The sequence below is a fragment of the Leuciscus leuciscus genome (assembly GCF_965113295.1).
Source record: "Leuciscus leuciscus genome assembly, chromosome: 14".
Classification (NCBI taxonomy): domain Eukaryota; kingdom Metazoa; phylum Chordata; class Actinopteri; order Cypriniformes; family Leuciscidae; genus Leuciscus; species Leuciscus leuciscus.
In genome coordinates this window covers 41,700,561-41,768,060 of record NC_138738.1, presented here as the reverse complement: position 1 = coordinate 41,768,060, position 67,500 = coordinate 41,700,561, and the positions used below count along the sequence as shown (strand labels likewise).

The 67,500-nt window shown below is 40.5% G+C and overlaps 2 protein-coding genes and 1 long non-coding RNA gene across 4 annotated transcripts in view; 1 reads left to right on the top strand and 2 right to left on the bottom strand.

Moving 5' to 3' along the window:
• Positions 1-3,578, top strand: part of fam83fb (family with sequence similarity 83 member Fb) — a 12,948-nt gene extending 9,370 nt beyond the window's left edge. The window contains exon 4 of the mRNA XM_082136282.1: positions 2,690-3,578. Coding sequence (XP_081992408.1) covers positions 2,690-3,293 — 604 coding nt within the window. The 3' untranslated portion in view covers positions 3,294-3,578. The remainder of the gene's footprint in view (positions 1-2,689) is intronic.
• A 16,340-nt stretch (positions 3,579-19,918) lies between these two features.
• Positions 19,919-55,353, bottom strand: cyth4b (cytohesin 4b). Of its 2 annotated transcripts, XR_014197135.1 has the most exons (14): positions 55,197-55,353; positions 53,993-54,066; positions 52,775-52,839; positions 52,316-52,382; positions 43,661-43,779; positions 43,495-43,575; positions 43,297-43,409; positions 42,240-42,388; positions 29,129-29,240; positions 27,260-27,336; positions 27,113-27,184; positions 22,510-22,664; positions 21,258-22,407; positions 19,919-20,106 (listed from the first exon to the last, which is right to left on the bottom strand). XR_014197135.1 is itself a non-coding variant. In XM_082136202.1 (13 exons), the coding sequence occupies exons 1-13, from the start codon at positions 55,216-55,218 to the stop codon at positions 22,329-22,331; spliced, it is 1,185 nt and encodes a 394-aa protein (XP_081992328.1). In that variant the 5' UTR covers positions 55,219-55,353; the 3' UTR covers positions 19,919-22,328. The 2 variants fall into 2 exon arrangements, 1 of the variants encoding a protein (XP_081992328.1); XM_082136202.1 differs by having other exon boundaries at positions 19,919-22,407.
• On the bottom strand, positions 34,852-42,228 carry LOC309474008. The gene is made up of 3 exons (XR_014197173.1): positions 41,019-42,228; positions 35,401-35,813; positions 34,852-34,956 (listed from the first exon to the last, which is right to left on the bottom strand). It is a non-coding gene; the product is annotated as an uncharacterized lncRNA (long non-coding RNA).
• Positions 55,354-67,500: the final 12,147 nt, after the last annotated feature.

Below are 67,500 nucleotides of genomic sequence, written 5' to 3'. Positions count from 1 at the left end.
CTTTTATTGAGTAACAACAACTCAAAGCACTTTCTGTGTCGTGTAGTTATAACTTCAGAATGATTTGTATGTAGCTTATGTTCTGTAGAACACAGAAATGAATACATCACATTGTGTTGTGACTCATCAAGTGACTCATCAAGTTGAACTAAACAATAACAAATAAATGAAAGGCTTATTTCCTTTAGGAAGTAGATCAGAACCAACATACTGTAGAAATTGGACAATTTTCTTCTAGAAAGACAAGGTGTTCAGGTGGAAGAAGACTGCAGGTTGCAGTCGAAACATGTCAAGGTAAAGAAAATGTTTTTTCTCCACCTGAACACCTTGTCTTTCTAGAAGAAAATTGTCCAATTTAATCATTAAGAAGACAAAATTAAAATTTTTGAACAACTTACTGTAGCTTCAGCTTATATACTGTACTGTAGAACACAGTGACAAAATGCAACACACTACCTTGTGAGTAATCAAGTGGGATGATTTGGTGATTCGGTGGGATGACGGGCTTCAGGCGGTCGTCTTTAACCCACCCTGCCTCCTCTGGATGAAAGCGGGAAATGTGGGCCCTCAAGTTGCTCGTATTGCCGCAGTACTTCAGTTTAGTGTGGCAATGTCGACAGACGGCATGCGTTCTATCAACATGTTTAGAGCTCCTGCCATGAAAACCAAAATGAATCCACACTAGGGCTGCACGATATTGGGAAAAAATGCCATTTTGATATTTAATTTTTCTGCGATATATATTGCGATATGAAATCTAATCTAATTTTTTCTTACAAACAAAAATGGGGTGAGCACACTTACATTCTCATTTTAAATGATTTAAACATCAGAGTATTATTTAAATTAGAGTAAATTATTTGTTTGTAACTTTAAGATATGGTTTGAATTGTTAACATATTAAATAACATGAACTTACCATGAGCAATACTTTTGTTACTATATTTATTCATCTTTGTTTATCTTAGTTTATAAAAACACAGCTCATTGTTTGGTAACTATGTTAACAAATACTGTACAACTTTTGATTTCAACAATGAAGGCTATAGCCTAAATGTTGAAATTAACAATGTTGTAGAAGTGCAGTTTAGTAATAGTAAATGTTAACTAATGTAGTTAAATAGTTTAATAAATAGAACATTATTGTAAAGTGTTACAGATTTTTTTTTATACACCAATTCAGACGTCTCGTGAGTTCAGTGTTGGACAGGTCAGTTGTTTAAACCATTCATTAAATTGAATCGGTTCAAAGGAATTATTAGTTCGCGAATCGGACGTGTACGGCACGCGTTGTGTAATTATCTCGGCAGTTTAGGATATCGCACAAGATTTGACAACACAGAAAACATTTCATCACAGGATAGTTTTTTTTGTTTGTTTTTTTTTTGTTTTTTTGTTCGACACCATCGTGTCAATTGATTTTGATTAATATGCGCGAGGGAGAGAGAGCAAGACAGCGTTCGTGTTGTTTGAAGACGGTGAAGTGGGGTGGTGGTGGCGCAATGGATAAGACACATGCCTTTGGTGTGAGAGACCCGGGTTCGAATCCACTGTGAGACACCAATGTGTCCCTGAGCAAGACACTTAACCCCTAGTTGCTCCAGAGGCGTGCGACCTCTGACATATATAGCAATTTGTAAGTCGCTTTGGATAAAAGCGTCAGCTAAATGAATAAATGTAAATGTGAAGGTGAGCGCGGCCGGGGCTCTCTCTCTCTCTCTCTCTCTCTCTCTCTGCTCATTCTTATATGCGCCCTGTTAAACTGACAGGACTTAAAAACACATGCAAATGATAAACTTTCACTCTATGATGGTTAAGCTGTGCAATTAATCCGCGAATCACATTCGTCAAGGGCCGGGGAGCAGCTGGCCCGTACGGTTAATGAATAACGGATCAACTACGACAGCCTATATCGCACATCGCACATGGATGTACATTATCAGTTTATTATACGGATTTGCCACATGAGTAAATAATTAGACGCAAAATATCGATCAGAGTCTAAATATTTATTAGGTCTTTAAACGCAAAGCTTCCGCGGAGAGAGCAGTTTCAGCGGCGAGATCAAACTAGACGGACATAAGAGATACTGTATACAGTCATAACACTTATTACTCAGCATCTCAACACATAAACAATTATGGAGATAAGAGATATATTGATTTCAGATTAAACTGTTTTAAAATCGCACCTGTTTGTGTCTTATAATCCAACAGTGAACTAAACAATAGACACAAAATGGCCGCCGCTGCGTTTGTGTGAAACAAGAGAGAGCGAGTTCATGATACTGGATGGCATAATTACATAACTGTACACAAAATATTGATTTTGAGAATATTCAGTTTTAATAATTTAATAGCTCACCAAATGCAAAAAGAAAAGCCGTTCCTAGCGAGTGTGTAGCGCTGATGACTTCAGTGACCCGATGAGCCTGTGCTTCTGTTCTCAGCGGCTGTTATCTGGGAATAATATGTGGTGTGATTGACCAATCAGAATCAAGTATTCCACAGAGCCGTGTAATAAGATAATAATAATGTCTGCTGTATTTTAATTGCTGTGTGTGTGTGTGTGTGTGTGTGTGTGTGTGTGTGTGTGTGTGTGTGTGTGTGTGTGTGTGTGTGTGCGCGTGTGTGTGTGTGTGTGTGTGTGTGTGTGTGTGCGCGTGTGTGTGTGTGTGTTTATCCTTTAGTTTCTCCTGGAGCTCTTCCCGCATGGACAGGAACATGATCACGGTGATGTCCGGCCAGGTGGTGGATTTCTACGATAACGATTTCCGAGAACTTTACGCTGTGTCGGACAAACTGGACCTCTTTAAGGAGTTTCACCTCAATAAGCCTCAAACAAACACCTTATCCCGAGCCTCCGTTCCCAAACGACCTGTAGCGGCCACTTCCCGATTCCAGGTGAACCTCGGAGACGTTAAAGTCCCGGCACACAAATACCACAACCCCAAGTACCAGTTAGCGCTGGGACAGATCCCGACACCCACGGCGGCGATTCAGGATTTCTTAAAAACCATGGATCCGCCCAATCCCGAGAATCCCACAGAAGAGCTGGAGAACATCACATCCATTCCCTCTGAGACCGGGAAGGAGGAGTCCAAGAAACCCAAAACATTAAAGTCGAAGAGGTCGTGGTTGAAGAGACAGAAGAAGGAGGCGAGTGAAGCTGTAATTGAGGAAAACACACCGGACGACGCGTCCAAACACACACTCCCTGCGGATCAGACCTCGGAGGACACCGGGAAAAAGAAGAAGAGAGGATTCTGGGACATTTTTAAAAAAGCTAAATGAGGATTATCCTTTAAATGAGCCGCTGTTTTTAGCTGTGCATCTGTGCCGTCGTGTTTACAGACTGACCTCACTTTAGACTTTCTGTGTGTGTGTGTGTGTGTGTGTGTGTGTGTGTGTGTGTGTGTGTGTGTGTTTGATATGATCAGTGTGTAGGGTTTTATTCCCTCATGTCACGATTCGATACATATCACGACACTGAACTCGCAATACGATATTATTGCGATACTTCAAGACATACTGTTTACAAAAAATGTACTGTTGATTAAAATGTTAAATTTGGTTTTACATTGTGTGTGTAAATGAATAGTCTTGGACTTGGTGCTGAAACCTAAAGCACAGGACAATAGAGACACCAGAATAACAATATTCATGATTCTGAAGCTGAAAACAGAATTATATTAGAAGAATATGCTTGAACTCTGACTAGATATATTTAAAATAATGTAGGCCACTTTTTACTGGTAACATCAGACATTTGGCATTATCAGGACCCACAAATATCCCCCCATTGCATTATTATACATTATATTCAACATTTAATGTAGTACTGACACTAAAACTTTTTTTATTTTGGGTGAACTATATCCACGACACATATTGATGCATTTTTGCATTGTGATATATTGTGACACTCCTATCAGTGTGAGAACGCAAACGCTCCTCAGTGATGATGAGCAGCGCTTGATAAAGAAGCTGAATACTGTCACATTACAGTTTTTCTCGATTGCTTAAACACTTTTCTTGAAACTATGCCTCGAATTCTCAAAACTGTAAACACAAATCCACCCAATCCACCCAAACGTCTCACCCAATTCTCCAAACATCCTATATTCAGGTCAAAATGAAGCTCTACACTCAAAACCATTCACTCTTGCTGAAAAACCTAACTTTCCCCTCAGACAGGACACACAAGCCCTCAAAATCACACACACTACAACATAGTCTAACACACAGGTACAATAAATTCAAAACAACATTTCCAGAACTGGTAAGTTATGTTGCTTGTGGTTCCCCCCCTCACAAACCTGTTCACATGATGAACACAAAAGACACAACCAATGGATACATTGGCACATTTGTATTCATTCATGTACTACACAGTACAACACACACACACACACACACACACACACACACACACACACACACACAAAAAACATTATTTTTCCCCTGTTTTCCTCTTCTTCTTTTTTTCACACTCTACTCCAATTTTTTTTAATATATTTACTTAAGATGTGTGTGACCATCATATGACAGTAAAAAAGCACACACAAACCTTATTCTAATATGAAAGTGTATTGGAATGGGGAAGAGTGTTGGTAGTAGAGCCCGACCGATAAAGGATTTTTAAGGCCGATACCGATACAAATATTTGGTGATTTAAAAATCCGATATTCCGATATATATATATATATTATATATATATTTTAAATCCAGAAACGTGTGAAGAACTGATAAGATTGTAAATGTGTACCTTGAAATGCAATGTAAGTTGCTTTTGATAAAAGCGTCTGCCAAATGTCAATGTTATAAGCTTCCTTATAATTACAATGTCAACTTGCTTATCCCTTTACCTGCACTCTTTTAATTCTACCCATCTATTCCATCAAGCTACAACAAACCATTTTCAATCATCATTTGCTGCCTGCCTTCTAAAATCTACTACTTAGTGATGCACTAAATACATTATGTGACTCGTTAATGCTGCGGTTAAACGAAGTCAGCAACACACACGTGTAAAAGAAAAGCTCACTTTGTATGCACAGGCTATGTTTGATACTTTTTCTCTATGTCTAAATGTTCACTCCTCGCGTGCCTAACTTACATTTTACAATGCAGAGACTGAAACTACAGATATGCTAGTTATAAATACAGTAATCATCACTTTATTTAGGCAGAATAAGTTCGTTGTGATTTCCGAGCTCATTAGCCGCGTTTCCACTGTCGGGCCAGTGCGAGCCAGGGCTTTAAACGGGCCGAGCCGGGCTGATAGCCTCAGGCCTGCGTTTCCACTGTCGGGCCAGTGCGAGCCAGGGCTTTAAACGGGCCGAGCCGGGCTGATAGCCTCAGGCCTGCGTTTCCACTGTCGGGCCAGTGCGAGCCAGGGCTTTAAACGGGCCGTGCCGGGCTGATAGCACCGGGCCTGCGTTTCCACTGTCGGGCCTGCAGCTCCACAGCGCTTCACTAAAACACGCCCGTAACACGCCTCTCTGGAACAACGTCACACTAATCCATCATTTCACCAACAAATGGAAGTTTTATCAGAAAACTAATCAGAAATCACTGGAAACAGCGTTGAAAACAAACATGATAAAAGCGGCCGTTTGCTGCCATTTTTGTTGTTTACTTGAATATTTAAAACCCAAGCATCGATGTTTTACCACAGGTTTACAATAAAAAGTGATACATTGATCATAATGAATTCATTTATGTCAAAATTGCACATTAGTCACTCAGAAATAAATTACCGTTAGGTCTATTTCACAAAAGAAAGAGGACACACTTACTTCTTCAGTCGCGTCTGTTACTGTTTATCTGGTAGTTACAGGACATATTTACATCACATTTAGAAAGAATGATCATTTCTACAAATATATGCCACCAGAAATACGACCTGAGGAGCTTTAGCACTCTCTCGACTCCCATACAGATATTTTCAGTCAGAGAAACAGAGGAAGCTCCCGAAAAAAAAGTTGCTTTATTTTATGATAGTCCGGTATAAAGAGACGAGACGTAGTTCTACTGACAGATAAAATAAAAACATGACTGTGATAGCCTTTATGATTGGTCTGATTTCTTCAAGCGTTCACTATGTTTGTGGGTCATTCTACAGAAACGTCCACTTTTGGTATGGCAAGATGTCTTAAAATTGATTTCTTTTTCTAACATTTAAACTTACACCACATTATTAGACTACCCTTTGACTTCATGAATACGCATAAATGACAGCTTAATAATTTTTTATATTTCTTGTACATTTATTTAAAGACCGCATGTACCATTTTTTTGTCACTGGTGTTACCTTACTTATTTGGCAATATTAAAGGTTTTTATGAAATATTATTTATAATTTTTTTCAGCACATGTAGACAGAGTTACCTAAAAATAATAATAATGCAAAAAATAAGGAGATTATGTTTTATTTATTTTAATCAGGTTTGCTAAAAGTGTGCTTGAATGAGGTTAGTTCATCTGCGCTATACCATCTATTTGCTATAACAATGAAAATATTTGAAAACCAGTTAAAATCAAGTAATGATGCAATCCTTTATATCTTAACTTTTGAGTGGAGCAGAATTAAATGGATGTAACATTATTACTATGTCACATGTGACATTTTATTTAATGTGACAGAAAAAAAAGACAGTAACACCAGTGACACAATGAATCAGCAATGGCATGATCAGACCAAAGATCATTATTCTTCAACTATAATTAAGTAGATGAGACTAAATTGTTACATTTGGCATATAATCTAAATGAATAGCTTTGAATAAAGTTTATCTATAAATGGGAGTCACTGGTGTTACCGGTGTTACCCATAAGAAAGGTGACACCAGTGACAGTAACACCAGTGACAATTTTCATGAAAAATTCATTTTACAAAATGTCTGCTGCAAGGTAACAAACCACATGTTGTCAATCATGGTATACTAACTAAATTAAGTAGTTTAATCCATTTGTATTCTAGTTTTTTACAATTACCTAACAGTAATGTAGGTCATACCAGTGACTTCAACTAAAAGCTTCATATGAAATCATGAGATAAATGAGAAGATTTCTGCTAACTGAAAAGAGACAGTGGATCTACCATGGGCTTTTCTTCATAGATATTCAGGAAATTGGAAGAAGGAAGTCAAGTGATGTCATCAGTGTGATTTTTATTTCAAAATAAGAGATTTTTGTTTAACGGTAACACCAGTGACACAACTCCAGGGGACCACTACTTTCATTATAAATGTTATAATATTTATTCTGCTTTTTTTTTTAAATATATTATTTACATAATATATTTGATAGTTATGTATACATTATTGTATTTTAAATGGTGTAAAAATCTGTTATTGACCTCAAAATAAAGCATTTTCCCTCTGGACATGACTGTGGGAACGAGCACTTCTGTGGTGCTTGGAATTCTATATAATTAATAAAAATCAAATATTGCCACATTGATGGCTCAAGAAGGTGTAATTGTTCAAATAACATATTGTTTTATTTTAAAATGTAAAGAAATTGTAACTCTAAAGGTTTTTTTAAGTGTAATATTTCTGTAAAGGCTAGGGACAGAAAAGTGGACATTTTCATAGAATGACCCTTTTACACTATGCGTATCTTCAAGCGTTTACTATGGTAATGGTTAGCGCGCATAGTCTTTTGCATCACAAACACAAGGCATTCAAACATGAACGCGAGTTCAATTATTTTAAAAGTCTTTAATGCTGACAGAATCATCCGGCGCTGCCGTCTCCCGACTCAGGTGAACTCTGGACTCTGTTCGTAACCACTCCTTTAGCCCGAGCGATCTTCCTTGTATAGTGCCCTCTGGTGGACAAACTATGCAGCGCCGACACTCATAACATGGTTGAAGGGTGTTTCGTCAGCTTTTATTTTATTTTTTAAATATTAATTTATCGGCCATTATAAATGCCGATACCGATAGTTTGAAAAATGCCTAATATCGGCCGATAATATCGCTCTAGTTGGTAGGTGACAGGAGGGCCTCCACTCAAGGAGACAATATGATGAACACGTCTGGTTCAGACAGCAGGATAATTAGGCCGATTTTAGCCCCGATTCACCCCTTAATAAATGTACAAGAATGTACATTTGTACAAGAAATATAAAAAATATATTTATGTATATTTATATATATTTAAGATCTTTAAATAAATGTACAAGAAATATAAAAAATTATTAAGCTGTCATTTATGCGTATTCATGAAGTCAAAGGGTAGTCTAATAATGTGGTGTAAGTTTAAATGTTAGAAAAAGAAATCAATTTTAAGACATCTTGCCATACCAAAAGTGGACGTTTCTGTAGAATGACCCACAAACATAGTGAACGCTTGAAGAAATCAGACCAATCTTAAGGATGCTCCGATTATCGTAAAATAATCTGATCAGATATTCCTGCCGTGTAACCTAGTATTACCTTGGATACCCACGCTCTATTATAGTCTTTCAGGCCCTTCTAAAAAAGAAAAGTGGAAAAAAAATAAACACAGAGCTCCTCTGACCCTTATTTCTGAAGGCATTATTGTCTCGCGAGATCTGATGCGATATTTTGGCTGTCGTGGACGGTCATTTTAATAATGCAAATGAGGGACGCGTTGATTGGTGGCAGGAAGGAGGGGGGTTGACACCGCAGGTAACTTCAGCATATCATTCCAAAATGACATCATGGCGCAAGTTGTGAATGAACCCGACCTGGCCTCGACCTACACGAGCCAGACTCTGAACCTGAGCTGGAAAGGGAAGATGTAGAGTCGATGGAAGGACGTCTACATCAAGATGTCTCTGAATGGTAAAGACAATCATTTTGACTGAGACATACATTATACCTTTTATTTAATGTAGATTACATTAACGGAGATGTAGTCTACTTTTTTTTATCAGCTTACAGTGGTTATTGAGATCAACGTTTGCTATCATGTGGTGTTTTTGCCTTGTTTCACGTTGTGGTTTCCGGCGTAAAATGATTAGCACAGACACCTAACGTTAAGCCAGTGGGAAGGGTTGTAGGAACCGCATCATTAAAAATGAATTTAATCCACTGGTCCCTGACAGCTTGGTCCGTTCTTGGGAGAGAAAACACATTTAAGTTACTTGTTGATTCTGGCAGTCAACAACAGAGCAACTCACGTGTGCACTACGGTTCTGCATCTTTCGCGACTGAATATGAGGGGGAGAGGGGCAGGGCGGGCTTCCTGCAGCATAGAGACAGAGCGTATTTAGGCCACGCCCACACCCAGGGGGAAAACAATCAAACCGTCTCCATTGACTTTGCATTGCGAGAGGCTGCCTCCTTGTCATTTCTTGCTTCTAACCAAAGACAGAAAAATGCCTAAAAGCTGCTGTGTGACAAGGTGTACAGCAAACAAGCTAAGAAACCCAGAAATAAGTTTTTATTAGCTCTCGACCCCAAAAAACGAGTGTTTAGGACATAAAAGTGGATACAGGCAGTTGAGACAGAGCGTCACGTGTCTCATTACTCTGAGAACTAACGTACGTCCGCTGGAGGAGACCGTAATCGACAACACAGGATAGTTTATCTTACAGAAATATTATATATAAAACTGACATTTGGATATTTGACTCACCAGTGACCAAATGTTTAACTTACTGCACACGTGGTGTATTGTTAGTGCATACTGAGTGTCAGGATCCCACAATTTACCCATTCGTTCCAGCCTGTATCCACTTTTATGTCCTCAAACGCTCGTTTTTGGGGGTCGACAGCTTATGAAAACTTATTTCTGGGTTTCTTAGCTTGTTTGCTGTACACCTTGTCACATAGCAGCTTTTAGGCATTATTCTGTATTTTGTTAGAAGCAAGAAATGACAAGGAGGCAGCCTCTCGCAATGCAAAGTCAATGGAGACAGTTGCTTTGTTTTCCCCCTTGGTGGGCGTGGTCTTCAGATTATGACGCGTTGCGCTCTGTCTCTGGTGTCCATATATGGTATATCCTGCTCTGTCTTGACGTCAAGTCGGGGCAGAAATTAAAAGGTGTGTTCGACATCGGCTGCGGCTGGATGTAACCGATCGGCGAGAGTAGCCGCGTGCAGGCGGGGAGGAGCTGCAAACGGAGACGTGAAGTCGGACACTTTCTGGTTCCCGTAGTGACCGCTCACGTGGTGTTCGCGTACTTTACCACAGCTGCAGTGAAATAAATGTAATATTGGCCAAATAATACACAGATGTTTCAGAGACATTTTCATTCAATATGCCTACTTTATGTACTGCTTCATACAGCGTCTGTTTGAACAAGAATAAAGTTCAACATAATTGCTACTATTAATGAAGTGGAGTCTATACGTTTTTTAATCAGTTTTAATTTGATAAACATGACACAATATAACATACGACATGAAAAGAGTGTTTACTGTTATAAAAAACTGATTTGTGAGCTTTAGAGTAACTAAAGGTGTTCGAATAAACACGAAACACACGTGATCGTTGTCATGCGGTGAATCCGGCCAATCGTGGGACAGCTGTGTCGTCATCAGCCCTCCTGCAGCCCAGTGCAGTCGCTCCTGAGAAGCTGCGCTGGCTGAGTTCTCCGGCTACTCTCGAAATGCTCTCGCGGTACTTTGATGGCATATGTCACAGTCACGTGGCGTCGGCGCTGTATCAAGTCGGACAAAATTTCTAACCGGCATGCACTGCTTCAAGTCAGCCGCCGATCGGTCTGCGCAGAGCTGTATGAAGTCGAACAAGCCTATTATCTCGTATTTGAGTGCGCGTGCACGTGGGCTGGTTTATGAACCCAGGGGTAAACAAAAACGCTTCACTTTTAAATATCGGCTTCCCGGCCAGTGTATAATCGTTAGGCAATCATAACATACATTGATTCTCGTGGAAAAGTGAAAATTACAGGTGATGACTCCTTTAAGACTGCTCTCGTCTGCTCGGAAGGACGTCGGGACCGCTCCGATCTCAAATCGGGGATATCCAACATGTTGGATTTATTTGGCCCGATTTCTTCTCGTGTGTGGTGTCCCCCGGGGACAAACGAGCACGCAGCCTGTGGACTGTGGAGTGTAGCCAATCAGAAAGCGAGGTGACGAGGCGGCGAGGAAGCACCGGGAAACAAAATCAAAACAGTCGGCGGCATGGCGCACCAGAAAGTCCGGTGGACGTCGGAGATCATCGCCTTTTCTTTTGATAACGGTTTTTTTTTTCGGTTAAAAACAAACTACAAACTATCGCCACTGCATCCTCTTCGTCCGCCATGATTGTTTACTCTGAAGTCACGTTTGATCTCGAGGGATTTTGCGAGATTTCCCGTCTGACCTGGGAATGCTCGGGAGTCAAATCGGTTCGTGTGTGTGTTGATTTTGCCGTGTGGCTGCGCACCACACACTGTACGACCAAAACTATTAGAACCGTGATTTTTTTATCGCCGTGTGTCGTGTGTGGGGTCTCTCAGGTTTGGAAAATCGGCCGACAATTTTAAAATCGTCCCGTGTGAACCAGGCTTGAGTGTTCCACATATGGTTGACATACCATCATTGGCCTAGAAAGATAACATTCTGGGAGATGAAGGATTACAAATTTAAGAATCTATTTCAGATATGCTTCCTTACATAAACATCACGGTGAAGAATAGTGATTTTAGCATTTGAGGTTTTAATTTAGATTCCAATATAAACTGAGAAAGTTTAGCAGCTGTTATGATGATTATATCAAGAGATTCCTGCCAGTCCTGTTCTCTAAATGAGTCAATTGCTGAGACTCTCACCCTTTGTCTTTATGCATTTCCTGACCATTAATCTCAGTGTACAGCTGTGCTTTTGTCTCTATGATAATGTTAATGTATGGGCGATCTAGTCAGGCTGATTGGATCACTGTTATGCTGATGAGATCAGAGCTGCGGAAATTCTGGTAATGAACTGACGCCTATATTGTATTTGCATACTTTGTAAAGGGAAGCTCTCCACCCCAAAAAGTCCCTCCTCCTAAAATGCCAATAAGAGACCATGTAAAGTTACTTTAGATTAGACTTCAAGATCTCAATAAAGAATTTCTTCTGCTTAAAAGATCCAACTCAAGCCTCCTGGTTTATGCTTCGATGAAGGAATAAAGTTTCCAACAGAGTCAAGACTATAAAGGATGAAGGATGCCCTCCTTCACTGACACAGTCTGTGTCACTCTGTGTGACTGTACGACTGCTGGCCTTTTCTTGCAAGAAAATACACCTCATCAAAGACTATTGAAATGTTTGTCTCTTATTCAGTGATAGAATTGTGTTTGCCAGCACATCTCCCTGAAGGTTCTCGAGGCGACGGTAAAGCGACTCAAATGTGGCCTTACTCGTAGCCCAGCCTCCCTCATAGTCATACCACTGACAAAGACATGGGCAACTAGAGTGGCTTGAATTTCATCTGAGACTGCTTGTCTTCTTGCTCTTCCTCCTCCTCCTCCTCCTCCTCCTAACAGTCTAACAGTACAGTACTATATAGAGTCGAAAAAAATGTAATATTGTAACAACAGAAACTAAATATTTTCAAATTAAGTTATTTTTTCACAGTATAAATTGGGACTTTATACATGAAGATATACAGCTTTCGTTCACACTTTATAATGGGAAGTTCAGGGGTAGTGTCTTTGTTCAACTCAAGAGGTTTTTTTTGTTTTTATTTTATTTTATTTACTAAATTTGATTAAAGAAAATGTATTAAAAATATAAATTTGATTTAAATAAAAATAAAATGATACATCTAACAGTACAGTACTATATTGAGTCGAATTTTTTTTATATTGTAACAATAGAAACTAAATATTTTCAAATTTAGTTTTTTTTTTCACGACACAAATTGGGATTTACTACATGAAGATATACAGCTTTCGTTTACACTTTATAATGGGGGTCCGTCGCATGAAGACGATCCAAGGCTGAGTCTGAAATCGGCCCTATACCCTTAATAGGGCACTACTTAAGGGGACAGGCATTTGCAGTGGTGTCCGAAACCATCGTGGACTTTATGGAGTGCACTCATTCAATCCCATAATGCACCACAATAACCAGCGTATATAAAGTACTTTTTACTTGATTATTAAATAGTTTAATTAAGGTTTATACATAGTTTCCATAACAGAGTTCAAGATAAATCTTAAATGATTATTAAACAGCAAGCACAAAGTGAAGTGAAGCCAGCGCATCTCGATCGCCCCCTGGTGGCTGGTTGCAGAAATGTCATAAACCCCGCCCTCTCCATGTGATCCAATGGGATGGAGCCAAACTAAAAAGTCCAATTACACTTCAAATATATATATCTTCTTTTTTTTTTTTTTTGCAAAGATGGTTTCTTTCATTTTAGGAAGGCCTATTTCATATCACGCTGATGTATGTTCCAATAACTTTGGGTTTAGTTAGGTATTTGATGCTATAAAAACAGGGTACACGTCATGATTGACAGCTGTGTGGGCGGGACCTTGATACCGTGGCTCTGCCTCAGAAACGCTACTGCGCAGACTCGGACTCAAAATGATTTTAAAAAAATCGGAGCAAGATGTCAACTGATATTTTGGCTTCATTTTTTTTCTTCTACAGTCTACAGGATGATCATATTTTTGGGTCCGTGTCATTTAATGAAAACCATTGGCTTAAACCACACGCAAACCCCACCCACTAAAGTCAAATCAGCCGACCCAATGGCAGATGAACCATGTATGAAATGATTGACAAGCGAAGAAACTCACTCAAAATAGTTTTTGATTGGCTTAAAAACGTCTAGTGCTGTCCAGACCAAGCGTGCCGCACAAGCCCTGAAAAGTGAAGCCAAAGCATCTTGATGGCCCCCCGGTGACTGGTCCTAGTATAGGTCATAAGCACCGCCTCCCCGTGTTATTCAACGGGACGTGAGACCAACTAAACAATTTAATTACACTTCAAATATCTTTTTTCCAAAGGTGGTTTCTTTCATTTGCTGTGGTTTTTATCACGCCGATGTAAGTTCAAGTGTCTGTTTCAAAAATAAGTTGGTTTTTAGTTAGTTACGTGATGCTATAAAAACGGTGGTGTAACGTCATGATTGACAGCTGTGATTGACAGGTTCTCTGAACGAAGTAGTCACTGAAGCACCAACGGACATTTTTTTCGGGATCTTCGGAGGACAGAGGAGATTGTATTTACTTTATTTTAACAAGCCTCTTGTCGTACTGCAATCAATTTTTTAAAAAGTGCACTCAGGGAGAGTGCGTTCTGCAAGAGTGAGGGCGGAGCGTTGATTTCGTGGCTTTACTTCCTGCTCACGACTGCGCAGGTCTGGTCCCGAGTCCCGAGATCGCTACTGCGCAGGTCTGGTGTCGAGATCGCTACTGGGCAGGTCTGGTCCTGAGATCGCTACTGGGCAGGTCTGGTCCTGAGATCGCTACTGTGCGGGTCTGGTCCCGAGATCGCTACTGCGCAGGTCTGGTGTCGAGATCGCTACTGCGCAGGTCTGGTGTCGAGATCGCTACTGCGCGGGTCTGGTCCCGAGATCGCTACTGCGCGGGTCTGGTGTCGAGATCGCTACTGCGCAGGTCTGGTGTCGAGATCGCTACTGCGCGGGTCTGGTCCCGAGATCGCTACTGGGCAGGTCTGGTCCCGAGATCGCTACTGGGCAGGTCTGGTCCCGAGATCGCTACTGCGCAGGTCTGCTCCCGAGATCGCTACTGCGCAGGTCTGGTCCCGAGATCGCTACTGCGCAGGTCTGGTCCCGAGATCGCTACTGCGCGGGTCTGGTCCCGAGATCGCTACTGCGCAGGTCTGGTCCCGAGATCGCTACTGCGGAGGTCTGGTCCCGAGATCGCTACTGCGCGGGTCTGGTCCCGAGATCGCTACTGCGCAGGTCTGGTCCCGAGATCGCTACTGCGCGGGTCTGGTCCCGAGATCGCTACTGCGCGGGTCTGGTCCCGAGATCGCTACTGCGCGGGTCTGGTGTCGAGATCGCTACTGCGCGGGTCTGGTCGCCTGGTCCCGAGATCGCTACTGCGGAGGTCTGGTCCCGAGATCGCTACTGCGCTGGTCTGCTCCCGAGATCGCTACTGCGGAGGTCTGGTCCCGAGATCGCTACTGCGCAGGTCTGCTCCCGAGATCGCTACTGCGCGGGTCTGGTCCCGAGATCGCTACTGCGCAGGTCTGGTCCCGAGATCGCTACTGCGCGGGTCTGGTGTCGAGATCGCTACTGCGCAGGTCTGGTCCCGAGATCGCTACTGCGCAGGTCTGGTCCCGAGATCGCTACTGCGCGGGTCTGGTGTCGAGATCGCTACTGCGCAGGTCTGGTGCCGAGATCGCTACTGCGCAGGTCTGGTGCCGAGATCGCTACTGCGCAGGTCTGGTCCCGAGATCGCTACTGCGCGGGTCTGGTGTCGAGATCGCTACTGCGCGGGTCTGGTCCCGAGATCGCTACTGCGCGGGTCTGGTCCCGAGATCGCTACTGCGCAGGTCTGGTCCCGAGATCGCTACTGCGGAGGTCTGGTCCCGAGATCGCTACTGCGCAGGTCTGGTCCCGAGATCGCTACTGCGCAGGTCTGGTCCCGAGATCGCTACTGCGCGGGTCTGGTGCCGAGATCGCTACTGCGCAGGTCTGGTCCCGAGATCGCTACTGCGCGGGTCTGGTGTCGAGATCGCTACTGCGCGGGTCTGGTCCCGAGATCGCTACTGCGCGGGTCTGGTCCCGAGATCGCTACTGCGCAGGTCTGGTCCCGAGATCGCTACTGCGCGGGTCTGGTCCCGAGATCGCTACTGCGCGGGTCTGGTCCCGAGATCGCTACTGCGCGGGCCTGGTCCCGAGATCGCTACTGCGCAGGTCTGGTCCCGAGATCGCTACTGCGCAGGTCTGGTCCTGAGATCGCTACTGCGCAGGTCTGGTCCCGAGATCGCTACTGGGCAGGTCTGGTCCTGAGATCGCTACTGCGCAGGTCTGGTCCCGAGATCGCTACTGCGCAGGTCTGGTCCCGAGATCGCTACTGCGCAGGTCTGGTCCCGAGATCGCTACTGGGCAGGTCTGGTCCTGAGATCGCTACTGGGCAGGTCTGGTCCCGAGATCGCTACTGCGCAGGTCTGGTCCCGAGATCGCTACTGCGCGGGTCTGGTCCCGAGATCGCTACTGCGCGGGTCTGGTCCCGAGATCGCTACTGCGCGGGTCTGGTCCCGAGATCGCTACTGCGCGGGTCTGGTCCCGAGATCGCTACTGCGCGGGTCTGGTCCCGAGATCGCTACTGCGCGGGCCTGGTCCCGAGATCGCTACTGCGCAGGTCTGGTCCCGAGATCGCTACTGCGCAGGTCTGGTCCTGAGATCGCTACTGCGCAGGTCTGGTCCCGAGATCGCTACTGGGCAGGTCTGGTCCTGAGATCGCTACTGCGCAGGTCTGGTCCCGAGATCGCTACTGCAGACTCAAGTTCCAATATGTCAGCGCCATATCGGGACACGGGCGGCTTCAGTTCTCATCAATGGAAGAGAGCGAAGGGGCGTCGTCCATATTTTTTTACAGTCCGGTGGACCACCATGGGACCTTATTTCGGAAAAATATTGTATGGTAGTCAATGGCGAGAGACAACAAATATTTTGATTGTGCCCTGAATTACACATATTATGTTTGTTAATTTAAAAGATACATTTTAAAGTCAAGAAAGTCGCAGTTTGATGTAAAACTGTTGAGGTATAAGACTGTGAAAATACGTAATTACAAAGACTACAAACCCAAAAGGCGCACGTGTGACGTCATACCTTTACTCTCAATGAATGAAGCTAACTTTACTGAAGCTAACGTCTGTCTGTTTCTATAGTCTTACGTTATGCGTTATACGTTACGCCGTCATGCCTGAGCGTTTTGTACCAGACTGCACACATACGTACATAGTGCGAGACGAGAGATGCAGTTCATTGAGCGATTTTCGCATAAAACTAAATGTTACTCTTCTGTTTTATGACAAACTGCGACTTTCTTGACTTTCATAATTATCTTTTAAATTGACAAACATCATATACAAATTCAGGGCACAGTTCAGACGGAATAAAAAGATAAGTTGTCTCTTGCCATTGACTACCATACATATTTTTTCCGAAATAAGGTCCCATGAGCCGAAAGAGGAGGGGAGGGACTTAGGCTCTCTATGGTCCAGACACAGATGTAAATATGGTGCGTTCAAGACATCTCATAAAGATTGTAATTACGAGCTGAGCGCACATGATCGCCGCCACAATGTCGTACGAGTGGGAAGCTCGGGATTTTCTTTAAGCCCCGATCTGTACGAGTTGTGGGCGTGTCAGTGAGAAACATGGCGGAATAACACAATACTTACAGGATTTAGCAGTGATATTATCAAGCTTTTCTATTTACAGCGAAGTAAGCTAATCACAGAATATGAGGCTGTTATATTATAGGCTATAACAATATATGTTGCAGTGGCTTCATAAATGAATCAAAAACATAAAAAAAGCAAAGCCCACCTGATGCACATTTATTTATTCTTCATTTTCTAGAACTAGAGTTTAAGAACCTTGCTGTATTTTTCTGTAATTAATTAAGAGAAAGTACACCGCCATCTTACTCCGACGAAAACGCTCCTGCCACCGTAAAGGGAGGACTTGAATGCACCATTATACCTCACTGCTATTGGCCAGGTAGCAGCCTAACAAACAGCTTACAGCCGCCTTAATTTGTGTGTACACTACAGGGAGTGTGCAAGACTAGTCTCAGCCTCAGACGTCACGCCCACGGAACGTTGGCTAAACGTCTGATGCATATGGTACGCTTAACTGGAAACACTTCAGGAATGTCGAAGTCGTCATCTGATTGGTTGAATTTTATCGGATTTCCGGGGGGCACGAGTGTCGCGTTTATTTTCGGTCCGCCGGGAAACAAATGTCATGACGCCAAAACCCCTCGTGGAAGAAGAAAGCCGTTGTTTTTACAACTGAGACAAAGAGCGCTTACCACGATCAACTAAACGCTGTATTTTCAAAAGTATGTGAAGTTCGCGGCTCCATTGATGCAGTAAACTTGCACAAGGTTCTTGAACGAATAATTTATTAGATGCACGCCGGTCTGTTATTGTAGGGACATCAACATTATATTGTCACGCCCCTAAATATGACGCGGTACAAAACAAACTGTGATTGGTTGTGTTACATGTCAGTCAAACGTCCTCTTGGGCGGTCCTTGGCCAAGAAATGCTGCGATAGAGTCCAGACCTTCTGCCGTCAGTCTGAAGGTTTGGCTATGCGAGACTAGTGCAAGACTATCCCATGTCTTAAAAGTGCAGTGCCCTTAATGCACACTAAACCCACACTACACTAGCGTATCCCATCATGCATTATGTTCGGGAACTCATGTGCCCCGAGATCGCGAGATGTCCAGGAAAACATTGCACTGTAATCTAAATTAATTAGATACATATAATTCAGTAGTAAAAACATAAAGTGTTGCACAGTTTATTTGTGCAAAGATGAGTATAGTGTGTGTAGGCCTACTCTGTACAACATTTGCAACTGTTTTTATCACTTAGCCTAATTAGAAGCACCACAATTTCAAATGTGTGTATTGTGTTAGTACACAGCGACTACTGAACAGACATGTGGAAGTTTATTTTAAAATGCAAAGTATTGAAAATATAATAAATAAAAGCTCTGTAAACACTTGCATTTTTTGCACGACTATAAATATGTGTCCCATCGAGTCATCAAAAGTTTTACACACACTTGAAGTCTTTACGCCTACTTGAACACTTGGGTCAAATAGGGGAAATTACGTCATGCAAGTAGACAAGTGGTCAAGAGCAAAAAGCACAAGTGTGTGTGTGTGTGTGTGTGTGTGTGTGTGTGATTTTGGACAAGGCAACACGCCTTTTTACACGGGCTCGGTCGCCCTCTGCTGGTGGATATGAGCATGCGCGCTCTCTTCACTGAGAGAACTTTAGTGCAGTATTTCAGACTCAGGATAAAGCATGCATAGGCACAGAGAACACACACTTCACAAGAGCACATGACGTGCGTCATCTGAGCCACGGCCAGAAATGCACTTCCGTTTTTATTCAGTGTGACAATTTTTGGCCGGATCTGTGTGTGTGTGTGTGTGTCAGTGTCAGCTCTGACCACAAAAAGGATTGGTGAATTCACTGCAACAGCTCTAAACAGGAAGTGAACATATATGAGTTGAATATAATAACTACATGCTATGCAACCATTAATGTTCAGTTTGTCATTGATAGCATCAGTTTCCCGTCCGTTACTTGAACGCGTTTCAGGCCTCAGGTGCTCCTCATGGACTCACGATGATGATGATGATGATGATGATGATGATGATGAAGGAGAAACACATCATGTGTTGCTGGTTAGAGGTGATTGGGTCATATAAGCACCACAGATCATCATCAATCTGCCACCGGACCTGCATGAAACCACCAGAAGACCCACGTGTTCATGTTCCGATGGAGGAAGTGAAAGCGATGAGGTCATTTCTCGTTTCCCTTTTTATTAAATGATTCTGTTGCGGGACTAAAAGCCAGAGTTCATCCTGTCCTTCAGATGTTAGAAGAGTCTTTCCCGTTTGATTCTACATTTATCTTCTTCTGACACAGAGTGATCTTCTACATTTCCTCTAAAACTGAATGAGATCAGGTTTCAGACTTTCATCAATCCAGGATCTGAACGAGTGTGTGTGTGTTTGAGTGGTGTGTGCGGTATGAGTGGTGTGTTAGAGAGTGTGTGTCTGTGCGTGCGGTTTGAGCGGAGTGTGTGTGTGTGTGTGTGTGTGTGTGTGTATTAATGACACAGAGACTGTATTGAGTGCCAGAATAACCCTGAGCTTCTTCTTTTAACAAAACCAACATCACGTTTTTCCCGACAGCGCAAATGTTTGTTTCTGCTCAAACTACACAGATTTCACACAATATCTCTCAAGACAATATCTCAACACATTTGATCGCAAATAACTTTAATTAAATAATCAACTGTACAATGCATAACCTATAATCATTTATAGGATCTATAATATATACAAAATATATTTTACATGAAAAACATTTTCTACAAAACGATCAGAGTAAATGTGTTTGTTCTGAATGTGTGTTTGAAACAATCCATCAGATCTGTTGACTAGACCAGCCTTTCTCAAAGTGGGTGCCGCACACACTGGGGTGCCCCCTGACTGTGTCAGGGGTGCCGCCAAAAAATTACGTAGGCAAAAAAAAAAAAAAAAATCGGACATTTCATATATAAATATATTTGAATTTACATAAATACATTCTTCTTCTTTTTAACCCTTTCGCACGTACGCTCACACCGGTGTGATCAGTCTAGGCTGGTCCCTGGAGCACCGGTGTGATTAGAACGGTCAGTGCATGACGTGATCAACTGCTAAATTCAAATGTGCTTTCGCGCGTTGGCTGGAGCTGAGCCAGAGACAGGCGCGCTCAGCTGTCATATATCACAACTTTTCAGTGTTTTCATCCACATAATGTTTGTTTTAGGTTTCAGACATAAGTACTAAAAAAAAACAATACATTTAGAGTTTGTAAAATACACACTGATGTCAAAGGAAGAGGCAATAATAATCCTTTCCATTATAATTAGTTTTATTCATATCAGATACACATTGTGTAAGTAACTTTAAAGTTTACTCTATTCTTCTCCCAGTTCACCTGCCACTTACTTTTATGTATTTCGGGAGAAGTGGATGAATTCACTTGTTGTAAATCCAACAGATCCGATTCTCTGAACTGCGTCTGCGGCACAAACTAACATGGCGGCGCCCATCGCGCATACAGCTCAACTAACGCGATCGTTATAATTGTGTTCAAAAAACAAAACACTTCCACTTGCATATATTTGACAATCGGAATATCAGATATTTCATGCCATATCTAACAAATTTGTGAATATTTTGAATAAAAAAGGAAAAATGACATAAAAGCAGATCATCATTCATTCAGCTCTGTTGTTGCTGCGGTGTGTCACGTGACAAGCAATGACGCGTCACCATGGAAACCATAAAGTGACACATTCTAAATAACGGTCACCTTGAAAAACTCACGCTGGCGGGTCAGCCAGAATATTTTAAATTTACATGTGAAAGGGTTAAACATATGATCGGATTAATAAAATTGTAAATTCATTTTAGATAAATATATATATAAAATTTGCATTTACATTTGGGTTATGCAGTGTTTTTAAATTATATTTTACACTGGGGTGCCTTGAGATTTTATGCACTTTTGAAAGGTGCCCTGACTGAAAAAAGTTTGAGAAAGGCTGCACTAGACTGTCACTGCATCAAGACACACACACACACACACACACACACACACACACACACACACACACACACACACACACACACACTCACTCACTCACTCACTCACTCACTCACTCTCTCTCACACACACACACTCTCTCTCACATACACACACTCTCTCTCACACACACACTCTCTCACACACTAGACTGGCTGCCAAAATACAACAAAACATTTGATCATGTGGCAGAATGTTGGCTTTAGATAATAACCGCGTCTTTCTGGTGATTTTTGTATCATTCGAGTGCACAATTATACAATTATAATAGCCATGTTTCCATCCACATATTATTATTATCTGAGTTTTGGGATATCACATAAAAAAAACTATTGTAATACATTTTAAAAATGCACTCTATTGAGAAGGTTATTGTGTTTTTGCATGATGTGCATAAGCTATAAAGGAAACACATTTACTGAGTAAATCCCTCGATGCACATCAATAAACTCACGTGACTTTCCCTCAGCGTCAGCTGTGATTGGATAACTGGGCTAACCAGCGGACCAATGGCATTGCAGCATCTCTAATGTTGGTTTGGTGTTTCTGAAACGCCGGAGTTTACTGTGTTTCGTCTGACGCTCTGAGACAAACTCATTTATGATGGAGGGAAGAAGAGAAAGATTGCAGAAACTTACAGTTTTATTACTGATAATCTGCACCAGGAAGTGATGATTTTGTTCTCTTGGACACATGGGATGGAAACACTGCTTTATTTACAAATGTTTTATGTGATATTCCTCTATTCTTCTTCACAAATTAAATTCACAACTGTGGATGGAAACATCGCTAGTGTCTCTTTATAATCTCAATCTCACGTGTGTTTCAGAAACGATCTGAGCTTCTCCACATTCACACACACTCACTGTAAAGCTCTTCAACGACTGACTCGTCTGAGTGTGTTTGAGGGGTTTCAGGAGAATGAAGTGTCTCGTCCATCAAACCTGCGGAGAGAGAGTGATGTTTTCCTGTGTGAATAAACACTGATAGTTCGTGTGTGTGTCGTTGTGTTCAGTCACGCCAGCGCTTCGGATCGTTACTCCGAAACTTTGTTGATGACTTTCTTCTTCCTGATGGACACGAGGTCATAGAAGGGATCTTTTGTAATGCTGGCCCTGTGGAACACACACACATACGTGTTATAGGTCAGATGTGTGCCGTGCGTTCAGACGCTGTATGAGGCACAGACACACACACACACACTCTTGTGTTCATACCTGATGGACTCGATCCACTGGTCTCTCTCCTCCGCTGTGGAAGCACAGATGCTGTAGGACTGGTGTTTTCCCTCCACCACTCGACCGTCGGTCTCTGTTTTACATGCCTTGATCTTCTGACCTCGACTGTTGGGGTTATACAGCTCTAAACAATACTGGCACAGGTCAAAGGTCACAGGTTAACATCACTCACATCACGTATTGCCTTACTCTACTGACATCAGCTGAGTTTGATGTTAGTATACAGAACTAAAACTGGCTAAAATAGTCAACTTTTAATTAGATTGAACCATATACAGTGGGGAGAACAAGTATTTGATACACTGCCGATTTTGCAGGTTTTCCCTCTTACAAAGCATGTAGAAGTCTGTAATTTTTATCATAGGTACTCTTCAACTGTGAGTGACGGAATCTAAAACAAAAATACAGAAAATTACATTGTATGATTTTTAAATAAATAATTTGCATTTTATTGCATGACATAAGTATTTGATCACCTACCAACCAGTAAGAATTCCGGCTCTCACAGACCTCTTAGTTTTTCTTTAAGAAGCCCTCCTGTTCTCCACTCATTACCTGTATTAACTGCACCTGTTTGAACTCGTTACCTGTATAAAAGACACCTGTCCACACACTCAATCAAACAGACTCCAACCTCTCCACAATGGCCAAGACCAGAGAGCTGTGTAAGGACATCAGGGATACAACTGTAGACCTGCACAAGGCTGGGATGGGCTACAGGACAATAGGCAAGCAGCTTGGTGAGAAGGCAACAACAGTTGGCGCAATTATTAGAAAATGGAAGAAGTTCAAGATGACGGTCAATCTCCCTCGGTCTGGGGCACCATGCAAGATCTCACCTCGTGGGGCATCAATGATCATGAGGAAGGTGAGGGATCAGTCCAGAATTACACGGCAGGACCTGGTCAATGACCTGAAGAGAGCTGGGACCACAGTCTCAAAGAAAACCATTAGTAACACACTACGCCATCATGGATTAAAATCCTGCAGCACACGCAAGGTCCCCCTGCTCAAGCCAGCGCATGTCCAGGCCCGTCTGAAGTTTGCCAATGACCATCTGGATGATCCAGAGGAGGAATGGGAGAAGGTCATGTGGTCTGATGAGACAGAAATAGAGCTTTTTGGTCTAAACTCCACTTGCCGTGTTTGGAGGAAGAAGAAGGATGAGTACAACCCCAAGAACACCATCCCAACCGTGAAGCATGGAGGTGGAAACATCATTCTTTGGGGATGCTTTTCTGCAAAGGGGACAGGACGACTGCACCGTATTGAGGGGAGGATGGATGGGGCCATGTATCGCGAGATCTTGGCCAACAACCTCCTTCCCTCAGTAAGAGCATTGAAGATGGGTCGTGGCTGGGTCTTCCAGCATGACAACGACCCGAAACACACAGCCAGGGCAACTAAGGAGTGGCTCCGTGAGAAGCATCTCAAGGTCCTGGAGTGGCCTAGCCAGTCTCCAGACCTGAACCCAATAGAAGATCTTTGGAGGGAGCTGAAAGTCCGTATTGCCCAGCGACAGCCCTGAAACCTGAAGGATCTGGAGAAGGTCTGTATGGAGGAGTGGGCCAGAATCCCTGCAGTGTGTGCAAACCTGGTCAAGAACTACAGGAAACGTATGATCTCTGTCATTGCAAACAAAGGTTTCTGTACCAGATATTAATTTCTGCTTTTCTGATGTATCAAATACTTATGTCATGCAATAAAATGCAAATTAATTACTTAAAGGAGTCATGAACTGGATTGTTTTATTATTTTATAATGTTGCCTGGGGTGCCCTTATAATGTTAGTATGATTTTTACATCAAAAATTGTCATCATTTATAAATAAAAGCCATTTTTCCAAGCCTGATTTCAGCCTCAGATTTGAACGCTCTGTTTTAAGGGGCGTGTCTGCTGTGAGACTGCAGTGCAAACGCCCACTGCTGTGATTGGCTGACATGCTTGCATATGAAATAGCTAGTATTACATGAACTCTCTCGAAAACTTTTACTACGTTTTTACTATTACAGCTATCGAGATTAACAAATCGTGAAAAGTACCGTTTAAAGCATTATATTTAAATCTATTCCATCACATGAAAGGTTGCAGCATGATGAGCACTGACTGAGCAGAAGACAGACAGTCTGTTGATCGCGTGAATAAAGATCTTATCATTGCAACGCAATTTTTGTAAAATGTTTAGCACAGACACCTAAGCCAGTGGGAAGGGTTGTAGGAACCGCGTCATTAAAAATGAATTTAATCCACTGGTCCCTGATAGCTTGGTCCGTTCTTGGGAGAGAAAAAGCATTTCCATGTTGATTCTGGCAGTCAACAACAGAGCAACTCACGTGTGCACTACGTTTCTGCATCTTTCACGGTCGAGTGCGTACTTCAAATTGGAATTCAGTAATGGCAGCGCTCGACTGAATATGAGGGGGAGAGGGGCAGGGCGGGCTTCCTGCAGCATAGGTCTGCGGTGTCCATATATGGTATATCCTGCTCTGTCTTGACGTCAAGTCGGCGCAGAAATGAACATCTCGTATTTGAGTGCGCGTGCACGTGGGCTGGTTGACGACCCCAGGGGTAAACAAACGCTTCACTTTTAAATATCGGCTTCCCGGCCAGTGTATAATCGTTAGGCAATCATAACATAAATTTTTTCTTGTGGAAAAGTGAAAATTACAGGTCATGACTCCTTTAAAAATAATACAATGTTTTTATTATTGTTATTATTATTGTTATTATTGTTATTATTATTATTATCATCATTATTACTGCTATTATTATTATTGATATCACTGTCGCCGTCATCGCAAAGTATTATCATCATCGCCATCTTTAGCATTACTATTATTAGATGAAATAAAATAAAAATAAAAAACTTTATTATTACTATTGTTGTTGTTATTATTATTATTATTACTATTGTTGTTGTTGTTGTTATATTATTATTGATATAACTATTGATATTTAGTATTACTATTATTACTGTTATTACTGTTATTATTATTGATATACATGTTGTTATTATTATTGTTATTATTGATTTTATCAAAATCAATAGTATCTCTTTTTTTTTTTGTGTTAGTATGAGTACCAATACTGTTTTTTTTAATTTATTTTTTTTTAATTTTTTTTTAAATTTTTTTTTATCAATGTTATATATTATTATTATTGATATTACTATTGCCGTCAACACAACTTATCACCATCCTTATTATCATTATTGTATTATTACTGTCATTGCTATCACTGATATTACTGTTACCGTCACCACAAAATATTATTATTATCATTATTATTATACATGCTATTACTATTCAAATACTATTTAATACTTCTAAATATTACTATTATTATTTGTCGTTGCTGTTTTTTTTTATTTTATTATTACTGTTATTATTACTGCTGTTTTATTGTTGTTTTTGTGTTCTGTTGTTGTGTTCTGTGTTTACCTTATGTACTGTATAATCAAAAAAAAAAAAAAAAAAAAAAAAAAAAAAAATACAATGTGATTTTCTGGATTTTTGTTTTAGATTCCGTCACTCACAGTTGAAGAGTACCTATGATAAACATTACAGACTTCTACATGCTTTGTAAGAGGGAAAACCTGCAAAATCAGCAGTGTATCAAATACTTGTTCTCCCCACTGTATATGTTATTAGTTCTGATACTTTTCATTTCAAGCCATATTTCATGTCATTTTTCAATAAAAGGCTTATATCATATACCATATTATACTCATAAATACATTTCACACCCAATGTATCTATTAGTACTCACTTTTCATTAGCTTACTTTTATTTATTGCAAAATGTTATTTCAAAGTGTATTTCATTTAATATTTCATGAGATTTTGCATATTTAAAGTGATATTTCACGTCCTTTTCATGTAACATGAAAAACATATAAATGCATTTCATGCCTTATTTATGCTTAAATTCCATCATACTTTTATATATTCATTGCAACATTCCATGACATATTTAATAATTTAATTAGACATTTATTTATTTAATTTAGTCTGTTAAATCACTCCATACTAAATGTACTATATTGTTGATGATTAATACAAAATTGACTAATATAATATTCAAATCAAAAGTTGTATCTGTATATTACTTAATGGTCGTGAGCAAATATGAAGTTGTGTTTTTATTAAGTAACATCAACAAAGACGGTAACACTTTACAATAAGGTTCATTAGTTAACATGAACTAAGAATGAGCAATACTTCTACAGCATTTATTAATCTTAGTTAATATTAACTTCAACATTTACTAATACATTATTAAAATCAAAGGTTGTATTTGTTAGCATGAACTAACATGAACAGCTGTATTTTTATTAACCAATATTAACAAAGATTAATAAATACTGTAACAAATGAATTGCTCATTGTTAGTTCATGTATTAACTAACATGAACTAACAATGAGCAATTCATTTGTTACAGTATTTATTAATCTTTGTTAATATTAGTTAATATACATTTTTTTTAACTAATGAACCTTATGTAAAGTGTTGCCACAAAGATTAATAAATACTGTGACAAAAGTATCGCTCATTATTAATGCATTAACACACTCGGGTCTCACCGGTTTCCGGGGAAAGAGCACTTCCTTCACACACAGATTCTCCAGAGGAATGATCCCGCGCGGCTCCTTGTCCTGATACACAAACACCACAATCAGCTCTGATACACACACCTTACACACACTTTCAAGCGTTCAGAGGGTTCTTACTGTGGTGTATTCAAAGTAATACAGGCAGTTATCAGTGAGGATGAACCAGCGTCTCTTCCACGTCTTCACTCGCCCGCCTGCGGACAGACTATACATCAGCAACACTACACGCTCAATAACTGAACTACAGGAGTTAACATGAGCCAGCTATGAAAAATAACTGTAGTTTATGTCAACTTCAACATTTACTAGTTCTCAGAAAGTTTTGATCAAACGATCTTCCAGTAATGCTAATAAAACGTTCGTTCAGTTCTCTGATCTTTAATAATGTTCTCAAAACATCAGCACAAAAACATTATTTATACATCGTTCATGGAATGTTTCAGTTGGATGTTCGTCAAACGTTTTTTAAATGTAACGACTTGTTTCGGAACGTTCAGAGAACATTCAAAAGTAACATTCCATAATGTTTGAATGATACAATGAAACGTTCCATTGACATTTGAATAACCGAGAAAAAACTGTTCATCAGAAATTACGTTTTCATAACTTAATATGGACATTCTTATCTATATTAATTATTATTCTTATATTTTTGTTAGATGGGTGAGCAGTGTCTATTTGACACACAGACATTTTAATAGCCGCGTTTCCACTGTCGGGCCAGTGCGAGCCAGGGCTTTAAACGGGCCGAGCCGGGCTAATAGCACCGGGCCTGCGTTTCCACTGTCGGGCCAGAAGCTCCACAGCGCTTCACTAAAACACGCCCGTAACACGCCTCTCTGGAACAACGTCACACTAATCCATCATTTCACCAACAAATGGAAGTTTTATCAGAAAACTAATCAGAAATCACTGGAAACAGCGTTGAAAACAAACATGATAAAAGCGGCCGTTTGCTGCCATTTTTGTTGTTTACTTGAATATTTAAAACCCAAGCATCGATGTTTTACCACAGGTTTACAATAAAAAGTGATACATTGATCATAATGAATTCATTTATGTCAAAATTGCACATTAGTCACTCAGAAATAAATTACCGTTAGGTCTATTTCACAAAAGAAAGAGGACACACTTACTTCTTCAGTCGCGTCTGTTTCTGTTTATCTGGTAGTTACAGGACATATTTACATCACATTTAGAAAGAATGATCATTTCTACAAATATATGCCACCAAAAATACGACCTGAGGAGCTTTAGCACTCTCTCGACTCCCATACAGATATTTTCAGTCAGAGAAACAGAGGAAGCTCCCAAAAAAAAAGTTGCTTTATTTTATGATAGTCCGGTATAAAGAGACGAGACGTAGTTCTACTGACAGATACAATAAAAACATGACTGTGATAGCCTTTATGATTGGTCTGATTTCTTCAAGCGTTCACTATGTTTTTTTACTATGCGTATCTTCAAGCGTTTACTATGTTTACCATGGTAATGGTTAGCGCACATAGTCTTTTGCATCACAAACACAAGGCATTAAAACATGAACGCGAGTTAAATTATTTTAAAAGTCTTTAATGCTGACAGAATCATCCGGCGCTGCCGTCTCCCGACTCAGGTGAACTCCGCCTCTGTTCGTAACCACTCCTCTAGCCCGAGCTGGCCCGCTCTGGCCCAAGGTATTCGACGGGCCAGAAATCCTGGCCGTTGGCCCCGAGTAAGCCACGATCAAGCCCCGGAAGTGACAGTGGAAACGCGACTGGCCCTGGCACGCACTAGCACGGCCCGGCCCTGGCCCGACAGTGGAAACGTGGCTAATTGAGGATGTCACTATTAAACTTGCACAGATTTACGATAAACACACTTATTAAAAGCAGTTCTGGAATAGATGAGAGAGAAAGTAAACTAGACTAAATATGTTTGCAGGAGTGAATCATAATCGGTTTGTTTGATGCAGAGCAATCTTTATAATAACTTTATAATCTTTACCCAGTTTGAGCAGCCAGCCCTCGCGGTCCGGGTTGAAGAAGGTGTGTGTGAGATCGTTCCCATCATCCTCTGGGATTTTGAAGGGTTCGTTCCGTATGCTGTTATACAGATTCTGTGGTGATGGAAAGAAATACACACTTCAGTCTTCCTGTTCGTGCTGCTCATTTACTGACCAATAATTAAAGGGGTGGTATAATGCCCTTTTCACAAGATGTAAAATAAGTCTCTGATGTCCCCAGAGTGTGTGTGTGAAGCTTCAGCTCTAAATACCCCACAGATATTTTTATATAGCATGTTAAAGTTGTCACTTTTTGAGGGTGAGCAAAAACGCACCGTTTTGTGTCTGTTCCTTTAAATGCAAATGAGCTGCTGCTCCCGGCACAGGGGGCGGAGCTACAAGAGCTTGTGTCCTTTTACCTCACACACACATGCACTGAACATTTCAAAAACATTTAGCCTTTTATGTTCAAACCGGAGTCAGTTATCATCTCCAATGATGGAGAGACTCAAGAAGAAGTGACAACATGTAGAAGCAACAGGACATTTCTGAATGGTTAGTTGATGAATTTATGTATCTGATGTGTTGTTATCTTCTAGTCATTTGCCGCGTTTACACCAAAATTACCCGGAACAATTTGTCCCAGGAACTTTTTTACCAGGAACTTTTTTTACCCCAGACCGGTTGCTTATTGCGTTTACACCGCGGTCTAAAGTACCGGGCAGATTATGCAAATTGTCTGGTGTCGTGGAACTACGCGTGACTGCTCCTCTCAGTCTGCGACAGACAGAAATCAGTTTTGAACGCCTTTTGAGTTTTGATTTTCGAGTTTTAAGTATGGAGGAGATTCAAGCTGTGCTGCTTTTGTGTGTGATGTATTGGTTTACTAACGAGGTAATTAACAAAACGGCAGAAAAGAGACGAGCACTGATACTAAAGCGTATTCAGAAAGCTCGTAATAGATATAAAATTAGACAACGTATGTTATCAGCTATTGCGGACATTGACCGTGAGATGGCTGGGACCATAGGGCTGGGACGAACGCGCGCCATCAGGCAGAAAGAACAAGATTGGTACGAAATGAATCCATCAAAATAAACCAAGTTGTGAATAATGTTATTATCGATTACATCAACTTATTTTTGTCACTTTTGTGTGTTTTAGATATGCGAGTACTATCAAATGCGTCGTGTTTCGCATGTTCTGCGCACAAGTCCCACCCCCGAAAGTTCTGGAACTTTAAAAAAGTACTACCTCTCCAGCAGAGACTTTCTGAGGGGGAAATATTTACCCGGAACTTCATTTAGACCCTGGTTCCTGCGGTGTAAACACACCGAGTACCACCCCAACGTTCCTAGTTCCTGGGTAAAGTTCCTGCGGTGGAAACGCGCCAATTGATTAGCATATTCTGTCTTGATAATCTATAAATCGTGTTCCCGGGGGCGGGGTTTATGTAAATTTTAGGGTTTGTGATGTCACTAACCCGGGAGGAATGTGGTGTAGTCTCTACCAGCCGTTTGTTGTAGTCCTTAAAAAGTGATTCCTTTAAAAGCAAATCTCTCCCTTTGCTTTGAACTTTGAGTCGTAACTTTGCAGATGTTGTTTATGCTCAAACAGCAACATTACACACTAACTACAGTTAGAAAAGTCAAATCATAATCAACCAGCCCTTTAAAGGGATAGTGAGTTATGGATAGCAAAAATATCCATATTTAAAACTTTATCGACTAATATAACTAGCTTCTGGTAGACAGCCGTATGAATCGATTTGCGGTGAAAGAGTAACCCGTGACCGGACGCATGACGTACTGATGAACGCGGAAGCGCAGAGGAAAGAGAGAAACAAAACACCGGTCACGAATTAGAGTCTAAAACGAGGATTTTTAAAGAGAAATGTGGGCGGAGCTTGAGTTTGTTGCCCAGCGCTGAGTTTGAACCTCGAGAGGCTCAAAGCGTACGCTACTCCTACATCTGCGTCACACACACGTCACGGTTACTCTTGTGGCGCAAGTCGACTTACGTAGGCCGTCTGCCGGAAACTAGTTATTTTAGTAAATAAAGTTTTAAATATGGATCTTTTTCGTACACAAATGGATCGCTTCGCTTCAGAAGGCCTTTATTAACCCCTTTATTAACTTTATGATGGATAGATGCACTTTATGATGGACAGATGCACTTTTATGATGGACAGATGCACTTTTATGATGGATAGATTCACTTTTAAAATCGATAGATGCACTTTTATGATGGATAGATGCACTTTATGATGGACAGATGCACTTTTATGATGGACAGATGCACTTTTATGATGGATAGATGCACTTTATGATGGACAGATGCACTTTTATGATGGACAGATGCACTTTATGATGGACAGATGCACTTTTATGATGGATAGATTCACTTTTAAAATCGATAGATGCACTTTTATGATGGATAGATGCACTTTATGATGGACAGATGCACTTTTATGATGGACAGATGCACTTTTATGATGGATAGATGCACTTTATGATGGACAGATGCACTTTTATGATGGACAGATGCACTTTATGATGGACAGATGCACTTTTATGATGGATAGATTCACTTTTATGATGGATAGATGCACTTTATGATGGACAAATGCACTTTATGATGGACAGATGCACTTTTATGATGGATAGATTCACTTTTATGATGGATAGATGCACTTTTAAAATCGATAGATGCACTTTTATGATGGATAGATGCACTTTATGATGGACAGATGCACTTTTATGATGGATAGATTCACTTTTAAAATCGATAGATGCACTTTTATGATGGATAGATGCACTTTATGATGGACAGATGCACTTTTATGATGGATAGATGCACTTTATGATGGACAGATGCACTTTATGATGGACAGATGCACTTTTATGATGGATAGATTCACTTTTATGATGGATAGATTCACTTTTAAAATCGATAGATGCACTTTTATGATGGATAGATGCACTTTATGATGGACAGATGCACTTTTATGATGGATAGATGCACTTTATGATGGACAGATGCACTTTATGATGGACAGATGCACTTTTATGATGGATAGATTCACTTTTATGATGGATAGATGCACTTTATGATGGACAGATGCACTTTATGATGGACAGATGCACTTTTATGATGGATAGATTCACTTTTATGATGGATAGATTTACTTTTAAAATCGATAGATGCACTTTTATGATGGATAGATGCACTTTATGATGGACAGATGCACTTTTATGATGGATAGATTCACTTTTATGATGGATAGATGCACTTTATGATGGACAGATGCACTTTATGATGGACAGATGCACTTTTATGATGGATAGATTCACTTTTATGATGGATAGATTCACTTTTAAAATCGATAGATGCACTTTTATGATGGATAGATGCACTTTATGATGGACAGATGCACTTTTATGATGGACAGATGCACTTTATGATGGACAGATGCACTTTTATGATGGATAGATTCACTTTTATGATGGATAGATGCACTTTATGATGGACAGATGCACTTTATGATGGACAGATGCACTTTTATGATGGATAGATTCACTTTTATGATGGATAGATGCACTTTTATGATGGACAGATGCACTTTTATGATGGACAGATTCCCTTTTATGATGGATAGATGCACTTTTATGATGGATAGATTCACTTTTAAAATCGATAGATGCACTTTTATGATGGATAGATGCACAGATGCACTTTTATGATGGATAGATGCACTTTTATGATGGACAGATGCACTTTTATGATGGACAGATGCACTTTTATGATGATAGATGCACTTATGATGGATAGATGCCCTTTTATGATGGACAGATGCACTTTTAAGATGGACAGATGCACTTTTATGATGGACAGATGCACTTTTATGATGGACAGATGCACTTTAATGATGGATAGATGCACTTTTATGATGGACAGATGCACTTTTATGATGGACAGATGCACTTTTATGATGGATAGATGCACTTTTATGATGGACAGATGCACTTTTATGATGGACAGATGCACTTTTATGATGATAGATGCACTTCTGATGGATAGATGCCCTTTTATGATGGATAGATGCACTTTTATGATGGACAGATGCACTTTTATGATGGATAGATGCACTTTTATGATGGATAGATGCACTTTTATGATGGACAGATGCACTTTTAAGATGGACAGATGCACTTTTATGATGGATAGATGCACTTTTATGATGGATAGATGCACAGATGCACTTTTATGATGGATAGATGCACTTTTATGATGGACAGATGCACTTTTATGATGATAGATGCACTTATGATGGATAGATGCCCTTTTATGATGGACAGATGCACTTTTATGATGGACAGATGCACTTTTATGATGGATAGATGCACTTTTATGATGGACAGATGCACTTTTATGATGGACAGATGCACTTTTATGATGATAGATGCACTTCTGATGGATAGATGCCCTTTTATGATGGACAGATGCACTTTTATGATGGATAGATGCACTTTATGATGAACAGATGCACTTTTATGATGGACAGATGCACTTTTATGATGGATAGATGCACTTTTATGATGGACAGATGCACTTTTATGATGATAGATGCACTTTTATGATGGACAGATGCACTTTTATGATGGACAGATGCACTTTTATGATGGATAGATGCACTTTTATGATGGATAGATTCACTTTTAAAATCGATAGATGCACTTTTATGATGGATAGATGCACAGATGCACTTTTATGATGGATAGATGCACTTTTATGATGGATAGATGCACTTTTATGATGGACAGATGCACTTTTAAGATGGACAGATGCACTTTTATGATGGATAGATGCACTTTTATGATGGATAGATGCACAGATGCACTTTTATGATGGATAGATGCACTTTTATGATGGATAGATGCACTTTTATGATGGACAGATGCACTTTTATGATGATAGATGCACTTATGATGGATAGATGCCCTTTTATGATGGACAGATGCACTTTATTAATGACAGATGCACTTTTAAAATCGATAGATTCACTTTTATGATGGATAGATGCACTTTTATGATGGATAGATGCACTTTTATGATGGATAGATTCACTTTTAAAATCGATAGATGCACTTTTATGATGGATAGATGCACTTTTATGATGGATAGATGCACAGATGCACTTTTATGATGGATAGATGCACTTTTATGATGGACAGATGCACTTTTAAGATGGACAGATGCACTTTTATGATGGATAGATGCACTTTTATGATGGATAGATGCACAGATGCACTTTTATGATGGATAGATGCACTTTTATGATGGGTAGATGCACTTTTATGATGGACAGATGCACTTTTATGATGGGTAGATGCACTTTTATGATGGACAGATGCACTTTTGAAATCGATAGATGCACTTTTATGATGGATAGATGCACTTTTATGATGGATAGATGCACAGATGCACTTTTATGATGGATAGATGCACTTTTATGATGGATAGATGCACTTTTATGATGGACAGATGCACTTTTATGATGGACAGATGCACTTTTATGACGGACAGATGCACTTTTATGACGGACAGATGCACTTTTGAAATCGATAGATGCACTTTTATGATGGATAGATGCACTTTTATGATGGATAGATGCACAGATGCACTTTTATGATGGATAGATGCACTTTTATGATGGACAGATGCACTTTTATGATGGACAAATGCACTTTTATGATGGACAGATGCACTTTTATGACGGACAGATGCACTTTTGAAATCGATAGATGCACTTTTATGATGGACAGATGCACTTTATTAATGACAGATGCACTTTTAAAATCGATAGATTCACTTTTATGATGGATAGATGCACTTTTATGATGGATAGATGCACTTTTATGATGGATAGATGCACTTTTATGATGGATAGATTCACTTTTAAAATCGATAGATGCACTTTTATGATGGATAGATGCACTTTTATGATGGATAGATGCACAGATGCACTTTTATGATGGATAGATGCACTTTTATGATGGACAGATGCACTTTTAAGATGGACAGATGCACTTTTAAGATGGACAGATGCACTTTTATGATGGATAGATGCACAGATGCACTTTTATGATGGATAGATGCACTTTTATGATGGATAGATGCACAGATGCACTTTTATGATGGACAGATGCACTTTTAAGATGGACAGATGCACTTTTAAGATGGATAGATGCACTTTTATGATGGATAGATGCACTTTTATGATGGACAGATGCACTTTTATGATGATAGATGCACTTATGATGGATAGATGCCCTTTTATGATGGACAGATGCACTTTTATGATGGGTAGATGCACTTTTATGATGGACAGATGCACTTTTGAAATCGATAGATGCACTTTTATGATGGACAGATGCACTTTATTAATGACAGATGCACTTTTAAAATCGATAGATGCACTTTTATGATGGATAGATGCACTTTTATGATGGATAGATGCACAGATGCACTTTTATGATGGATAGATGCACTTTTATGATGGATAGATGCACTTTTAAGATGGACAGATGCACTTTTATGTTGATAGATACACTTATGTAGCCTGGTTAAAACCAGACCATTCTCAGTAGTAACTGAGTTATGGTCTGGCAAAGCTTCATTAACCCTCTGGGGACCAAAAACGCGCCCGCGCGTTTTGCTCGTTTTTTTTTTTTAGCAATGAAAAATAAACACAAAATGCTCTGTTAATTTTGATCTTTCATTTTCGTGTAATACATCAATCGATCCTGTTCAGTTTCTATTTTTTTTTCTGTATACTCACAATACAAATAAAGTGTTTTGCTTTTTGACAAATAAAGAAAAACTAACATGATGCTATTTCTGCCTTCTCTCTGTCAGTAAACTCCCATTTGAAACGCGTTCGAAAATTATCTATAACTCCGCGAAAATTCAGTCAAACAGGCAAACAGACCCACGGGCATAAAGCTTGAGATCGCAGCTTTTAAATGAAGTAATTTATATAAAAAACAAATATTATCAGCTTCTGTAATCTGTATAAAAAGAGAGCGACTCCAGTCGAGCTCATTAGGAGCCATTCAAAAGTAATTTGACCACGCCCCGGAGAGCGCGTGCTATTCAAACGCAAATTCTGAGAACCATTTCAGTCTGTGAAACGCCCCCACATCAGCTGTAAACAAAGAGGCATAATATAGCCTACCTTATGGAGAAAATTTTCCGTGCTGATATGTCGAGCAGATCCCGCTGAGGAGTGAGGTAGGCTAAGTTATCCTTTCTCAAGTGTTAATGTGGAATAACGTTATGGAATAACGTTGTAGGCTTATGTAAACAAAAAGATGAATCGCGTTTCTATAATATGAATCGCGTTTTCTGTGAGATGAATGAAGGGTACATATTTGTAAAGACTGTTTAGCCTAAATATGAATCGCGCGTCTGTGTGTGAAAGAATAAACTGCTTTTACAGTTACAGTTACTGCGTTACAGTCAGGCGAAGTATGAAAGACAACATTTTGTTGACTAGATTTGGGTACAGTTTTTACTGTAGAATATACTGTCACATCAAATAAGCTTTTCTGCTCATATATAAAATACTATTTTGTCAAAAATAAAGTCATAGACTAAGATGTTCCAATGTTGGCTATATTCAAACTAATGAATACATATGATAAAATGTAGGCCTATAATCTTTTTTTTTTTTTTTTACAAAGAAAGAGTACTTTTTTTGCAGAAATATTGCTGAAATTGTAATTATTGTTGTAATTGTAACCTTTTTAATAAAATAGCAAAACATATTTACAAGATAGATGTAAGCAAAATCTTAAATGGTCAATATAAGTCTTCTTCTAAATATATAGGCTATTTTGTCCTTGCATTGTGGCTCAGTCAGTGTCACACCTGAATGAATGGCTAATTATGCAGAGTCATTATGCAGAGTGGGTGGGACTGGGTAATCTAAGGTGTAAACTACTCCTCCCCCTCGCATATTGGCTTTCCAAGCAAAACCTGTTTTACACCATTTAAATCAATGTATTTTTTTTTTGTGAACGATAAAGCAAGACTATTTTCACATAATTTTGAAGCTAGAACTCCAAGAGAAAACATCCATTAGTCAAAAGTCTTGTGGGCACATATTTTGTATGAGTTTTGTGGTCTTATTTCAGCAACTTTCATTTTTATTTTTTTAAATAACCACGCATAAACATTATTCTCTTAAAAATACAAACATCTACATACATGTTGCTCGCATATTATGGTAGGCCTGTTTGTGCTATATAGAGTGAATTTACACCTTTGCCATTAACATGTTTATAAATAACTGAAAAAAGCACAAATGTCAGAGCATGTCAGAACATCTCAAGGGCCCCAAAAACAGCTTGGTCCCCAGAGGGTTAAAGCTATAGTAGGTAATGCTGGAGAGCTAGCAAGAATTGAAAGCGGCACCTCTTCTAAGCTCCACCCCCTCCCGTCAGTACTCCGTCCAAAGCTACGCCCCCACAAACATGAACGCGCATCCACAGTCGGAGTCAGCTGCAGGTCACAGGAAAGCCGAGTATTTCAGCACATTATGGGCATCAACCAAACTACTTCATGTCTCATTCACCTGTAAGTAAACTATATTATTATTACAATGAATGCAAAAAAAAAAAAAAAGCATGGCTATTGTTAGTAATGTTACTCGCAGCTTTCAGGCTAACATTACACGTTTGGTGTTGTGTGAACTCTGAAATGTAGCTACGTCTCTTTGGATAAAAGCGTCTGCTAAATTAAATGTAACGTTTTGTTTTGTTACTATCACTGGCAAACGTGAATTTTCTGTTTTTATATATCTTCGTTATTTTGGTTGTTAGAGCTTCCACGACGAGAGCATTGGAAACAAAACACATATGCCACATCACCACAGTTGTCCCGTTTATAAGCAATATATTAACGTCATTTTATCACAATTATAATGCAGACACTTGCGACTATGGCTGTGCAATATGTTCAAAATGTCATGTCCTAAAAGTCAGATAAGCAGTATGTACCTACGACCTGTAACGCAACTGGCTTACACCGACAGAGAAGCTAATGTTAGCATTGGGCTAATTCTAGCTACAAAAGTAGCTACGTTGCCTAACGCAGCCTTTCTCAAACTTTTTTCAGTCAGGGCACCTTTCAAAAGTGCATAAAATCTCAAGGCACCCCAGTGTAAAATATAATTTAAAAACACTGCATAACCCAAATGTAAATGCAAATTTTATATATATATTTATCTAAAATGAATTTACAATTTTATTAATCCGATCATATGTTTAACCCTTTCACATGTAAATTTAAAATATTCTGGCTGACCCGCCAGCGTGAGTTTTTCAAGGTGACCGTTATTTAGAATGTGTCACTTTATGGTTTCCATGGTGACGCGTCATTGCTTGTCACGTGACACACCGCAGCAACAACAGAGCTGAATGAATGATGATCTGCTTTTATGTCATTTTTCCTTTTTTATTCAAAATATTCACAAATTTGTTAGATATGGCATGAAATATCTGATATTCCGATTGTCAAATATATGCAAGTGGAAGTGTTTTGTTTTTTGAACACAATTATAACGATCGCGTTAGTTGAGCTGTATGCGCGATGGGCGCCGCCATGTTAGTTTGTGCCGCAGACGCAGTTCAGAGAATCGGATCTGTTGGATTTACAACAAGTGAATTCATCCACTTCTCCCGAAATACATAAAAGTAAGTGGCAGGTGAACTGGGAGAAGAATAGAGTAAACTTTAAAGTTACTTACACAATGTGTATCTGATATGAATAAAACTAATTATAATGGAAAGGATTATTATTGCCTCTTCCTTTGACATCAGTGTGTATTTTACAAACTCTAAATGTATTGTTTTTTTTAGTACTTATGTCTGAAACCTAAAACAAACATTATGTGGATGAAAACACTGAAAAGTTGTGATATATGACAGCTGAGCGCGCCTGTCTCTGGCTCAGCTCCAGCCAACGCGCGAAAGCACATTTGAATTTAGCAGTTGATCACGTCATGCACTGACCGTTCTAATCACACCGGTGCTCCAGGGACCAGCCTAGACTGATCACACCGGTGTGAGCGTACGTGCGAAAGGGTTAAAAAGAAGAAGAATGTATTTATGTAAATTCAAATATATTTATATTAGGGCTGGGAATCGATTAAAAAAAATTAACTAATTAATTGCACAATTTCTGTAATTAATTGCGCTTCCCCCAAGCTTGTAATCATCAATATTTAAACTTAGAATCACCTAATTAAACAACACAGGAAAAAAAGGGAACAGAAAATAGCCCTATATTAAAATATTAAACATCAATATATCAATATATTATTCTTTTTCAATAATCAATCAACATAATCAATTTAACAGATTATTATTATTATTATTATTATTATTTTATTAATTATTAAAACAAAATATAGTCCTACAAAGCTATTATTACCAGAGCATGTGATCAGAGCAGGTCATTTTACCATTGTTGCCCAGCATGGCTATACCAGCTCAGCAAACAGAAGTCAACAGAGAAATTTCACGTTACTTGAGTGGACTTTACTTTTCCAGTGCTTAGTACATGATTGAAGCCTTTGGGCCGTTAACGACAGAGCCGCCGACACACACACACACACACACACACACACACACACACACACACACACACACACACACACACACACACACACACACACACACACACACACACGGAACGGAGAGCTCGCCGCTGCTGGGCCATTAACGACAGAGCGAGCCGACACACACACACGCACGCACGCACGCACGCACGCGCGCGCGCGGAGCACAGAGCGCGCCGACCGACCGACACACACACTCACGCGCGCGTGCGCGCGGAGCACAGAGCGCGACGCACATACCGAGCGGAAAAGACCCGCTCATGAAAGCTGCCCGAGAATGAAACCTGACCGCCGAACATGGAGGGGTGGGACGGCATATTTCGGCCTTTTTAATAGCAGACGCAACAGGAAATCATTAAAACGAGGCAAAAAAAAAAAGTGCTGCGTCAATTGCGTTATTTTTTTTTAACGCGTTAAACATTTCAAATTAATCGCAAAGATTAACGCGTTAATTCCCCCAGCCCTAATTTATATATGAAATGTCCGAATTTTTTTTTTTTTTTTTGCCTACGTAATTTTTGGGCGGCACCCCTGACACAGTCAGGGGGCACCCCAGTGTGTGCGGCACCCACTTTGAGAAAGGCTGGCCTAACGTAACATATATCATGGAAATAACAAATCCCCCCGAAGCAAAACAAATAATTACCTGTTCAGCAGAAAGACCGCAACCCTGGCATCGCTTTTCAGGCCCTTCATCTCCCTCAGTTGTCTCCACCGTTCAAATGCTGCACCAATGTTGACGCGAGTTTGTCCTCTGGCTTTATCCAGTGCCTGTTTCGTTGCAGCCTTTTCTGCCTCCGATTTTCTTTTTTTAGGCTTTTTATCAGGGCGAGCAGTTACCAGCAAAGCTGGCATTGGTAGTTTTTGCTGCATTTTCTCTTCCATTGTGCCGCAAACTCCTGCTTACTCGGTGTAGTGAGCTGAATATTTCCGGGAACGGTGACATGTGATGAGTGCACGCAGGGCAGCGCACGCAGTGGGGCTCGGGCACGAGACATGAAGGCATCTGATTGGTTCTTTACATTCGCACCGAATGGCAGTGATTGGTCAGAGTTTTTACTGTTCTGCAGCTGCTACAGAGGTCTGATTGTTTTCATTCCTTTTTCTGAACACATAATGTATTGACTACTCTCAGGATGGAAGGACCATTTCACCCAGTATAAAAAAAAATGTTTCTGAACAGGATTACCTACTATAGCTTTAATAACTCATTTCCAAAGGGGCGTCACCAACGGACGTCGCTCAAATGTCTCTGGGCGCAATTGGATAGACCTAAAACCAATCAGAGCGATCGTCATCGTGTAAAGCCATATGCTGCGTCCCAATTCGCCTAAGTTACACTACGCCATAAAAGTATGTACTCTTTTTGTGAAGAAAAGGTGTTTACTTTTGAATGTGTAGCAAAAAAGTAGGCAAGCTTTGGGACATACTACTTCGTCATCTTTATCGGACGGATCTGTTGCGTGTATCCTGTCACTAAACTGCCCTGTCAATCATCTCGTCACAGTTAAAATCCTCTATTAAATCTAATTTAATTTCCTACCGTTTCGGAGAGAAATGTAGAAGCACGTTCATCTGCCAGTGGGTCTTTCATGGAGACTGGCCTCATGTGTTTGCAATTTGAATATAATAATGCATTTAAAAGTTGCTGCGCTTCACCAACGGACGTCGCTCAAATGCCTCTGGGCGCAATTGGATAGACCTAAAACCAATCAGAGCGATCATCATCGTGTAAAGCCCGCCCCAATGTTTCTGATTGGTGCCGCGATTTCGAGGGATTAGAAATGGGCTAGAATGGGCTCTTTGCCAGACTAGTTGCAGAGCAAATCTAAATTTGCCGGAAGTTGTCTGGGTTTTCCCAGGCTAACACTTATGATGATAGATGCACTTTTATGATGGACAGATGCACTTTTATGATGGACAGATGCACTTTTATGATGGATAGATGCACTTTTAAAATCGATAGATGCACTTTTATGATGGACAGATGACCTTTATGATGATAGATGCACTTTTATGATGGACAGATGCACTTTTATGATGGATAGATGCACTTTTATCATGGACAGATGGCCTATTATGATGGATAGATGCACTTTTAAAATCGATAGATGCACTTTTATGATGGATAGATGCACTTTTATGATGGACAGATGCACTTTTATGATGGACAGATGCACTTTTATGATGGATAGATGCACTTTTATCATGGACAGATGCACTTTTATGATGGATAGATGCACTTTTAAAATCGATAGATGCACTTTTATGATGGACAGATGCACTTTTATGATGGACAGATGCACTTTTATCATGGACAGATGGCCTATTATGATGGATAGATCATATTTGTATATTTGTTGTCAGTGACTCCAGTGTAGTATTTTGTTCACGTGACCAGTTAGGAGTGATTGTGATTGGCAGCTCACCGTCAGAAGGCCGTCGGGAAGATCCTCTCCGTTGTTGATCCCGCGGTTCATGCTAATGAATCTCTCCAGCGGAGTCTTGTCCTTCACGTTGGGGTTGTGAAGACTCGTGTTCAACATGATGATGGCAAACGAAAGGATGTAACACGTGTCTGAGGATCACAAACAACACAGCCGTTCTCAACAACTTTGCCAGACACTGTTAAACAAAGCGTTTTGAGATCAGTGTCAGCTTGGCCAATTAACAGATCTGGCAATGCATAACAAATAGTCTCAATGGAAGCTTATTTCGCCATGGAATAAAAAAATATAAAAGGTAATTGTGACTTTTTATCACTTTTTTTTCTGCGGTTTTGTTCTTGCGATTCTGATGAATTGGTCTGAATTGTGAGATATTAAAGTCCCCCTGTAGTCAATCATTTTATCCCTTAAAACTCATGTTTGATCCTTAAAATTACATATTTAAACGTTTTTTCCTTGGGAAAAAAAATGGCTTCATGCCTTAAAATATCTTGACTGTAACTCGACACCCTCGCCTCATTTAGTATGTGCGGTTCTATGAATATGCAAATGAGCCCCGCCTCCACTCACTCACTCAGCTCAGAGATCCACTGGTTGACGATCACACGTTGATCTGATTGGTTACAAGGTAGTTTGTGACGTCAGAAACACCAGCGATTTCAAAGCGTGTGTTTGAGACTGTCTTTGGTTCACTGCAGTTTTAAGGAGGAAATACTCAGCAATGGTGTCGACTTATGAATTTACACATGGTTTATCTTAAAGCATATTAAACACACCACATAGACACATAAACAACATTAAAAGCTGGATTTTCACCTCAGAGGGACTTTTTACATTTTTTTTATTCCAGAAACAAAAGACTGAATTATGAGACATAAAAAAGTCCAAATTCCAATATTACGCAATATTTTTTATTCCATGACAGAAACAAGCTTCCATGAGTTTCTGTTTTCAAATACTCAAATATAGTAATTATAGGGTGTAATATATATTATGAATTATGCAAGTTGACTCTGATGGGTTTGGAGTTGCGCTTCACCTGTGGACTGGAAGACGTTGGCGTTGCAGTTACAGTAACGTGTGGCGAAAGCCTCCATCATGCGGTCGATCTTCTGCGCTTCTCCCGGCAGACGGAAACTCCACAAGAACTGCCTGATGAGTGAGAGAGAGAATCACTAATAAGACGAGTCCTTCACGTGTGTGAATGAGTGTGTGAAGGAGCTCGAGTTCTTCTCACCGTAACGCCTGGACCAGGTTGAGATCTGAAAACTCGTGCAGCTCCACAAACGCCTTGAGAATCTGCAGGTGCATCTCCTCCCTGAAACATCAGATTGAGATGCATTCATCAGGACACACACACACACACACAGATCTGATGTGTGTGTGTTTGGCTCATAAGTCACCTCTCTCCCAGGAAGTCTCCGATGGCAGTCTTATTCAGTCCTTCCTCTTTATACAGAAACTCGGCCACTCGTTCTGGTTTCCACTCCACAAGCTGGTTGTCAACCAGATACTTGATTCCCTGAAACACAGAGACGTTTGAGCCGTTCGCTCGCTCGCTGTCACACAGATAAAACACTGAAGATTCCGTAAGACGCGCTGTAGTTTATCTGAGATTATCAGAGCATCCACACAAGTTCCTCCCCAGGTCAACATCTGCTTTTAGAGATTTTCCTTCAAACCACTACTTCCCTTTTCTACAAAATGACTAAAGAAAAGACTAAAACCTTCAAACCGAAATCACAGAAACTGATACACTGGTTCACTTTTGCTTACCTGCAATAGAATAGAATAGAATATTATATTATATTTAGTGCTGTCGATCGATTAAAAAAATTAACTAGATTAATCACACATTTTTCTGTGATTAATCGTGATTAATTGCAATTAAAAAAACACTTGTTTTTTATGTTTTTAATATATTTTAATATATATTTTATAATATAATAATTTCACAGTTAATTTCAAAATTAAAGTAGAAACGACTATATTTTAAATATTTGTTTAATGGCATCTTTTTATGAATGAAGGCCAATATTACTGATATTAATACAGCTACTGATGTCCCAATAAAATAAGCACGAAAGAGAGCTCGATTCTGGTGCGCTGTCTGTGGGCACGATACTGTGGTGCGTCTTTCTGTGCGTCGTGTGTGTGTGTGTGTGTGTGTGTGTGTGTGTGTGTGTGTGTGTGTGTGTGTGTCTGTGTGTGTGTGTGTGTGTGTGTGTGTGTGTGTGTGTGTGTGTGTGTGTGTGTGTGTGTAAAGACAGCTGTGAGGCCTCTTTTGTCTTGTCACGCTTTAATTGTTTAAAAGCATTTGCAAACAAGAGCATGATCATATAGCTAATGTAACGGTAGCCAAAGGATGACAGAAAAATGAACGGATGCTGCGTTAATTGTGTTAAATATTTTAACGTGAATGTTGACAGGACTAATATTATATTGTTAAGGAGATTTAATCAATCAGTGACAAACTTATTGGTGACGTCAGATCTAGAAACTTCCCGAACAGTAGAAGTCCTTAGATCACCTGAAGTCTGAAGAGCCAAATTGCTGACCAATTCCTCAATTCCCCTTGGCCATACACAGGCACTATGAGTGCACTTACTGACAGATTTGGAGACCTCACCAGTTAGCCCTAACTAAAACAGCAGCAGTAATGGATGCCCCTGATGTTCAGCTTAGAGATTTGGCCAATTTCGATAGATTTGCCCTTCAAATCCAAGCTCTTGTGGGTCTCCTGAGGACATTGGGTCCTGAAGGTAATGTGAAATTACAGAGTGGGTCACGTGTAGCCCGTCTGCCAAGTAAACTCCCTCCAGATTTAAGTGTATCATTCAGACAACAAGTCAAGTCACCTTCATTTATACAGTGCTTTTAACCATATAGATTGTTTCAAAGCAGCTTTACAGTGATAACAGGAGATTAAAGTAACAGAGATTGTTTTGGCTTTACAGCAGCTCTAGATTATATTTATTGTCCAGCTAAAGTTAGTTTTTGATATGTTCACTTCCGTTGCAAAGATCATTAGTTATTAACTTAGCTTTAACACACACCGTTCTAACAGAAAACAGAAAACTTTGAATGTGTTCTGGCCGTTCATTTGCACGACAACAGTGTTTGGTGGCTCCATGACACATGCCCTATCAATCTGGTGTAGTCTACACTGTTCTGGACCTGGCCGAGTGGCTTAAGTTTGAATCCTGGTGCCAAGACTATGAGGACCTAAATCTAAGGAAGGAGCAGAGACGTTAAAGACGTTAAACGGTGCAGCCAAGATCAGGCCCTGTAGCTAAGTCCAGATTTGCCACTGTTCTTTATGGATCAAACCCGTGACACAGACACTGTCATTCTCAAAGCCAACCAAGACAGCAGAGAGACCTGAACAGAGAAGAGTTGTGCCCATACTGTGACAGTACAGAGCATTTCCTATGCCAGTGTCCCAGCTACCAGGAATTCAGTAAAGAGGAGATGATAAAATGCATTAAAAACAACAACCGTTGCTGGAAAACATTGCACAATGAAAAAGCCCTGTCGCCTGTTTAATGTGAAACACCTTCAAATCCTTCATGAAGTTAATGACCAATCACAGAATGAGGTTTCTTGCCTTGTGAGTTCCACAAATGAGTCCCTATACCTTGACAGGCCTGCAGGTTCAAAACATGTTCTGCTGAAAATGATTCCTGTTGTCTTGCAGCACAAGAATCAAACCCTAAACACCTATGCAGTGCTCGATGATAGATCCGAAAGAACCATGCTACTGCCAGCTACAGCTCAGAAACTAGGGCTTAAGGGACAGACTGGTTCGCTTGGCCCACCTGGAGGTCCAGTGGCAACTAGAATTAGACTGGGTTAGGGGCTACAAGGACCAACAAGCAATCTACAGCAACAGCTTCAGCCTCAGCAATGCCAACACCTTTCCGTTACTCCTCAAATGGAGGAAGTGTTCTGAAATGTTGAGAGACTTAGGCAAGGAGATAGCATTCCCCACAATAATGAAAGACTGGTCATACGATCCAAACAAGATCAGAAATCAACGGACTAGCTACAAGCCAAACCCACCAGAGTGATGGTAGATTGAGTGAAGCACTATGCCACACCACTGCTGTGCAAGGATGACATGCCTCAGCTTCATGCCCCCAAAGACTTGAGAAACAGAAACAGACTGTTACCACAGAGGAAGAATCATGGTTTATTCTCCACCACATGGCTCATCATAACGGCAAAAACAGAGTTCAACCTGAGTGATAACCTCAACGACTGCCTCCTTGCAGGACCTGCACTACGCCCTTCCCTTCTGGGGGTTCTGTTGCGTTTCAGGGAGCACACCTTCGTGGATAGCTCATTGGATGATGTAGATGGAGACAGAGCCAAGTCCCCACAAAAATTAAAGACTGGTCATACGATCCAAACAAGATCAGAAATCAATGGACTCACTACAAGCCAAAACCACCTGCACTAGGCCCTTACCTTTTCGGGGGTTCTGTTGAGGGACCATACTGTCGCGGTGGGTGGAGACATAAAAGGCATGTTTCATCAGGTCTGCCTACTGCCTGAAAACAGAAACCTACTCGGCTTTGTCCTGCAGCTGTGGGACAAACAAAGAGATGTTGCCAACAGACCTACTGAAAGCCTGGAACGAGTGGGAGAACGAGCTTCCCAGCCTTTCTGAAGTTACCCTCCCACGGTGCTATGTCTTAGTAGATATGGACCAACCCAATGTTAAGCGACAAATTCACATATTTTGTGACGCCTTAGAACAAGCATACGGATCTGTGTCATACCTGAGAACTGAGGACAAAGAAGGACAAATTCAGCTTGCATTGCATTGCCAGATCCAACGTTGCCCCCAAACGGAAACAAACTATCCCTAGACTAGAGCTATGTGCAGCAGTTACTGGTGCTCAACCGGCAAAGCTGCTAGAAACCGAACTCACAATGGAAATAAGCCGAGTGGTCTTGTGGTTTGATTCCACCACAGTCCTTTCCTGGCTGAGTCTTATAGCTTTAAAGGTGCTGTATGTAACTTTTTCACTCTACTAAAGAATAAAAATACCATAATATGTTTGCAGATATTTAGGAAACATGCTGAGTTTCTCTGAAAAACACTTCTACAGCTAGTTAGTTTACTTTGAAATGTTTGGTGTGCGTGATCTCGCCCACTGCCAGTTCACCCAATAGTATTTCGACACCCCGGGATGCAAGTTTATGCCAAAACACTGCGTATTGCAGCCAGCAAATTGGGTCAGAGACTGCAGATTCTACCCAACCTAAAAAGCCTAAGAATCTCTATTATTGAGAGCATATTAAAACGCGGATAAATCAACTAATCAACTTACAGTATGTAAGTCTCCTCGGCTTTCATTTTCAATTGCGCTCGTTCCTGTTGCATGTCCTCACACTGGCAAGTCTGAGGAGGAGGGCGGGGGAAACAACCACTCTAACAGACTCCACCTTTAAAGTCTTCGGAGGGACTAGGATAGCAGAAATTCAAGATCTAGTGGATCAGCATGAATGGTGATATGTAGATTCTCTCTGAAACCCTGCAAATGACCTCACAAGGGGTCACAGCCTAAAAGAGCTTGTGTCATCAAACAGATGGAGTCAAGGCCCACCGTTCTCACTACAGGCTGAATCAGAGTCGCCCACTATGCCAGTCCTAAAACCTCCTGAAGTGGAGAAGAGAAAGAGTGTATTCTATGGTGTCAACAGAGTTTCAAAACCCAAAACCCCAGTGAGTACAGTACATGGAAAGACCTTGTTGAAGCCACAGTCCAGCACAGTCAAAGTGACCCAAACCAATCCAGTCAAAACGCCTCATCTTCCAAAACATCCAACGTGACAGTTTCCCTAAGGAATATGAACGACTGAAAGCTGGTTAGCCTGTATCCACTATAAACCGCCTACTCAGTTTATCCCCAGAGTTTGATGAAGCCGGTCAGCTTATACGGGTTGGAGGACGTCTACGTCGTGCTTGAAGGTCTAGAACTCCAGGAGAACATCCTCAACATCCAGCAACCAAACTGCTCATACGGGACTATGACAGTAAGCTCTGTCACCCAGGAACAAGAACGGGTGCTTGCTGAAATGAGGAGAAATGTGTGGATACTAAGAGGTTGTGAGGCAATTTGTAAATTCCAGCACAACTGAGGGGCATGTGTCGCAAAATGTCGCAAGTGGAAGGACAAAGCCGAGGTCCCTAAAATGGCTGATCTACCTCCAGCCTGTCTGAGGGTACGTTTACATGACAACTATATGCTTAAAGCGGAGACGTTTATCCCTGTTTTTTTGCCGCGTACAGACGACACCATTATCAAAACGATCCCCATTCACACGGATCCACGAAAACGACTAAAAACGCTGTATTCTGCTGCCAGGCCAGTAGATGGCGATGAAACACTATAGAATGAACACGTAATACGCATGTGCATGACGTCCCCGTCTTAAGAGATTCGCATTTTTGTTGTTTATACGGAGTTTGTTTTCAAAAACTTGCACTTTGAAACCCGTTTTCAAAAGTTTGTGTTTTCAGGCGCCCAAAACGCTGTTGTTGCGTAAATGAACGGCCAAAATGCATAAAAGGTTTTACGTTTTTAGTTGAAAATGGTGTCGTGTAAACAGCCCCTGAGACTTCACAAACCTCCCTTTTACAGCACTGACTGTTTTGGGCCCTTCCAAATTAAAATAGGGCGAGTCTGTGAAAAAAGATGGGGTATAATATTCAAGTGTTTGAACACTCGATGTGTCCACATTGAGCTCCTCACGTCTATAGACACCGATTCCTTCCTTATGGCTGTGAGGACATTTATTGCCGGGGCTGAGGCACCCCATCTGAACTGCATCTGAGAGAGAGTTAAGAGAAGCTTTAACTAACTGTAGCCCAGAGCTTCAACAACATCTTGCCAAACAAAAAAATCAGTGATGTTAAGGAGATTTAACCAATCAGCGACTTATTGAAGACGTCGGAAAGGACACAGACAGTTAGCAAGCGGAGTTAAGAGAAGAAGCATCAAATCATCATATTAGAATGATTTCTGAAGGATCATGTGACACTGAAGACTGGAGTAATGATGCTGAAAATTCAGCTTTGATCACAGGAATAAATTACACTTTACTATACACTCACCTAAAGGATTATTAGGAACACCTGTTCAATTTCTCATTAATGCAATTATCTAATCAACCAATCACATGGCAGTTGATTCAATGCATTTAGGGGTGTGGTCCTGGTCAAGACAATCTCCTGAACTCCAAACTGAATGTCAGAATGGGAAAGAAAGGTGATTTAAGCAATTTTGAGCGTGGCATGGTTGTTGGTGCCAGACGGGCCGGTCTGAGTATTTCACAATCTGCTCAGTTACTGGGATTTTCACGCACAACCATTTCTAGGGTTTAAAGAGAATGGTGTGAAAAGGGAAAAACATCCAGTATGCGGCAGTCCTGTGGGCGAAAATTCCTTGTTGATGCTAGAGGTCAGAGGAGAATGGGCCGACTGATTCAAGCTGATAGAAGAGCAACTTTGACTGAAATAACCACTCGTTACAACCGAGGTATGCAGCAAAGCATTTGTGAAGCCACAACACGCACAACCTTGAGGCGGATGGGCTACAACAGCAGAAGACCCCACCGGGTACCACTCATCTCCACTACAAATAGGAAAAAGAGGCCACAATTTGCACGAGCTCACCAAAATTGGACAGTTGAAGACTGGAAAAATGTTGCCTGGTCTGATGAGTCTCGATTTCTGTTGAGACATTCAGATGGTAGAGTCAGAATTTGGCGTAAACAGAATGAGAACATGGATCCATCATGCCTTGTTACCACTGTGCAGGCTGGTGGTGGTGGTGTAATGGTGTGGGGGATGTTTTCTTGGCACACTTTAGGCCCCTTAGTGCCAATTGGGCATCGTTTAAATGCCACGGCCTACCTGAGCATTGTTTCTGACCATTGTCCATCCCTTTATGACCACCATGTACCCATCCTCTGATGGCTACTTCCAGCAGGATAATGCACCATGTCACAAAGCTCGAATCATTTCAAATTGGTTTCTTGAACATGACAATGAGTTCACTGTACTAAAATGGCCCCCACAGTCACCAGATCTCAACTCAATAGAGCATCTTTGGGATGTGGTGGAACGGGAGCTTCGTGCCCTGGATGTGCATCCCACAAATCTCCATCAACTGCAAGATGCTATCCTATCAATATGGGCCAACATTTCTAAAGAATACTTTCAGCACCTTGTTGAATCAATGCCACGTAGAATTAAGGCAGTTCTGAAGGCGAAAGGGGGTCAAACACAGTATTAGTATGGTGTTCCTAATAATCCTTTAGGTGAGTGTATATTCACATAGAAAACAGCTGATTTACACTGGAATCATATTTCACTGTTTTTACTGTATTTTTGATCAGATATATGCAGGTTTGGTGAGCAGAAGAGACTTCTTTCAGAAACATTAAAACATCTCACCGACCCCAAACTTTTGAACGCAAGTGTACGTGTGTGTGGTCTACAGTGTAGTTATAGGTTTGTGACTGTGTTTGTGGTGTTTATTAAACATCAAACATTCATGTGTCTCTCTGTCATCTCTTTCCATGCTCGTCGGCCTCGCTGTTTCTAAACATGCAGCAGCAAAACCACAAAGACTCAGAATGAGAAAACCAAAAGTATTTCAGGTGTTGACCTGAGGACTTCATCCTACACAACCTCCTGTCTGTTAATCTTCATCAATCTCTCCATAGATGTAATGGTTTTTATACACTAACCCGACCCCTAACCCTACCCGTCACACGCACACACACACACACACACACACACACACACACACCCTACACCTAAACCTACCCATCATATAAAACTTTCTGAATTTTTATATTTTCAAAAAAACTCATTCTGTATGATTTACAAACTTTAGGTCCACAGTGACACGATTCTCCATGAGTCTGTGTGCATTCAGGTTGAAGTCCCGACCGGGATAGAAACACACACACACACACACACACACACACACACACACACACACACACACACACACACAGAGAGAGAGACCTATATAGCACAAATGCAGTTTAAATTTGAATGTTGAATAATGACATCAGTCTCTCCTACAGTGAGTGTGTGTGTGTGTGTGTGTGTGTGTGTGTGTGTGTGTGTGTGTGTGTGTGTGTGTGTCTGATCTGAGAGACTGTCAGACGTTCCACTGCCCTCGCCATCAAGCGTCTCGTTAAAGGGTTAGTTCACCCAAAAATGAAAATTCTGTCAGTAATCACTCACCCTCATGTTGTTCCAACCCCGTAAGACCTTCGTTCATCTTCGGAACACAAATTAAGATATTTTTGATTAAATCTGAGAGCTGGCTCACTCCTCCATAGGCTTCTAAGACATTATAACTTGCTGGCCCAGAAAATGCATTAAAGACATCATTAATATAGTCCAAGTGACTACAGTGGCTCAATCTTAAGTTTATAAAGCGACGAGAATACTTTTTGTGCGCAAAAAAAACAAAAATAACGACTTTATTCCACTATTTATTTCCTTCTCTCTGAGCCACGTAGTGTAACTGCGCAGCGCCTCTGTGTTGTACGTCACACGTAGGCTCACTATTGGCCGACGCTGGTCATGTGTGTGATGCGTGTGACGTATAATACAGAAGCGCTACGCAGTTACACTACGTGAACTAACTCGAGGCTCAGAGAGAAGGAAATAAATAGTGGAATAAAGTCGTTATTTTTGTTTTTTTTGCGCACAAAAAGTATTCTCGTCGCTTTATAAACTTAAGATTGAGCCACTGTAGTCACTTGGACTATATTAATGATGTCTTTAATGCATTTTCTGGGCCAGCAAGTTATAATGTCTTAGAAGCCTATGGAGGAGTGAGCCAGCTCTCAGATTTAATCAAAAATATCTTAATTTGTGTTCCGAAGATGAACGAAGGTCTTACGGGGTTGGAACAACATGAGGGTGAGTGATTACTGACAGAATTTTCATTTTTGGGTGAACTAACCCTTTAACATCATCATCATCATCATCATCATCATCTGACTCCTCCAGATCTCACCTTTTTAGGATCCATGTTGAACTTCTTCTTGCCACTACTGAAGCGTTTCTCCCTCTCCAGTGTCTTACTACAAACAATTCAAGCAAAACAACGTTTAATTATATTACCAGCGTTTCATCAAAACTGAGACTAGAACTATTTTAAAAATATTAATATCAGATGAAAAAATTAAACTAAACAAAAAATGTAAAGGTCACCTTGACAACTAACTAATTTTATTTAACTAATAAATAAAAACTAAATCTGAAATAAATATAAAAAACAATAAAATAATAAAAAAACAATACAAATTACACAACAAATACCGAAAATTTTACTAAAATGAAAATGAAAACTGAAAATATAAAAAAATTTCAGGAAAATGTTATATATAAAATAATATAATTCAGAAAGAATAAATGCTATAATAGTACATAAATAAAGCTCTTTTCTCAGATCATCATTCATATATTCACTCACTTGTCTTCTGCTGACTTGAAATCCTGAATATCTGCCATCACGTTTTCAATCTGGTTCTTCAGTTTCTGTAAGAAAAATGAAAAACCTCGTCAGGTTTCTGAAGCTGCTTTCATAATAAAGACACATTTTTTTCATTTTTTTTCATTTACAGAGTCTATTTTACACTTGTGAATGTGACGGAAGAATCACACCAGACACACACACACACGACCACGCGTCCAGTGTGACACCAGAAAGAGGCTTTTAAGTTATTCTGGACCATTTCTTCTTTTTTTAACACATTTGTTTTGTGTTTTTTTGCTTTTTCACGGAACAACAACGGAAAAAAGAAACCACTATGACAAACCAACAGAACATTTGAGGGACACACATCTACAAATACATTAGCATTTGACAGGTAATGCTGAAGGAGAATGCAAATTCATGCAAATTCAGAATAACCAAGAAAAAAAAAATGCTTGTAACCTTCAGGGAACGTTCAGAAATGGTAAAGTTATCAACATGTTCTGTGTATGATTTAAGAATCACACCAGACACACACAAACACAACCACGAGTCCAATATTACACGTGAAAGAGTCCTTCAGGTTATTTTGGACCATTTCTTCTTTTTTCACCACATTTTTTTTTTTCACGGAACAACAACGGGAAAAAAACCCACAATGACAAAACAACAGAACATTTGAGGGACACATTAATACAAAGACAGATTATCGTTTGACATGTGATGCTGAAATTCAGGCCTACGAGTATAAGCTAAATACTAACGTTCAGGGAAGGTTCTCTTAAAGTTATGAACAAACATTCGTATTAAAACGTTTGTTCATTGAAAATTTTTTCTTTTTTTTAAGCGTTTTAGTTTGTCTAACATTTTTTTAAACGTTCAGAGAACAATCCAAAGTAACGTTTTCATAATGTTTGAATAACCAAGAAAAAAACGTTTTTAAAACTGGACGTTTGTAACATTCAGAAATAATGTTTTCAATTTCCTTTTATTGTCATTGCATATATTATACACTGAAACTATCAGCAAACCTTACGGTGCATCCACACGTGACAACACAACTACATTTAAGACACAATATATATATAATACACTACAATACAGAAACTTGACAGCTGCATGTGAAGATATTGCACACTGTTGTCACCAAGTGACCCTGACTGTTTTCATAACGTTGTGGGAACGTTAGAAACATGTTGTGCGAGTGTTCCTCACCTCAATGTCCTCCAGCAGAACCTGTTTGTGCATCTTCAGCCGCTCGATCTCCATCTGCTCCTCCACCGTCAAATCTGAGAAAACAGACACACACACACGGTCAGGTGAGCGAGTGTGTGTTGCAGCAGATTCAGAGAGAGATCTCACATGTAAAACACTAGTTACCAGCCCCAGAACACAGCAGTGAGTGTCTACAATCAACACTGAGGAGGATTAATGACCAGATTAGAGATCTCTCTTCTTGGTAAAGACTTGAACAATACGCTTCTCACTCGCCGGGTTCTGCTTTATGAAACAGGAAATCTGTTGTCATGGGGGCCGTTGGCTCCTGCGCGAGGGGCCTCTGAACATGTGTGTGTGTGTGTGTGTGTGTGTGTTTCACTTCAGACATGACTATCCACACAGCAGACAGACGACAGAAACGAGAGGTTCAGACACAAACTCAGAGCTGAACTGCATGAAATCAAACCAGCACAAATAAAAGGAAGAAAATAAAGATCAGTCATTTTAATATCAGATAATAATTCATCTGATCCTGGACTACAGATTTTCATTTCAATCCATCAGTTCTCTCATGGTTATGAACAAACGGCATTCCTGTAACATTCATTCAAAGTTTTCTGGTCTTTAACATTGTTCTAAAATAGCAATTTTTTATTTCTCTGTCTTTATTGTCCAGTCGATATATTAGCTGTATTGTCGCGACTGTTTTGTGTGATGTTGTTGTGCTGTGTGTGTAATATGTGCTAAATTGTGAATAAAAAAAAATAAAAAAATAAAAAAAACAATAGCACAAAAACATTATTAATACATTGTTTATGGAAATAAAATAAAAAATCTGAAACGTTTTAGTTCATCTAACGTATTTTAAATGTTACTACTTGTTTCATAACGTTCAGAGAACATTCAAAAGTAATGTTTCGTAATGTTTGAAGAATTATATATTTCAATAACCAAGAATTATTATTTTTTTACAACATTTAAAAAACTGCAGTTACTGTATAGTAAAAAATAATATGTAGTTAAATATACTTTCACCATCTATAACCTCTAGTTGCTGGTGTTGTGCAGATACATAAAACATCACCCCCAATATTCAAATTATTAATAAAACATTTGTAAGAACAGCCTGCAATAGAATATTGAATGTGAATTTGACTGAAGATGGAGAGAGAGAGTTAGTTAAGGTTAAACGGACTCTTACCTGTGTGACAACACTCAGTCATTGTGCTGTTTAATGCTGAACTCCTGTTTCATTAAAGCTGTGAGTTTAGAGTCAGACTTTCTTCATGTTTGTTGAGTTCCTCTATCAGCTGCCCTGCCCTGCAAACACTCGTTTCACACCAGAAGTCAAGGGTTTCCGCAGGAGGAGCACAGGACCTCACAACAACACCAGCACAACACACACACACACACACACACACACACACGCACAGAGGTGATGTGATCTGATGATGCCCTCTGCTGGTCATAATCACACTACAGTCTCACATGTGAAGCAGAAAGAGTATGATGAATCTCACAAATAACATTATATTCATTAAAATACGTGTTCTGTAGCTTTAAGAGAAGTTAAACTCCAGCTATAAGAACGTTCTCTCAAGGTTATGAACAAACGTTCCTCCAGGATGGGGCGTTGTTTTGTTTTAGGAGTTGTCTATGTGCTGTAAGATGTGCATATGTTTGCATGTACAGTAGGCTATACGCAGATGGCATTTGCATGTATAGGAATGTTAAGTTCATTTGTGTATGCATGTGTACGTATTATATAGTTATGACTGCCGAAGGAATTATAACTTTTGTTAGTTTTTTGTTTGCATAAGGAAAATACGGAGGGTCTTTGGATTTGATTTCTGTTAAGTTTACTGTACTCTAGACTATATATTTCTCCAATAAAAAAATAAAAAAAGTAGCGTTTATCGAGCTGAGGGCTGCCACTGTCACGCATTCAGCGCGAGACTCACGCAACTGACACTTTTCACACCTCACGCAACATCCACATCCAGAAAAATCACGAAGAAAAGAGGAAACTGACACCGACAGACAGAGCAGTTTAACTTATGAAACAAATTCTCAGCTCTCATATTCTGTCAATTTTGTAACGAAATTCAAACAACAAATACCGTTTTGGCGCTTAATGTGACGTGACAGATCGCTGTAGCCTCAGTTCAAGCACGTGACCCGATCTAGTAAATAGTAACTATTTGAAGATGCAGTACAACTAACCGAAATGTATAATCCTCATACATAATATCGATCAATCATTGTTTTGACGACTTGATTTGACGATATTATTAAAATATAATAACGTTGTTATTATCATTAAAATAACGCGTTATTGATGCAGGGCTCTCTGTGTTTACAGCATTAGGGGAGATATTTTTTTTCTTCAGAAAAAATAACATGTATCTACTGTACCTAATATTTATCCAAATGAATTGATATTGAAACAAGATCGTAATCAAATCACAAGAATTGTATTGAATTGAAATCGTGAAATTTGTGTCAAGCATTAATAAAAACAGAGTAGCGTACCATGTAAACATTGTAACATGGGTCACTATAAACTTCATAAAACTCTGTTTAGTTACCAAATGTTTTGACAATCACAATATTACACAATACACTTTTTTTTACATCCCCAAATCCATTCTTAAAACACACATTCCCATTAGCTGGGAAGAAGCCTGTGCATACGTTTTGAAACTGCACACACAAACGTTATACGGATTACGGAACTGATGAGTTTATTGTTGGACTGACTTAAACTCCCCCTCTTCGTTGATTGGCTAGAGGAGGAGCTGTCAATCTAGAACTAGTGGACCAATGGTGACCAGGCCCGGCTCCAGATATGAGATGAAAGGTGGGCCAAGTGATGTTCCAGGTGGGCCGGGTGTTTTTATATATATATATATATTTTGCAACTATTTAGTAACTCTATATAGAGATAAAAATGTTTAACAGGTTTATTTTTACATTCTCTCTTTTTGCATTTGTAATATTATTATTTTTTTTTACCCCTTAACAGATCCTGTATCAATTAAGTAACTTTAGATTTGATAAAAAGGGACAGGTCTTTTAAAATAACTATTTACATCACTATACCATTTACAACATCAGCTTTTTGCTCATTTTAGAAAACTGTTACAAACTAAAAATGTACATTTTATCTGAAATGCAGTTTTTGTTAAGAATTATTTATTATTATTCTTTTTGGCCATTGTTATTTTTTACATTTTTATTTTTACATTCTTATGTATATTTAGATTTTTTTTTTTTTTTTTTTTTTTTACCACAATAAATCTGTGCATGTTGTGTTTTATTAGGCTACAGAGTGTGGTAACTCTTGATTACAAGTCATCATGAAGATTCAGACTTCGCAGGGAGTTTGATTGATAGGCGATCTGACCAATCATAATCCGCCATCTGCGTCCGACAAAGCAGTCAGGAGAATTAGTAGATTAACGTTGGAGGATTTGAACTTGAATAACGCGTTGTGTACTGACATCTCTCCACGGTTAAAACAACATTCCTTCTGATGTTCATTTATGTTTATTTGATGCTATAAATGAACTAGAAGGAAGTGATGATCGGTTCACCAGCAGCTTTAACTGAGCGATCTGTCAGACACATTAAAGAGCCACAAAACTGTATTTATTTTTTAAATTGCGTTAAAAAATGACCAAATTTGAAAGTTGAGACTTTATTATAAGTATATAATTATAAATATTAAAAGTAACCTGGCCTGTCCTGTCTGTCAGCGCGTTGTCAGTGTCCTCTCTGCTCCACGATGTATGTTTCACTGCATAAGAACATGGTGTGTGGCGTGAGAGCAGCTATTGAATATTGAAGATTGAACAATTTTGTGATTGGCTGTTATGTGGTGTGGGGCCAAGGTGGGCCAAGCTTCTGATTGGGTGGGCCAGCCACATATTTTTTGATTCACGCTTATATTTTGATCCGTGGCCACATTATTCTGATTATTTTGCCTTCTTTTTTTTTTCCAGTTTGTGCAATATATATTTATTTCATGTTTATTTACATTTTTGATTCACTCTTATTATTTTTTTACCCGTGACTGCAAAATACTTTTGACGGAATATTGATCCCATAATATTTTTATGTTTTTAAGATTGCACACACATGTAATATGGAACTGATGAGTTTATTGTTGGACTGATTTCAGTAAAAGCCCAGAATAACCAGAGGAAATTATCAGACCTCCTGTAGAGATGATATATGCTCATGCCCTTTCTAGTAGAAACATCAATACCTCAATATCTCAAAGCAACTAGTTCCAGTGAAATGCATAAGATCAGAGAATGTCTAATAAGGGGGAGAACTTCCAGTAAACTTCCGGCTTCTGAACTGGTTGCAGTTCCACTCTGGCTCCACATGAGGGCGCTCACAGGACGAGTGCAGAATGAATGGAGGTCTATGGCGCTATACCCCTCAAAATCCACTTTTCTCAAGATATAATTTTTTGTCTAGTAATTTGAATGTTGTATTCGAAAGGAGATGCAAATAAATTACACATTGCTGGGTATTAGATTTTTTAGAGTCACTTATTTGCTTTAAAAAGTCTTTTAAAATGTCAATGACGTCATACACATCGTGCGACCAGAGATACTGCTTTACGGCAATCCTTCAGTCACTTTGGTGCTTTCGCGCTCTGCACTTTCTTCTCTCTCGAGGCTTCGACAACACAGCTGACACAGGTAAACACACAACACAGCTGACACAGGTAAACACACAACACAGCTGACACAGGTAAACACACAACACAGCTGACACAGGTAAACACACAACACAGCTGACACAGGTACAGACACAACACAGCTGACACAGGTAAATACACAACACAGCTGACACAGGTAAACACACAACACAGCTGACACAGGTAAACACACAACACAGCTGACACAGGTACAGACACAACACAGCTGACACAGGTAAATACACAACACAGCTGACACAGGTAAACACACAACACAGCTGACACAGGTAAACACACAACACCGCTGACACAGGGAAACACACAACACAGCTGACACAGGTAAACACACAACACAGCTGACACAGGGAAACACACAACACAGCTGACACAGGTAAACACACAACACAGCTGACACAGGTACAGACACAACACAGCTGACACAGGTAAATACACTTCACAGCTGACACAGGTAAACACACAACACCGCTGACACAGGGAAACACACAACACAGCTGACACAGGTAAACACACAACACAGCTGACACAGGGAAACACACAACACAGCTGACACAGGTAAACACACAACACAGCTGACACAGGTACAGACACAACACAGCTGACACAGGTAAATACACTTCACAGCTGACACAGGTAAACACACAACACAGCTGACACAGGTACAGACACAACACAGCTGACACAGGTAAATACACTTCACAGCTGACACAGGGAAATACACAACACAGCTGACACAGGTAAATACACAACACAGCTGACACAGGGAAATACACAACACAGCTGACACAGGTAAACACACAACACAGCTGACACAGGTAACTACACAACACAGCTGACACAGGTAAATACACAACACAGCTGACAGGGAAATACACAACACAGCTGACACAGGTAAATACACAACACAGCTGACACAGGGAAATACACAACACAGCTGACACAGGGAAATACACAACACAGCTGACAGGTAAATACACAACACAGCTGACACAGGTAAACACACAACACAGCTGACACAGGGAAATACACAACACAGCTGACACAGGTAAACACACAACACAGCTGACACAGGTAAACACACAACACAGCTGACACAGGGAAATACACAACACAGCTGACAGGTAAATACACAACACAGCTGACAGGTAAACACACAACACAGCTGACACAGGTAAACACACAACACAGCTGACACAGGTAAACACACAACACAGCTGACACAGGGAAATACACAACACAGCTGACACAGGTAAACACACAACACAGCTGACACAGGGAAATACACAACACAGCTGACACAGGTAAAAACACAACACAGCTGACACAGGTAACTACACAACACAGCTGACACAGGTAAACACACAACACAGCTGACACAGGAAACACACAACACAGCTGACACAGGAAACACACAACACAGCTGACACAGGTAAACACACAACACACCTGACACAGGTAAACACACGTGCTTGAAGAGTTTTTGTTTTGTTTGTTTCTGGTCCTGCTTCGGATGCCATCAAGCGGTATCTCTGGTCGTAATCAGTTCTTCACTGACCAATCAGCGTTCATTAGCAGAATGCTAGCGTGTTATGGGCAACAACAACTCAACCTGTAAGAAATCGAAAGGACATAAGAACTCGTTCATTCAACTTTCGACCTACAGTATAACCCATGTTGAACTTGCAAAACCTACAATTAAATCTGAGATTTCTCAATAGCAATCGGGTTAAAGAGACAAATTTAGCCGTCTAGCTCCATAGACTCCCATTCATTTTGCACTCATGGGCGATCGCCCCCAGTGGAGCTCTGGTGGAACTACAACCAAAATTCGGTACAATAGGACTTAATAGGGAGTGGCCAGGCTCGCCATAGACGGGCTCTGATAAGATACTTCGAGAGACTGTAAAGCTCCTGCATTGAGCTGCTCACTGACATCATGACCTACGGTTTCACACTGACGGAAGGAAAGTTGTGTGCATTGATCATGTGACACATGATGAAGAAGTGCTGTGACTCTAACCAGCCCAAACACACACACACACACACACACACTCTCCTCACGCCGTCGCCATGGCAACAGCTCACAGATGCAAGTGTGATCCGATTAAAACAGTAAATAACAAACAGCATCTTCAGATTCATTAGTAGATCTATTTCCGGTTGAAAGTGAAGATAAAAGAGCGCTCCTCATGCTGCGTGTGCGCTCAGTCTCCTGTCAATCATAATGTGTGTGTTCTACATCACCCAGCATCAGAAGCAACTCGTGTTTCTACGGTTATTCAGTTTCCAGGTTAAAACCATAATATTTGAGACTGTCAGCAAAGCAACTGATATTATTATGTTTGAGTAGGTTTACATTAAAATATTACTTCTCAGTCTCATCGCCGTTATTATTCTCAGTTCTGACCTGAAACTAATAATGGGTGAGTTTACGGTTCAGTCCATTCATTGAAACCCGATTTATTTATTTATTATTGCAAAGAAGAAACAGCACTGCATAAAATATACAAAGAACATAAAAGAAAAGAAGTGGGAGTAAAGAAAACCTCAATCTGCAAGAAAGATAAGATCATAGATTGCTTAAACTTAAGGAAAAATCCTAGAACTACTCCTCAATAAGCCTTCCTGATTTTGAGACTTGTCCACTTGCAGTTTTCACAGGTAGACTTGAGAGCTGACGTCTCTTTTCCATGTTTGAGTGTCCTTGTCCTGTTTTTCCTCTGTGTTGTCCGCGTCCTTTCCTTGGTGTGTCACTTTGTTCTTTTGATTTCATTAAAAACTTTCTGTTCCTTCTGTACAGCTTCCCCTCAGGTGTCTGAACGACATACGATCTTCAGCTGGATTCCATGTGCGATCTTGCCATATTCTTACATTGTCACCAACCTGAAGTTTCTGAAGAGGTCTGGATCTCCGGTCAAAATATTCCTTCTGCTTCTTCTGTCAGTTTTCTAACAACTGCTGTCCTGGGTTAGTTACCATGCGAGGCTTCAACAACTCTGATGTAATGGGAAGTCTTGTTCTCAGTCTTGGACCCATCACAGCTGGGCTGGAGATGCTCCAGTCTCCTCATGGGTGAGCTTCTCAGGCTCAGCAGAGACAGGTGAGGATCTTTCCCATCAGCCTTAGCCTTCTCAAGCATATGTTCAACAGTCTGCACTCCTCTCTCTGCCATTACATTCGACTGTGCGTGATGGGGGCTTGAGGTTTTGTGCATGAATTCCCATTCTTTCGCAAACGTGAGCTAAACTGTGGCCCATTGTCTGAAATTACCGTTTCATGAACTCCACGTCTGGAGAATCGTGGCTTCAGATGAGTGATGACTGTTGTACTTCTTGTATCTGATCTCAGACTCTCCACTTCAATTAATCTGGAGTGATAATCCACTAAGAGTTGATACTCCTGTTGGTCAAAGGTAAACATGTCAACACCTATCTTCTGCCAGGGTCTTTCAGGAACACTGGGTGGATGTAATGGTGTTCCTGGTGTGTGCTGCACACATCACAGTTGTTTAACATCTCCATTATGCTTTGTAACATTCCAGGCCAAAAGAGCTCATCTCTCGCTCTCCGTCTGCAGATTTCTATGCCTAGGTGACGTTCATGAACTTGCTTTAGCACTTCTGCTCTCATTGATGCTGGAACCATGAGCCGTTCTCCTTTGAACACAACTCCATCCACCTCTGAGATTTCCTCTCTGAAGTTCCAATATCCTTGTATTTCTTTTGCTGCTTGGCTATTCATTTTTAAGGCCATCCATTTAGCACTGTCTCTGTGAGTTTTGTCAGAATCACATCCTTTTAAGTTTCCTTTCTGAATTCATCTAGTTTCTCATTTGGCACAGGTAAGTGTAACATTACCATATGCACCTGAGCTTCTATTTCTTTGTACGTCTACCTCTCTTCCATAAACATACTGATGAAAACGCTCAGCTCCAAACACAATCGCCAACATCTCCTCCTCTATTTGCGCGTAACGCTGTTCTGTTTCAGTCTATGCACGCGATGCATAAGCCACTGGTTTGTCTTCTTGAGGTAGAACAGCACCCAGTTCACTTTTAGATGCACCGACAGAAAGTGTCACTGGTAGCCTGACATCACAGTATCTGAGCAAGGGCGCCTCAGTGAGCATTGAATGCATGCTGATCTCTGGTATGTACACGTCATGGCTCAGTATGTTGTGACACTTTGCGAGGTAAGTGACCATGCCTAGAAATCTCTCCACATCCTTTCTGCATTCCGGAGTGGGCATTTCTCTGACAGCCTCTATGTTGGTCTGATCTGGTTTCAAACCATCCTTTGCGGAGATGTGACCGAGATATTTGATTTCCTCGAAGCCTATCTTGCATTTCTCTTTATTCAGCTTGAAGTTCTTGACCCTTGCTCTCTCTAACACTTGCCTCAGTCTGTAATCACGCTGCGCTTTTGTTTCTCCCCAGATCAAAAGATCATCAATGTATGTCTCAACGCCTTCAATTCCCCCAAAAAGTTGCTTCACCGTCCTGTGAAAAACTTCTGGCGCAGAGATGACCCCAAATGGGAGTCGGAGGAATCTGAAGCGGCCAAAGGGAGTGTTGAATGTGCAAAGGCGAGAGATGGCTTCATCTAATCTGAGTTGTCAAAAATCTGAACTTGCATCCACCACTGCAAAGTATTTGGCTTTGAGAGTCTGCTAGGTATGTCCTCTACCGTTGGTAGCTGGTAGTGTTCTCTCATTACCGCTGTGTTGAGATCTCGGGGGTCTAAACATATTCTTAAAGGATAACTCTCGCCACAATGCAACCTAGGGTCTTTTTGTTAATCTACCCGAGGCAAACTTTCGTTTAAAAGCATAATTAGATTGGAAACACTACTTTTAAGTTTCACCGTATTTTCGTTTTAGGTTAAATGCCTTGTGAATGGGAGTGAATGGGAGTGAATGGGGCACGATTATGATAGCATCAAAAATCACTATTTTTAAAACACTAATGCGGCTCGACACATCATGAAACTGTGCTGGAAGTCTCACCAGAGGCTCTACACATGAACTCCAGCACTGAGAACAGTGTTTGTGTACACAGAGTTTACTAAAGAGAAAGATTTTGAACAACTCACTGTGTTTCCGTCCGCCGGCATTTTGTCAGTCAAAAATAGTGGATCCCCGTAACAGGAGGAGAGTAAAGATGGAAAGCTCCTAAAGCTCAGTTCCATGTAAATTCACGGATAATTTGTTGTTTTCTCGTTAGTGAAAATCAATATTGACCTTGTATTTGAATAAGGATCCTCATATGAGAATCAATACTAAAATTCAGAGTCAGTTCATTCGCATTCGGAAATCGACTATTTTTGAATGTCAAAATGCCGGTGGACACAGATACAGTGAGTTGTTCAAAATCTTTCTTTTTGGTAAACTCTGTGTACACTAACAATGTTCTCAGTGCTGGAGTTCATGTGTAGAGCGGCTGGAGTTCATGTGTAGAGCGGCTGGTGAGACTTCCAGCACAGTTTCATGTTGTGTCGAGCCTTCTTAGTGTTTTAAAAATAGCGATTTTTGATGCTATCATAAAAGTGCCCCATTCACTCCCATTCAATCCCATTCACTCCCATTCACAAGGTATTTTACCCTAAAACGAAAATACGGTCAAACTTAAAAGTGGATTTCCAATCTAATTATGCTTTTAAATGAAAGTTTGCCTCAGGTAGATTAACAAAAAGAGCCTAGTTTGCATTTTGGCGAGAGTTACCCTTTAATTTCCCATTAGACTTTTCCACAATAACACTGGGGTTGACCCACTGAGTGGGCTCTTCAAATCTCGCTATTACCTTCATTTTTTCCATTCTGTTCAGTTCTGTGTTCAGGTTTTCTCTCAGGGTCACTGGAGTATTCCTTGGTGGATGAACTCTCGGAACCATACTTTCATCTATTCGGATTGTGTGCTCGTCCTCCAGGCAACCTGTGCCCTCAAACACATCAGGCACACTCCGTGAAGATCAATTCCATCACTCTCTGTATGAGCCCATTTGATCACATGCATTAATTCCTAAAATTCGTTTAGCATCTGATTTCACAACAATGAATTCCAGTACATGTGTTTTCTTTTTGTATTTCACTGTCCAGTTACACTTTCCTTTCACAGGTATTTTGTCTCCGGTGTAAGTTGACAGTTTCACATTTGTGGGTCTTAGTATGTTCTTTTATCCAGTTCTTCGCAGCTGTACGGGATTACACTGGCTTGCACACCAGTCTCTAGTTTAAATCTGACATGTTTGTGCTCCAATTGCAAGTCACCTGTCCACTCATCTGTCCCTGTCTGCGTTTGCACTGTGCCATCAAGCAGACTAGGTCTCTGATCTGTGACGGCATCATCATCGACCGCGTGCACTTTCTTCCATTTACACATCTTTTCAGGTTAATTTTATCACAGTTCCTGCACTGTTTGCCATCTGCGGGGCAACTGCGTGATGCATGCTCCGTTCCACATCTTATGCAATTAAAAGTGCTTGCTTTGTCTTTTTCATTCGGTTTGTATTTATTTCGTTGCTCGTTTTTGCGTGTCTGCTTATGTTTCACTGCATCAACGCGCTTGCTTTCACGTGCAGAGGCTTGTGTGTTGTGATCCTCGTCATGCATTTGCTTCATCTGAGCTTTTGTCATTTCTGACGCGATACACAGCTGGGAAGCTTCTCGAGTCTAATGTCAACTTCTCTTAAAAGTCTCTCTCTCATGGCATCTGACGGGATTCCACAGCATGTCTGTCTGTCTATCCTTCTGTCTGTCTGTCTGTCTGTCCGTCTGCCTGTCTGTCTGTCCTTCTGTCTGTCTGTCTGTCTGTCTATCTGCCTGTCTGTCTGTCTGTCTATCCTTCTGTCTGTCTGTCTGTCTATCCTTCTGTCTGTCTGTCTGTCTATCCTTCTATCCTTCTGTCTGTCTGTCTGTCTATCCTTCTGTCTGTCTGTCTGTCTGTCTGTCCGTCTGACTGTCTGTCTGTCCTTCTGTCTGTCTGTCTGTCTGTCCTTCTGACTGTCTGTCTGTCTGTCTGTCCGTCTGACTGTCTGTCTGTCCTTCTGTCTGTCTGTCTATCTGTCTGTCTGTCCGTCTGCCTGTCTGTCTGTCCTTATGTCTGTCTGTTTGCCTGTCTGTCTGTCTATCCTTCTGTCTGTCTGTCTGTCTGTCTGTCCGTCTGACTGTCTGTCTGTCCTTCTGTCTGTCTGTCTGTCTGTCTGTCTGTCTATCCTTCTGTCTGTCTGTCTGTCTGTCTGTCTGTCCGTCTGACTGTCTGTCTGTCCTTCTGTCTGTCTGTCTGTCTGTCTGTCTGTCCGTCTGCCTGTCTGTCTGTCCTTATGTCTGTCTGTTTGCCTGTCTGTCTGTCTATCCTTCTGTCTGTCTGTCTGTCTGTCTGTCCGTCTGCCTGTCTGTCTGTCCTTCTGTCTGTCTGTCTGTCTGTCTGTCTGTCTGTCTGTCCGTCTGCCTGTCTGTCCTTCTGTCTGTCTGTTTGCCTGTCTGTCTGTCTGTCTGTCTGTCTGTCTGTCTGTCTATCCTTCTGTCTGTCTGTCTGTCTATCCTTCTGTCTGTCAGTCTGCCTGCCTGTCTGTCTGTTTATCCTTCTGTCTGACTGTCTGTCTATCCCTCTGTCTGCCTATCCTTCTGTTAGTCTGCCTGTCTATCCTTCTGTCTGTCTGTCTATCCTTCTGTCTGTCTGTCTGTCTGTCTGTCTATCTGTCTGCCTGCCTGTCTGTCTGTCTATCCTTCTGTCTGTCTGTCTGTTTGCCTGTCTGTCTGTCCATCCTTCTGTCTGTCTGTCTATCCTTCTGTCTGTCAGTCTGCCTGCCTGTCTGTCTGTCTATCCTTCTGTCTGTCAGTCTGCCTGTCTGTCTGTCTGTCTATCTGTCTGCCTGTCTGTCTGTCTGTCTATCCTTCTGTCTGTCTGTCTGTTTGCCTGTCTGTCTGTCCATCCTTCTGTCTGTCTGTCTGTCTGTCTATCCTTCTGTCTGTCAGTCTGCCTGCCTGTCTGTCTGTCTATCCTTCTGTCTGTCAGTCTGCCTGCCTGTCTGTCTGTTTATCCTTCTGTCTGTCTGTCTGCCTGTCTGTCTGTCTATCTGTCTGTCTGTCTTTCTTTAAAACTGTCTCTCTCTCTATCTGTCAGTCTCTCTGTCTGCCTAAGTTACATGTAAACATACATCTAATATTTACATATAATACATTTTATTTCAGCTATATTTCAATTAACAAAAACAATTTTTAATATAGTTTGAGTAAATAACAACATTGAATCTAAACTGAATTTAAAATGAAAAGTATTCATCAATAATTTTCAAATCATGAAGGTTCTACATCTGTTATATGTGCCTATATTCAACCTTCTGATCAATCATGTTGTTTCTGTTTGACGTTTCATCATTTATGTGACTTTATCAGTTCTGCGTCTCAGTCTCTGTCGGCCAAACCAGGGAATCAGATTACAGAGCCAATATTATCATGAAGAAGGAATTTTTCCTCAGGGTGAGTTTCTAATGAAATAACATCAGTGATTGTACACAGTGTTTGCATGCTTTTGATTATGTTGGAAACATTTAATCACTTAAAATTCATGTATTGTGGGTGTTTTTCTGTAGTTTTGGCACCATGACTAATTCCTTGTGTATTTATGTTTTGTTCCGTCGTTCTACTTGCATTTTTAATGACACAAATCATCTCAGTTTAGGTCCGTCTGACCCGACATGCACACACATTACCAGCAATCTCAGAGGATGATCTTCGTTAATGTCTCTCTCTCTCTCTCTCTCTCTCTCTCTCTCTCT

Excerpts from the sequence above, each read along its gene's own strand:
- cyth4b (XM_082136202.1), bottom strand. The coding sequence starts at position 55,218 with ATGACTGAGTGTTGTCACACAG. Across the intron at positions 43,780-52,315 it reads TCAACATGGATCCTAAAAAG|GGAATCAAGTATCTGGTTGA; the intron begins GTGAGATCTGGA and ends TCTGTGTTTCAG. Across the intron at positions 42,389-43,296 it reads CAACGTCTTCCAGTCCACAG|ACACGTGTTACATCCTTTCG; the intron begins GTGAAGCGCAAC and ends TGTGATCCTCAG.